This window comes from Lissotriton helveticus, chromosome 4_1 (genome assembly GCF_964261635.1).
Source record: "Lissotriton helveticus chromosome 4_1, aLisHel1.1, whole genome shotgun sequence".
Lineage (NCBI taxonomy): Eukaryota > Metazoa > Chordata > Amphibia > Caudata > Salamandridae > Lissotriton > Lissotriton helveticus.
Genome location: NC_136063.1, coordinates 912,496,390 through 912,568,478, shown reverse-complemented (window position 1 = coordinate 912,568,478; position 72,089 = coordinate 912,496,390).

Here is a 72,089-nt window from a genome sequence, read left to right as displayed (position 1 = left end):
AAATAATATGGTCAGGCCCAGGATGTTGGGAAAACATTAGCCTATGTTATCCCATGTTCTGGGTTTGCAACAACTAGACCTAGATCCAACTCTTGTAGCTGGACGCTCACTTAACCCAATATCTGTCTGCAGCCTGGTGGCTTGTCGTGTCCCTTTTACATTGTGAACGTTGTTTGTTGAGTTTGTTGCCATTTAGTTTGTTGTTCCTTCGGCTCTTGTGTCCGTGTTTTTGGGGACTGAAGTAAATGTGGAAAAATACTAGCTGTACCTTCATATTTTGCTTGTGGCAAAAATAAATGCGGATAAATACAGAAAAAATGCCCAAAAAATAAATATGGATAAATACATACGGAAATGGCAAAAAAATAAATACCATAAAACCGGGAGCCCTAATTATAATGCGTTACTGAATTTGAGCTTCAACTCGGGCACCTGCTTTATTTATATCTGTAAGTACTTCCTGTTGAGGTTTAATTTTTGTGACAGGAGCATCGTGCCAGAGTGAATCCTGCCTTCATATGTATCCACGAAGATGCCACCTTGTTGTGCCATACCTCTACTCAACTGGAGTACTTTCTACTGGCTAATCATTAAGTGCTACCTTATTGGGTAAATGTATAGTGCTTTTCCTACACTACAGCTGCGTAAAGGCCAAAAGAGTTATGTCCAGTGACCATGTGTGTTTGTAACTTTGCCACCACGCCATGGTCCCTCGAGTGAGCTGCCCATTACAGTGGAGGAAAGGGCGGGAAGACGTTGCATACCCTAGTGTGTGTGGGGTGGGGCCAAACAGGAAGTATACGAGGATTGCGCTCGATAAACTCGTGGATGCAAAGACCTCCATTAAGGATTACAGTTGATTGTAGACTGTAGATCCGGGGAGAAAGCACACCTGCCTAGCCTGGACCGTGCTCACTAGTTTTTTGGGCTGATTATAATGCATTACTGAATTTGAGCTTTAACTCGGGCATGTGCAAAAAAAAAGAATCCGCCCGTGAGCAGATTTGTGGATTTTTCTGCAATTTCGCAAGATTCGCGGATCGTTCCACGAGCGGAGCGGATTTTCGGCCCATACTTACTCTGTCCAATATGACATGTTCATCTATGTACATACACATGTCATAAAGCAGGAATAGAAGTTTTCTATCCTGACTGACATGTTTATAAATTGGTGAAGGGCATCCTGAGCCTCAGCAAAAACAGTGTGGTTTGCATCCTTTGGCTGTTGACTGGAATTGGGACAGACGTGGGTGAGTATTCAAAAGACGTGTCCTGCACGCATTGGCTATTGGTTGTCATGGGGACAGACATGGGTGAGTATTCAAAAGACGTGTCGTACACTTCTAAACCAAGCCGGCCGCGCACATTGACTATTGGTCGTCATGGTGGACAGATGCGGTGAGTATTCAAAAGACACTTCATACGCTTCTGAACCAAGCCAGATGCACACATTGGCTGTTGGTCTTCATGGGGACAGACCCAGTTTTCCTTGGTGTACGAATCGGGTGCAAACACATTTTGTTGTCTTATAACAACAACGCATCAAACTCAATAGTGTTATAATGCAGAATATTTCAATGACGCAGTAGGCGTGTCCAATGCGTGCAATGTGATGGATTGGCCGAATTCAGATAATGCGAACATCTCGGACCTATATCTTTGGAGGCATGGAACAAAATCCACCTCTGCAGCACATATATAAGGCTGTCTGTTCCCATGAGACTTCACTTGTCTGCACAACAAGCTACTTGCCTACATCTTAACCTACCACTGCTGCTGTCTCTGCATCCTCTGGTATCTGCAATGGCACATACTGTGGAGAGGACACCAGCTTTCACAGAGAAGGAGAACCAGGCCCTGCTGGACAGCCCCCTTCCACAGAACAGCAAGCTATAGGGAAAACCAGGGGAGCAGGTGAGTGTTGATTGGACTGCCTTTTCAATTAACCATGTTTTAAATCAGGCACTACTAGCATTGGGATCCCAAAGGTCAAGCATGTACACACACATAGTGATTGTAAGTCGCACTGTGTGTAGATTCATGTTCTGGACTGGTACAGTGATGTAAAAGTGTATTTTGTGCAAGTGATTTTCATGCACTGTTCTCATGTTGTTAAGGCAGCCTTACACACAGGACAACTGCCCCTGATGATACTTGTACAACCTTTATACATTTTATGCCCGTCTAACAATGACCTATATGTCCAAGTGTGTGATGAACAAACATATAGCATGTGTAGTAATGGTGTGTCACTATGTCACACTTACAGGTCGATGCCCATCAGAAGCAGGAAATTTAGCTGACCGCCGTCCGGGCTGTGAGATCTGTGGGGGTCTTCAAATGCCGCATCCGCCACTGCCAGAAGAGGTGGCAGGACCTCCGTGGCTGGACCCGGAGGATTGCAAGAGTCCAGCTGAAGCTATCACCGCCTCACAAAAGGGTGGATGATGGACCCCGACCCCTACTGACAGTGGTCTTCCCTGACCTGGAAGGACAGTTGAAGACCAGAAAGCAGCAAGGAGGGGGTGAGTCTGTGCCATTTTGCTGAGCTATGTCTGACATGCATGTTGCACTCCCTCAGCGTGGTAACACTCTCACAGGTTGTCTCCTAAGACAACACTCATGTGGCAACATTTAATGATTCCCCATTCTCATCTAATGCCCAGGCGTGTCCCTTTCCGTCTGTGACATGTGTCACTTGGGTCCTGTGTATTTGCTGTAGTGCAAGGTTAATGTGAACAACACATACCACAGGTGCATTGGGTTGACCATCAAGAGTGAGATAATTGTCTGACAAATGTCAGCACATTGAGTGAAATATGACTCATGTGTCAAGTCAATGCAGATGACTGATGTGAAACTGTTTCTCCTCCTTGTTCACAGCATCATCTACGGCTACTGTAGGAGACAGTTCCACGGACCAAGAGGAAGCGGCTAGCCAGACTGGGTCCACTGTGGAGGAGGAGGAGGGATCCAGTGGCACAGAGGAGGGGAGCCACACTGAGGGCCGCTCAGAAACATCAACATCAGCTGAGGACCAATCCAGCTCCAGTGATGGACTCCCTTGTGGTGGTGGATGTTACCAGAGCAGAGGCCACAACAACAGAGTCTGTCCCCACTGCCACTACCATCATCTCCACCCTCCCAGCTGCTCTCATTCCAAAGGTCCGTGGACACTCCAGTGTTGGGGAGCATGTCTCTTTTGGTCTATGCACCGCACCCCTAGCATCTGTCACCCCTGCTGCCCTCAGTGTGGAGTCTGTGGACTTGCTCAAACAGATACATGTCGGGCAGACATCCATGCTGAGTATTCTCCATGCACACACTAATCTATTGACACAATTGGTGTCATACATGGAGGGCATGTCATCAGACATGTCTGCCCCACAGCGGACAAATCAGTCCATGACCTCCTCACTGATGGCAGAGGTGTCCCTCCTATAACAGTCCTTCACCCCTCCTACCTCTGCCCCATCCACAGTCACCTCTAACCTACCTGACCAAAGCACACTCACCCTGGTATATTCACACAACCAAACAGACCGAAGCAGCAGACAGCAACCTAAAACAAAGTCCAAACACAGACGCACCCACACTCAGGGGACTGACATCACACTCACACAGGGGATATGGCAAAAAAACACACACACCCATCCACAACCACTCTGTATTTGTCAGCTACCTCTCCCTCCATAATCTCTACCCTTGACTCACCTGCAAACCCCCCTTCCCAGAGGGTCTTCCTCTGTGACCTTGGTCTCTTCCCCACAAGACCAGACTCACAAGGGGAAGAAGAAATCACCACACACAGAGAGAAGATCCACCACCGCACGCACACCCTCCCCTAAGAGTAGGCGTACTGAAAACCAAAATCCCACCACCATCCCACACTTCCACAAAATCTGCATCCACCCAAGCCCAGGCCACTCCTTCCAAAGTTCACACATCACAGCCATCCCAGTTTCACCCACACACAATTATACCATCCCCAAGATCATAAGGCCCTCCCCACCCTACCACAAGCACTTCCACACCCACAATACCACACTCTCAGTCAGTTCCAGACACTGCAGTAGAAACCCATGCCCCCAATCTGGCCTGTCCACTTCAGTGGAGCCCCCACCCCTCAATCAGACATGGGCATTGCAGTGGAGCCCATGCCCCTTCAGTCCAACCTGCCCACTGCAGCGGAGCCACAATCCCCTTAAACTAACATGTGTCCACTGCAGTGAAAAACAACCCCCTCAATCCGACATGTCCACTGTAGTTGATACGGAAACTCCAGTAGCCCCATCCCTCCCATAACCCATACTGGTACACCCTAATCCTGTCCTTGCAGTGCCTGGCCTGCCCCTAAAGATGCCCCTCCAAGGGGAGATGTCCTCTAGTTTTGTCAGTGCAGGCATGCAAGGATGACGACTCATCATGTTTACCCCCTGAAGGACTCATTAACATGGACTGGCCATTGCCCTTATTGTTATTCATGTTTTTTGTTTTTTATATGCACATGCTGAATAAAGCTTGTTTTTGTTTTTTTGTTGATTAGCATTTCATGTACATAATGTTGCTGATAAGTGTACTGAAATTGTTGTTGAAATATTGTTTAAGGACAAAAATGGTATAGTGATGTAATGGACTGCATGTGGTTTTTGCAATATGTGTCCTATTACAGTATGTATATCAGAGTCACCATTGACTGCAATTGCAGCTTGTCAGGATCCATATTTTTTGGAACAAGGAGTGTGAAATTATTTTCACAACCTCCCATCTTTGGCTTACACTTTTGCACATCTGTTGTGCTTACATTTGTACACATTTGAAATATTTTTAATGGTACGCCCGTCTCTAATGGACATGCAGAATAGCGCAATGATGATGAACATTAATTTGTCTCATCCGTGCAACTTGGTAAGCATAGATTTTGACTACGTGCAGATGACTTTGGAGACACACCTGTACAAAGGCAGATGGGACCAAAGTATTCTGTGTGTTGTCATTGTTGGATCGATGTCTGAGTCTCATTCTGACATGGTAGACCCCTGCCAAGAACAAGCTTGACACAGCTGACCTTCCACAGTGGTGAACTCACCTCATGGCAGTGTGTTAATCTGAGACATTTCCTGAGCCCATGGTGTGTGTTCTGTGAGCATGACTTTCTGTGTTCCAAGCCCTTTTTCTACCAAGACTGTAGTCCCTGCAGATGTTCCTGTTTGCGAAGCTTGCTGTGTTATCCAGTGCTTTGTCAACCTATTTGACTTTAAGTGTCCGGGATGTGGGTGCATGTGAAATATTGAGTCTTTATGGTGTCATCCCTGGTTACGGTTCATATAAGGGCCTGCACTGTGTGCAAACTCACATTTGACATATTTGTGATTCTCAGAGTCACATTTGTGCTCCCAACATCTATGTGTTTTCAATCTGTCATCTGTTTCTGGGAGTTTGGCACTTGTATGTGTGTATGGCTGCTCACACGCAGCAGATTCTACCATTCCCTGTCACCTGATGGCAGCATGTAATATATGTAGGTCTCCTTGAGTGTTTCATTGTTATGGGACAGTGTTAACTTTCCCAATGTATCTGATACATTTCACGTTATGCACATGTGTGTGATGCAAGTTGTTCTTGCAAGAAAAGTGACACAGTGTGCAAGAGTGAGTGTGCTCCGAAGTATGGGCCATATCCTAATTCATCATTACATCAGCTAGTATACTGTCACCACAGTGTAGTGGCATTGAGGGCACTGTAGTACAGAGTCAGTCTCTTGATGTATTGTTTGCTGTTCCACCAAGCTTGTTCCACATGTGACTGTTGTGAACCCGCTCATCAAACAATGCCTGATTGCCCACATTCATTAACAGAGTTCTGGAGATACTTCTGGATTATACCCAACTCGCATCGTGTTTTGGCGTGGCCTTGAGACACTTACATACACACACACACACACACATGTTGTGTTTGTTCTGCAGCATGTGGCTGGCTTGTTGTCCTAGTGCACTTTCACCCATGTATTTCTACTTGCTTTGAGGGACATTGAGTGGATGTTTGTTTGTGTTTTTCTATCTACTGGGCCTGGGACTCCTATATCTTCAGTCTGCACATTCATCATGATTATGATTTCCCATTGCTGCTATACTATGGAACAGGATCTCCTCAACACTGTGGTTTCCGAATTATTCCTTTGTATGTGTGTCTGTTTGTGAACAAATGTGTGTTTATGCATTTGGATGGTCACTTCTTAAATTGTCCAATTGAACATTGGTGGCAGTGTTGGCCTCAATGACAATAATTGGCTGCACATGGCTGAGCGTATTTTTTAAAGCACAACAATGTTTGCCTCAACAGATCTGTGTTTGTTTGGCACACAACCACTACTGTGTTACTACATTGCTTGTGGTTTTAGTTCCAAATATCATACCTGGTTGTTTGCATATGCTGGGGTTTGAACCCCACAGTCACCTTTTGGCCACTACACTGATGGGGGGTTATGCCCCATATCCCCTATGTGCTTGACAATGCTGGGGGGTTAAACCCCACACTTAACTTTTGGTCACTACAATGATGGGGGTTATACTTCATATCCTCTATGTGCTTGAAAATACTGGGAGTTTAAACCTCACACTTACCTTTAGGTCACTACACTGATGGTGGTGTTATACCCCATATCCCCTATGTGCCTGATAATGCTCGGGGTTTGAACCCCACACTTACCTTTAGGTCACTACACTGATGGTTGGGTTATACCCCATAGCCCCAAATTGTTTGACAATGCTGGGGGTTCAAACCCCACACTTAACTTTTGGTCACTACACTGATGGGGGTATACCCCATATCCCCTATGTGCCTGACAATGCTCATGGGTTGAACCCCACACTCACCTTTTGGTCACTACAGTGATATGAGTTTCTGTAATTTCATTATTTATGTGTTACAATTTCTGTCAGTTTACAAACAAAACACAATCTTGGCAGTAGTGAGGGAGTGTTTGGCCTCCAGCCCCTACGGGGTGGACAATTCTGGTAGTGTTAGACATCCACCCCCTATAGGTGGAAAATGCTGCTAGTGTTAGACATCCACCCCTATAGGTCGAGAATGCTGGTAGTGACAGACATCCATCCCTCTATAGGTAGAGAATGCTGGTAATGGTGATATACATCCACCCCCATTGGGGAGGACAGTGTTGGGAGTGATAGACTTCCACCCCCTATAGGTGGAGAATGCTGGTATTGTAGACATCCACACCCCTATAGGTAGTGAATGCTGATAGTGATAGACATTCACCCCTCTATAGGTAGAGAATGCTGGTATTGATAGACATCCACCCCCAAATGGGGTGGACAATGGTGGGAGTGATAGACATCCACCCCCTATAGGTAGAGAATATTGGCAGTGTTAAACACCCACCCCCTATAGGTAGAGAATGCTGGTAGTGATAGACATCCACCTCCTTGTAGGTAGATAATGCTGGTAGTGTTAGACATCCACCCCCTATAGCTAGAAAATGTTGCTAGTGTTAGACATCCACCCCCCCCCCTATATGTAGAGAATGCTGGTAGTGACAGACATCCACCCCTCTATAGGTAGAGAATGCTGGTAGTGATAGGACAGTGGTGGGAGTGATAGACATCCACCCCCTATAGGTAGGGAATGCTGGCAGTGGTAGACCCCCCCCCTATAGGGTAGATAATGCTGGTAGTGATAGACATCCACCCCCTATAGGTAGGGAATGCTGGTAGTGATAGATATCCACCTCCCTGTAGGTAGATAATGTTGGTAGTGTTAAACATCCACCCCCCTATATGTAGAGAATGCTGGTAGTGACAGACATCCACCCCTCTATAGGTAGAGAATGCTGATATTGATAGACATCCAGCCCCAATGGGTTGGACAATGGTGGGAGTGATAGACATCCACCCCCCTATAGGTAGAGAATGCTGGCAGTGTTAGACACCCACCCCCTATAGGTAAAGAATGCTGGTAGAGATTGACATCCACCTCCCTGTAGGTAGAGAATGCTTGTAGTGGGGGGCATGTCCAGCAGCATGGTCAGCTAGGACGTGCCTTCGTGTAGCTCATGTCAAGCTGCTAAAAATCAGGCGGAAAAACGGCTTCCCCATAGCCTGAAACAGACTCCTGACGTGACATTGAGCCCCTGTGCCTCCCTGAGACCGATAATCCCAGCTATGGCTCAAAACTTACGAGAAACGGCGAAAGCGAGCACTGTGACGAGCTCGGCCGCGGACTCCAAGATGGCGGCGCCCTAAGTCCGTGGGATCCTCTCTGAGAAGTGGGACTGACCGGAGCGCAGCGAAGGCGCCGGGAGGACACCGGAGCACAGCCGATCGCCTAAGCAACCCTCGCGGGTAAGAGACAGATATCGGGCGAGTGCTGCGGAGGAGCCCCAGGGGTTGTGGCGCTGAGCGGGCTTTGGCTGAGACCCCTGAGCCCATCCCCCCACTCCCCACTCTCGGGGCTACGGAGGATCGGCGCCTGGACTGCACCCGCCTGGGTCGCGGGCGCAAGAGAGGGGCCGGCACCGTCTGCGACCGGGGGCCGGACGTTGCATAAGTCGGCCGCTGCGGCACATACGGGACCCCCTGGTGCAGTGAAGTAGGATCTCCCCCGGCCGCATTGGTGGCGCGAGAGCGGATCTGCCCCTCCGGGGATCCCATGCGGACCAGTAACCGAGTTGTCAGCTACACGGGCATCACACGCCCTCCGGTGAGTGTGGTGGTGGCTGCCCTTTCTCCCCGCCCGACCCCCTCAGGCCATTAGAGCAGGAGACCGAGGGAGATGACACAGCTGGGGCCTCGCTGAAGCCACGGCCTGGATTTTGAGCCCGCCCGAGACAGTGGTGGTGGCGAAACCAGAGGGGACCTGAATGGAGGCGGAGCTTGGGTGAACTTTGAACATTGAAATACCTCTGCTGCTGGACACTACATGGCCAGTTAGAAGGTACGAGACCAGACGGGGGTGTGGCACGATTTGCGGTGGCAATACACATGGGAGTATCAGCTGTAGGACCCCGGTGATAACAGTGGGGAGACAGTAGGGTGCAGACGGAGGCTGAGACCCTGATCAAAGCCAGAGGCGAGAGCAGCAGGACGCCGGGTGGCGACTGAAGGAGGACGTCTGATCCACGCGCGTGACGCTACCTGCCATCATCAGCCATGGGAAAGAAATATACGTTCCCCAGAACCGCCAAGCAGGGCCCCATGGATAATTTTGCTGCGCCGCGACCGAACGTAGAAGTCGCACCCACAGACAACAACCCGAGGTCCGACACTGACCTATTGATGGCCGCCATCCAGGCGTCCAGGGCTGACATTCAGGAGTCCAGGGCAGCATTGGAGGTGAAAATTGATGAAGTGGGATCGGAGGTGACGCTGTTGCGACAAGACTTCCCAAAACTGTCCGACCGGGTGACCACGACGGAGACGCGTATTGGAGAGGCGGAAGACTCGATCTCCACGTTGAGAAGGGATATGGCGGAACTCCAGGCCTCACATCGTCAGCTGTTGTGGAAGGTGGACGATGCTGAAAATAGGGCGCGACGCAACAACCTGCGCTTCGTTGGATTTAGAGAAGGGATTGAAGAGACGGACATGGTGGCCTTTCTCCACTCTTGGCTAATGAAAACCTTCTCGGCGGTGCAGTTCTCAACCCGTTTCATCATCGAAAGGGCACACAGAGCCCTCCTGGCTAAGCCGCCCGAGGGAGCACGGCCCCGACCAGTCATCGCACATTTCCTCAACTTCGCGGACCGCGACCTGATTCTACGGGAATCCAGAAAGATGGGGGAAATCCGCCTGGAGAACGTGAATATTATGATTTTCCCTGACTACAGCCAGGAAGTGCAAAAGCAACGCAGATCCTTCGACGCTGTCAAAGCAAAACTAAGAGACATGTACATTACCTATATGCTTCTATTCCTGGCGAAGTTGAAGGTAATCTACAAAGACAAGGCACACTTCTTTGCCCATCCGGAGGATGCCTGGCAGTGGCTGGAGGAACGCCCCTTACTACGCAGGCAAGACCACGATGGGAGGGGCAGACCAGATGGACCGACTCCGCGCAGACAGCAATGGGAGCGACCGAAGACCCAACGTCCAAAGACACAGAGGAATAGGAGGCAGACGCAGACTACGCCCTATCCGGGACGCACTCAAGGGAACAGACGAGGAGGACAATCGGCATCCCCCGGCGGGAGAAGCAATATAGAATCAGGTCTCAATCGTCTCAGCAGACCCTCCCGCTCGGAAGGAGAGGAGAGAGAAGACTCTGAGGTCCTCTCGTTGGGGGAGGAAGAGGGTGGAGCGCGCTCCGTCCATCCATTGGAAAAAGCGATTCACGAGTTGGAACAAGACGGTTCGGGCGACTGGATGACCTACGCCCAGACACGCAAGACTCACACTCTTGAACGAGGGCTGAATGGGGAACCGAGAGTGCAGCTCGACGCTAAAGAGGACACGCAAGTTGTTTAACCCCCCCCTCTTTTTTCCTTTTTTTCTTACCTATTGGTTTTCCAAGACACGAACTATTGTGTAAGCATTTCTCGCCTTTGTCTTTTAAAACTGTTTACTGGGGAATGCGATCTATATTTTGAACTGATTCTGTACGACTAGGTCGAAAGCAAAGTTTCTCTCACTGTTTTTGAGTTTGTGAAGGGAGGGATGTGTGGGAGGGCGACAGGCCTTCACCTGCGGATAGTTGGGTCCTATGGTAGAATGCGACTGGAAGGGGAGGGAGGCAGAGAGGTGGGTGGGGGGGACGTCAAGTTTTCGAACTCTCTCAAGTTGGGGAAGGAGAGGGTCAAGGGAGGGAAGGGGGCCACTTGCACTAGATTTACACAGCAGCGCACACTGAACCCACGCACCACCTGCACATGCCGGAATGGGACCGCACGCATTTACCCCGCAGTCCAATGGCAAGTGCCATAGATACACCGACAGGGGTGGATAGGAAACTGAGTATCCTGACATGGAATGTTAATGGTTTGGGCTCTAAAATCAAGAGGGGATTGGTGAATGCCTATATTAAGAGGGTGGACCCGGACTTTACTTTCCTGCAGGAAACACACCTCCGGGGTACTGCATGCGCTTTTCTCGCGAGGGGGAGACACAGGGTGTTGGCACATGCGGGATACACATCGGACTCTAGAGGGGTTGCGATTATCGCTAAAATAGCCTCCCCGTTTTGCATTACCCGCACCTGGCTGGATCCACAAGGAACATACGCTGGAGTGCAGGGCACCTGGAACAGACGCACCTACACACTTGTCACGGTATATGCACCACCCAAACTGCAATCACGCACCCTTACGGCGCTCAACCACATACTCTTAGAGACCTCAGATACCATACAAGTGGTGGGAGGGGACTTCAATGATGTTATGGACACCCAACACGATAGATCAGGAGACGGGGCAAGAGGCGGGACCCAGACGACACTCTGCAGCCAGATGTCCGCCATAGGACTTACAGATATTTGGAGGTGGCTTCACCCGACAACACGAGCATACTCATACTACTCCGGGGCACATAAGGTGTTCTCGCGCCTTGACTATGTTTTTATGTCCCGTCACTACCTAAGAATAGATGATGTTGCAGAATACAGGGCCAGGGGTATATCAGATCATTCACCGTTGTATGTAAGGGTAGGACGAGACCAGGCTAGACACACGGGAACTTGGCGCCTGGCAGCTACAAAATGCGACTTTCCTTAAAGGTATACGGGCTGACATTAAGGTGTACTTGGCGGAGAATGTGGGCACAGTGGACTCGAAGGTCACCCTGTGGGAAGCCCTGAAGCCGGTCCTTAGGGATAGGATAAATTCTAGGCGGGGTGAAGAAAGACGTAAACTCCATGCAGAGGTGACTGCCCTGGAACAGACGATCCTAGAAAGAGAAAGGGAACATCTCGCCCAAAAACGCGAAGAGACCCTTAGAAAGCTGCTGGATGTCCAGAATCAGTATAGGGAATTAGTGAACGACGAAGCGAAGACACAGGCCCTTGCCACCCTCCACAGGCTGTATGACATAGGGGACAAGTCCGGGAAGCTTTTGGCATGGCTCTGCAGGAAAGAGAGAGCGGCGAGATGGATTGACGGAGTGCAAGCCGGAAACGGGGTTACAGTTCACACGGATAGGGAGATAGCCGAAACTTTTGCCACGCACTTTGAGGAATTCTATGCGGCGCGTGACCTTGCCACACAGGAGGAGGCGCTATGCTACCTAGAAGCGGCAGACCTGCCGTCCCTGCCCCCCGAGTCAATGGAGGCCCTGGAGACGGCCATAACGGTGGATGACATCACGGAGGCCATTATCAGATTGAGGCCCGGCAAAACCCCGGGACCCAATGGCTTCCCGGCAGAGCTTTTCAAGCGGACAGCAGACCTACTGTCGCGACATCTTGGGGGACTCTTCACAGGCGCCTTCGAGGAGGGGGAGCTGCCCCCTGACTTGGTGAGGGCAACGATCGTCCCGATTTACAAGGAGGGCAAACCACGTGTGGAGTGCGCCTCATGTAGACCCATCTCCCAACTGAACATTGAGGTAAAGCTGTTGGCTACCATCCTGGCTACCCGACTGCGAGCTGTGATCACAGATCTAGTGCATCTAGATCAATCGGGGTTCCTACCAGACAGGGCCACCAAATTCAATCTTAGAAGGACACATAACTGGCTGCGGGGCCGCGCTGACCCCCACTGGTTCCTCTCCTTAGATGCCGAAAAGGCGTTCGACGCAGTACACTGGCCTTTTCTTTTCGCTGTTCTCAGTAAGTTCGGCTTTGGGCCCAATTTCATTCGGTGGATACGGCTCCTTTACACTGCCCCCAAGGCCAGAGTGCGGGTGAATGGGACTCTATCTCGAGAGTTTCAGATACAGAGAGGTACCAGACAGGGATGCCCCCTGTCCCCCCTCTTGTTCACGCTTACAATAGAGGTACTGGCCGCCAGGGTCCGACAGAACACTGATATCCGCGGTTTTGCAAGAGGCGCCACTGACTCGATGCCTGAGAAAATCTCACTCTACGCAGACAACGTTCTACTCTACATACCAGAACCGGAAACCACGATCCCAGAGCTCTTCCGAGAAATAGCAAGCTACGGCAGGGTGGCCGGGCACAAAATTAACTGGCACAAATCAGTGCTTTATGATCCTGGGGGGTGCGATCGATGGGGAATTCTGCCAGACGACCTTCTGACTACCACCGAGGGCTTTCAATACCTCGGGATCTTCATTACATTAAATGAGGCCCTGTCCTTTAGTAGGAACGTCGAAAGAATCATACTTAATGCAGTAGCGGATATGAACCGTTGGAGACAGCTTCCGCTGACTCTCCTTGGAAGGGCGGCCATGTATAAAATGGTCACGTTGCCAAAATTCCTCTACGCTCTGCAAAATGAATGTCTGACAAAATATCGACAGACAGAAAATCGACCTACAAAAATATCGAGACAAAAATATCGAAGTCAAAAATATCGAAATTATATCTACATAATGGTAAGTACAAAAATATCGAAAAAATAATATCGTAGTACAAAAATATCGAAATTTAAAAAATATCGTTTTTTAAATGTATTAATAATAATGTAAAAATAATTTTAAAATACATATAATTTAACAAATATTAAATAAAAACATTAAAACATAATTAAAAAATTAAAAGTAATACATATACATTTAAAATAAATTAAAAACTTAATAATTTAATGTAATTTTATTTTTTTTTAATTTCATTTAATTGATTTAAAATAAATTTAAATTTATTTTATTTTTACCCTGTACGCCTGTACCCCAAAAACCCAAAACTGACCCTGAACCCTAAAAATACCCCTGTACCCCAAAAACCCCAAACTGACCCTGAACCCTAAAAATACCCCTTTACCCAAAAACTGAAAACTGACCCTGAACCCTAAAAATACCCCTTTACCCAAGAACTGAAAACTGACCCTGAACCCTAAAAATACCCCTTTACCCAAGAAATGAAAACTGACCCTGAACCCTAAAAATACCCTTTTACCCAAGAACTGAAAACTGACCCTGAACCCTAAAAATACCCCTTTACCCAAGAACTGAAAACTGACCCTGAACCCTAAAAATACCCCTGTACCCCAAAAACCCCAAACTGACCCTGAACCCTAAAAATACCCCTTTACCCAAAAACTGAAAACTGACCCTGAACCCTAAAAATACCCCTTTACCCAAGAACTGAAAACTGACCCTGAACCCTAAAAATACCCTTTTACCCAAGAACTGAAAACTGACCCTGAACCCTAAAAATACCCCTTTACCCAAAAACTGAAAACTGACCCTGAACCCTAAATATACTCCTTTACCCAAAATTAATTAACATTATTTAATTACCAATTAATTATTAATTAACAATAACAATAAAGTAAATATATTAGCACATTAGCTATAATTAATTTAATTTACTAATTAATATTAATTTTTCCCAAATAATTAATTAACAATAAAAAAATTATATATATTAAAAAATTACTCTAATTAATGTAATTAACTAATTAATATTAATTAATTACCAATTAATTATTAATTAAAAATATGTACAAAATTATATTAATTAATTAACTAATTAATATTAATTAATTACCAATTAATTATTAATTAAAAATATGTACAAAATTATATTAATTAATTAACTAATTAATATTAATTAATTACCAATTAATTATTAATTAAAAATATTTACAAACATATATTAATTAATTAATTATTATTAAATTACTTCCCACCCTATTCCCCTATAAACCCACAACCCGCTCTAATACTAAAACGCAAAATGTTAACAAAATTACTAATTTTCAAACATACATTTCTAAACATATTTAGCAAACATATAAACAACAAAATAAAATACATAACACTAAACAACAAAATTTCGATATTACTAACATACATACCTTAATCTCGATATTCTGTCTGTCGATATTATGGCACATCGATATACTATACCATCGATATTACAACATCGATATTATTGCATATCGATATTTTAATTTCGATATTTTGTCTGCCTACCCTGCAAAATGAGTACTATCCCATACAGGCGTCGGTCTTCCGTAGGATCCATGCAGATATGAGATCCTTTCTCTGGTTAGGCAAGCACGCTAGGATGGCTCTATCCTCTCTCCAGAGACATCAGTACAGCGGTGGGATCTCACTCCCGAATCTGGAGGCCTACTACTGGGCGGAACATCTGACACCAATAAATGATTGGCTCCATGCCCCGGCGGATCACCCAACGTACGCTCTGGAGAGAGATACAATGTCGGCCCAAAATTTACTGTGTTTCCTCTATGGGGTTCCGGGATGGACCTCCCTCCTCCCGGCCACGTCGGTGACGCTGTACGCGTGGAGGAAGGCTAACCGTCGTATGGGATGGGATAAAAAGCCAACAAGACAGACGCCGCTATGGCATTGCCAGTGGTTAACGGAACTCCACAAAACTAAAAGGTTTCCAGAGATGGGATGACATTGGCATCTCCACTATAGGGGATGTCATTGCCAAGGGGGAATTCAAATTGTTTCAGACCCTTAAGTCAGAATTCGGGCTCCACAACACACAACAGTTTAAATATATGCAACTACGACACGACTGGCAGGCCCAAAAAATCGCGCTGGTAGACATCCCAGAATATGCACCTTTGGAGGGGAGGCTTTTACAGGAACAGATGCAGGGGAAGGCAGTATCCCTGACATATAAGACTTTGACTAACCATATGCTGGGGGATTTGGCAAAACTCAGGGCCACTTGGGAAGCGGAGGTGGGAGTGATGGAGGACCTGGACTGGGATACAGTACTGATGCATCCACGGGAGGTAGCTATCAAGTCCCGACTACGATTGATTCAATTGAATGTACTCCATAGAACCTACTATGACAGACAACGGCTTTGTAGAATGGGGAAAATTGAGGACCTAAGCTGTCTTAGATGCACTCAGGAGACTGGGGGTTTTTACCACACGTTATGGTCATGCAGGGTCATACAAACATAATGGACTCAGGTGTTCAAAGACTTGGAAGAGGTCCTAGAGGTCTCAATCACGCAAGAGCCCAAATTAGCTCTATTGGGTATGACTAATGAGGTAGACCTGGCACTTGTGTTCCTGGTCTTGGCACTGGTGGTGGCAAAACGAGACATTGCGAAACATTGGGGAGCACCAGAGCCCCCCGACATGGGGGAGTGGAGAAGGGGGCTTGACATGTACATGGCAGCCGAACGGTTGACGTATAAGGCTAGGGGCTGCCCTAAAAAATTCCGTAGAATTTGGGCGAAATGGAGAAGGTACCGAGGTCTAGATGGAGGGCTGTGAGTGTGGATACGCTGGTTGAGGGTGGGGGGAAGTGCCGGGTCTGAGGAATGCTGGCAGGGAGAAGCTGCGGAATGACTAACGCACCCGAGAATTGGGGTGCGATACTTGGGAAGTGTGGTGATGCGGATATAAAAGCGACATAGTGGACGTGGGCGGAGGGGGGGGTGGGTGGGAGCATGTTGCAGCTGCTGGATTTCTTTCTGCATTTAGTTTGAAGGATGCATTTACCTAAGTTTTTCACTGTTCACAGGGGGGGGGGAGTTTTTCAGCAAGAGAAAAATCTGCAGAGGGTTGAGATTGGCCCTTGTACGGTTCTGAAAATACTATGGTCAACATGAAAGCGCTTGATTGAAAATTGCCGCCCAACCTCCGGGGTGTGGGCTTAATGGCCGTGTATCCACCGGTGGGGAATGAGGGGCGCTATCCGTGACAATTGAGGGGGCCTGAGTATTTGTTACTTGATCATTGTAACTCTGCAAAATAAAAACTTAAAAAAAAAAAAAAAAGAGAATGCTTGTAGTGTTAGACATTCACCCCCTATAGGTAGAGAATGCTGGCAGTGATAGACATCCACCCTCTATGGGGTGGACAATGGTGGGAGTGATAGACTTCCACCCCCTATAGGTAGAGAATGCTGGCAGTGATAGACATCCACCCCCTATGGGGTGGACAATGGTGGGAGTGATAGACATCCACCCCCCTATAGGTAGAGAATACTGGTAGTGATGGACATCCACCCCTTATGAGGTGGACAGTGCTGGTGGTGATAGACATCCACCCACTATGGGTGTGTTGCCTTTTACGAGATCATGACGTTTTTGTGTGTGGTAGGTGTCTGACTTACTGTCTGTGATAAACGCGTCAGTTACGATTGTTGATTCGACCATAGGCGTACAGTGTAAGGATGACTTGCATGATCAGATACATGGCTGATTTGTCTCGTAGGCAGTGATCACATTGTGGTGCGAATCAGAGCTGAAATACTGCTCTTCTGGATGCTGTGACGTGCTGGAGGTCGCGACTTGTTCGACACGTAGGAAGTACGCATCGTACTTGCCCGGCCAGAAACTGCTTTGGAAATGGCTCCAGACGAGTCCATTCAGCGTTTATGGAGCTGGATTGTATCGAAAATGTCACAATATTTGGAGCGTGCGCATTGCTCGGTAATTGGATACACTTGCACATTGTACTTCGTTGTTTGGACGGACCGGCTCCCGGAACTAGTTAGTTGGAAGGAAAGGCTACGGATGGCTCTGGGAGGGCCACCCGATCAAGATCGAAATCAAACCCTAAGTGCGCATGACTGCTTGGCAAGTCATCTTGGGTCGGCCAGTCATGCGCACTTAGCATGTTCCCCACCAGGCTGAAACACACAGCATGGAGGGAGAACATGCACAGGTTCCTAGTCCCCTTCTGAGCGCTGAAACACAGTGCTCAGACCAATGATAAAGCTGCATTGCAGCGTTGTGATTGGTTTAGGGGAGCCTGTGTGCTTCCTCCTTTCGGGTCAAAGCAACAACAGAGGAGAAACAGCAGCCGGTAGCTGCGAGGAGATAAGTGGTTTTATTTTTTATATTTGGTTCCTCCTGCTCCTCCACCCTCTGTTCCCTGCCAGAAGCCACTGAAGTACCTACCCTTTCATGTAACTTGTAATATGAGTATGCTGTTATGCCACAACTGTATTAAGTTCCAAATTGAATATGGGAGACTGAGTGGGTTTGGGTTGTGAGCCAGTGATGCAGGATATATGACGTTACAACGCGGACTTTTACCACGCAGACCATTACCACGCATTTTTTACAACGCAGGACCCTTTACCACGCATACCATTACAACGCTGGTATTTACAACGCAGGTACTATTACAACGCATACCATTACAACGTAAGTATAGGTAAGTAAATAATATGGTAAAATACTTATTAATAATATTTTTTTTAATTAATAAATTATTATTTTAATATTTAATATTTTAATTATTTATGTTAATATTTAATTATTAATTTTTAAATATATATGTTAAAAATACCCCTGTACCCCAAAACCCAAACCCAGCCCTAAAACCTAAAAATACCCCTGAACCCCAAAACCCAAACCCAGCCCTGAACCCTAAAAATACCCCTGTACCCCAAAAACTGAAAACTGACCCTGAACCCTAAAAATACCCCTGTACCCCAAAAACTGAAAACTGACCCTGAACCCTAAAAATACCCCTGCACCCCAAAAACTGAAAACTGACCCTGAACCCTAAAAATACCCCTGTACCCAAAAACTGAAAACTGACCCTGAACCCTAAAAATACCCCTTTACCCAAAAACTGAAAACTGACCCTGAACCCTAAAAATACCCCTTTACCCAAAAACTGAAAACTGACCCTGAACCCTAAAAATACCCCTTTACCCAAAAACTGAAAACTGACCCTGAACCCTAAAAATACCCCTTTACCCAAAAACTGAAAACTGACCCCGAACCCTAAAAATACCCCTTTACCCAAAAACTGAAAACTGACCCTGAACCCTAAATTACCCCTTTACCCAAAAACTGAAAACTGACCCTGAACCCTAAAAATACCCCTTTACCCAAAAACTGAAAACTGACACTGAACCCTAAAAATACCCATTTACCCAAAACCCAAACCTAAAATATTTTAAATAAAATTATATACTTACCAATACTTACGTTGTAATGGTATGCGTTGTAAAAGTACCTGCGTTGTAAATACCAGCGTTGTAATGGTATGCGTGGTAAAGGGTCCTGCGTTGTAAAAGTTGCGTGGTAATGGTAGGTCGTGGTAAAAGTTGCGTGGTAAAGGTTGTATACCGTGATGCAGGTAGTTCTTAAGTCATTGAAAAAAAAGCACTTTTTGCATGGGCCCACAGTGATTTTTTTTGGAGCCCATCACCTGTGCTGCTGAATGCTGGAGCTAATAAGGCTCTCTAGTCTTGATTCTACCTTGTTTCTCTTTTTATCTGTAGAGGTGGATGAACCAAGAAATTAACAGGACAGCCGAGCCATAGTCAAGCCAAGGATCTAACTTGGCTCTTAGAGCCCGTACACTAGCTGAGCCCCGAACATTTTTGCTATGTAAATCATACAGCCCACATCGCGGAAAAGTCATAGCTTTTCAACATAAACTTGTAATCATTTTTGCCTGATCCTGACGCTGATGACAGTGTATTAGTAAGTTAAGAGGCAGGAGAGTTGTAATTTGAACCCTGTATGTGGCCCAGAGCATTATCGTGCAACATTATTGTCTATTAAATCCAATACAATAGCTTTTTATGAACCTGGTATTATGTATTCAGGTATTTGACAGTTCTTTTGCATGGGATTATGAAAAAAAGGTGTTTGGATGAAATTAAAAATGTTCCTAAGATCACACAATTTAATTGGGAAAGCTGTGGTTTATCCAAGTTTTCTGGTTTCATTTTGTAAAAGTTGATCAACCACAAAATAGATATCTATTTGACTCTTATTTGTATGTTCATGCTTTTTGTTTTACCTATTTGAGCATTTTTCCTGCAGTTTTTATTTAGCGCAAGCTCCAACCAAAAGTACTGAAACAGTGTACATGAGCACCAGTTGCATTACACCACATAAATATTTGTTTAGGCATGGGAAGATTAAGTGATTTACCCATTATCACAGGATGTTAAGCCTATTTTGAGACTCTAACCTGATTCCCCAGTTCCAACGTCAAGCGATCTGGCCATAACACCACATTTGGGTAAAGCTGAGGGTGGCAGGCAAACCCTACATGAAAGCTTGGTTAGCTATGGGTTCAAGTTTCGAACAATACCTCAACCTGAGCAAGAGCCAGGCTTCAAGCTTGAGTCTGACTCGAGCTTGTAGTGGCTCACCCACCTCTATATTTTCCAACCTCCCTTCAATACCAGTATCTTTCATCTCACTCGTACAGTTGGTTTTTCAGTCCTACATTCGCCATCGTTGAGTGTTTTGCTATCGCTCTTTTCCTTCTTCTTTTTTCCGTTTCTGCTGTTATTTTTCTTGTTCTGGGTCTAAGTATGGGGAGGAAAAAGAAGTCCCAGTTCCCAATCTTAAGTGCAGGTGCGTTCACTTATAGAACATCGATGACACAAATATAGACGTTAAACTTATCGAATTAAAAATATAGATTAAAAAAATCGACACCCATACCTAATAAGGTAAGTCCAAAAATATCGACTCAAAAATATTGATGCCGTCAGGGTCCTCAAGGTGGGTCCTTGGGCGCTGGATTCTTGGTCAAAATCGCCGGGGGGACATCCTCGTGGTCTTTGTCCACTCACTTTGTTTTCTGAGTGCCACTCGTGTGCTTTTGTATCTCGCTCATTTTCCCAGGTTATTTTCTTAATGTATGCACCACTTCATCTGCATGTGACTGTCACCCCACACCTCTTGATACTTATAGATCCCCTTCGGTATCTTATTAATGCATTCCCCTTGGATCGCGATATATGTGGTTTCTTTTATATTTTCCCTAGACAATTGCCCCTGAAGAAGAGCTACTACTCTAAATGCATCGGGGTGACATTTTTAACAAGTTTACTATATGTTAATGGATCACTGAAGAATCATTGATGTTCCCAACTGGAATGAATTTCCTGATGGAATACTTTTCATATGCCGTAATATGAATATGTCAAATATTGAATAAATATGGGATCATCTCAAAACAGTCAACTGGCTTCTTTTACCATTTTTTTAATTCAGCGATTTGTATCGCCAAAGGAGTGCTCTAGATTTTAACCTTTCACGGCGAAAGGTTTTTCTGTTGCTTTATTCGCACCTCTATGAACAGGAGGTGAACATCTTCAGCACCCTAACCATTTGAACTTTGAATTACTCGGATATACTCAACTACCCCTGGAGTGCGCCAGTCTCCTTTATTGTTTATATAGCCTAGGCAGCCTCTCAGTCAGCCTCTCAGTCAGGACAAGGGTTGTGGGTTAGTTTCAGGGGGCAGCTATAAGTTGCCCTCTGTTGTGCATTGTACATTAAATGCCACACTGGCATCAGTGTGGATTTAATGTGCTGAGAAGTTTGGTATCAGTCTTCAGTGCAGTTGTTCTCCGGGACCATGCCCCCACATTATCTACCTCTGGCTATAAGCCTGAAACTGCCACGTGGAAGGATTTGCAGAGTGCATGTTCACATACATAAATGCGTTATTACCAGATACTCCCTTCAACGTCACCTTGCATTCCTGGCTCGGTCACCCTTAGGACATTTAACAACACCTTACATCATAGAGCGCTTTTTCGCAGAGGGCGGGGGTGCACGGTTACTGGGCAGTATCCTAGATTTATTCTCTCTCATGCTTTTCATTTTAAAGAGGGATGAGGTGCTGATTCCCTGAGCGTGGCAGATTTCCTTTGAAGAAAAAAAATGTCAGCTTGTGCCACGTATCTCTGTTGCTTGAACTTTCATCCCCCTCTGGCATGAAAGAGGAGCCCGCGTCTTGCGCAGCCATCTTTGCTCGGGGCTGACAGTGGGTCCTTTCTGTTCAAACATAATCACAAGCTTCGTTTGGGACTGGACCAGCTGGTGTCTTCCAGAGGAGGCCAGAGGCTGTATGTGCCCCAAGGACAACCCGGTGGGTGTGAATATGGGTGTGTGCACTTTGGAAAACTTGCTTTCTCCGGAGAGAAATAGAGTTCCACATGTCAGTTCTGCAACGGGAAAATCAAAAGAACGTATTACATTCCTTAGATGTGTACACTTATGACATTATGAATTAACAACATGTGTACTTACACTTTGTGTCTTCACTTTGTATTGACTAATGGGGAAATTGGGAGCATTCAGGTTTGTTGTTGCCTTGGAAACCCTGAGAAGCAAGGGCACAGCTATCAATAGTGTAGCAGTTGCAGTTGCACCAGGGTAGGGTGACCAGATTTTGAAAGCCATAAACCGGGTCATTACTCACAAAAATAGGACTCAATTAAACATCACAAGAGGAGCACAGATGACAACACTCATTAATATAGAAACAGAGACATCTTGTGAGTTGCAGCTTACCTGTGCCCCAGATTTCAGTGGGCAGAGTGCAGGATGTTGTAAGGAGACAGACTAGTGCTGTCTCTTGCCCAAAACAAAAGTTGTTAAAAAAACGATTTTCCCTTTCTGTGATTACTGTCTTTGCCTGTGGTTGCTACAGTTTAAAATTGTACTTTTAACCTGCCTGTGATTGCATATTTTATCACCTGTTTGGTGTTTTAAACTTGTGGTTTTTCAGCGTGAATCTTTCTGGATTCACTATGCTGTGCGTTGTTCTGTAGTCTGGTGGTTGGGTCCGGAATCGTAGTCTTTTCTTTCTTTTCATTTTTTTTTGTGGCCCGGGTGGGCATCGATGTCTCGCCTTTTGGTGTGCTTCCTGTGTCGTCGGCGTGCTTCCTACGGGGCTCCCACCTTTGGGCGTTGTCTTCAGATTCTTTTTTCTGCCGTTTGGTCTGGATCGTTTCCGAGAGACTCCAGAGTTTTGGAAGAAAGAAGACACAGAAAAGTCGAATTTTGCATGGAAAAGACCGAGAAGACGACGTGGAACAACACCATCGAGCCAGGACGACGAAGAAGGAGAAATTCGAGAACTTCGGCATCCAACGGAGAATGCGCACACAGGGGGTCCCCTGAGCGCAAGACATGGACAAGACACCTTTTAAATTCTGCCATAACTGCCACCATAAATACGCGCAGAAGGACCAGCACCCGGTTTATAACCTCTGCCTACTGGTCGACCACAAGAGCAAGGATTGCAACTCTTGCTCCGCCTTCACACCAAAGACTCTCCGGATTAGAGAGCGACAGAGAAGTGCCAATTTCAACATGCAAGGCAGGGTTCCACCGCCGTCCCTTTGAGACCTGGGGCTCTCGAGCGACGAGGAGGACAACGTCGCCAGAGAAGACGACGACTACCCGGTCGTAGAGACCGATAAGAAGACTTCGAAAGAGGTAGGAGAGTCGACAACCCCTAAGCTCCCGACAGACCCTCGAAAGTCTGAGTCAGACTCTCGAAAAACAGAGTCTAAGTACTCAAAGGGAGCACTGGCGCCTAAAATCTCGACGGCCACAGCTGCATCCAAGGACAGCGCAGCGGATCCTTCGAAAAGGAGTCCCAGGCGGCGAAGACCGGCGAAAAGCCAAGGTCGTCGAAGCGCATCCCCGAAAAGGAATGTTCGATGTCGAAAGTGAAGGACCTGAAAGTTGCTTCGGCGGCGACAAAGGACCTGAAGCCCATTTTGAGATCAGCCAAACCCGTTCGACGCCGAACAGGCCGCCAAACAGGAGAGAAAGAAAAGACGGCTCGAGGCCTAAATGGATAACATCCTGCAAAGAAAGAAGGAGTTCGATGAAAAGTTGAAGAGGTTCGCGATTCCGTCGAAGCCAAAGATGGTGATCGTTGACATAGAAGAGGAGGATGGCTTCGAGGCCGAAGAGCCACTGAAAATTCCCGAGACCCAGGACCATCCAGAGGAAGAAGACGTCTACTAAAAGGAGGAGTGCAACGACGATCAGCGGACGATCCTCGGGGATACAGGACCTGGAGTGGCAGGACCTCGACACCGAAAGAGGCCGTGGACACATACCCTTCGAGGCCTTTGCCGCCAGATGACATTGGGGTCTACAATATAGTCATCAAGAACGCGGAAATGGCCTTTGGAGTCAAACTAAATGAGGAAAAACCAAAAGCAGACTTCCTCTTCGAGACCCTGCTCCCCACACAGACTAGGAGCCAGGACCTCCCCATGCTTGAAAGTGTCATGGCCCAGGGGAAAGAGGCGTTCAAGGAACCGGCAACATGCAGGTTCGTTACGCCCAGGACGGAGAAGAAATATAAACACTCCACTAAGGATCCTCCCTCCATCTGAGGATCAGTCACAGCGGACTCCATCATTGCGGCGACCGCCAAGAAAAGGGCAAATGTGCCAACTACATCAGGGGCACCACCAGACAAAGAAAGCAGGAGGATGGACCTAACTGGGAGAAAGATAGAAAGAAATGCAGCGATGCACTGGCGCATGGCAAACTCAAACGCCCTGCTGAACAGGCACCAGTACCATATTCTGGATGAACTCGGACAGCTGATCAAGCACCTCCCAGACGAGTGTCAACAAAGAGCTTCACCCCTTGTGGATGTTGGGAATCACTGAGAGAAGGCAGGCCTGGCTCAGGATCTCAGGCTTCAAACCAGAGGTACAGCACAACATTCTAAGCACCCGGTCAATGGGGAGACACTGTTTGAAGCGCCGGTGGATGAAAAACTCACCCAGCACAAGAAAGAAAACGAAACAGCAAGGTCCATGGGGGCCTTACAATTCAGGGGGACGGAAAGGGGTACAGCATCACGGAGACCGAACGGAAGAGGGGGAAACCAGCCAGGAACGTCACACCAGACCTTCCAACAGTCCCACCAGAGCGACAGGCAAACACAGCAGGGGCACCAAAAACAAACCTGGCACCACCAGCAAAGGGGCAGGTCCTTTCGCGGGAGGGGGGACGGACATGGACAAAATAAAAGAGGGGGCCACCACAAAGTGACTCCGTCACGCAATACGTGCCCACCCGTGCAAGTCCTCCCAGGGTGGAGCACAACAAGACCAACACAGGGTTACATGGACCGAACATCGACAAACATGTAACACCAGTAGGAGGCAGGCTAATTCATTTCTTTCAAGAATGGAAGAAGATAACCACAGACAAATGGATACTCAACATCATACAGTTCGGATACTGCATAGAACTTGAAAAGACACCGCCAAACAGGAAACCAAAAAGGAAGGCGCAGTCAGGAAAAGAGCTAGAGCTACTTCAAAAGGAAGCGAAGGAACTCCTCCAAAAGGAGGTCATCGAACCAGTACCATACCGAGAAAGGAACAAGGGGGTGTACTCAACCTACTTTCTGGTACCAAAGGTAGATGAAACACTGAGACCCATCCTGGACCTAAGGTTCCTAAACAAGTACATAAAAACACAAAAGTTCAAGATGACGTCCCTACAGGAGGTCATTCCTCAGATAAGGTACAGAGACTGCATGGCCACCATAGACATCAAAGATGCCTACCTGCACATCCCAATGAACAGGCAGCACAAACATCTACTGAGGTTTACCATCAACAAAGATCACTACCAGTTTACAGCCCTAGCATTCGGACTAAAATCCACACCAAGGGTCTTCACCAAGTGCCTCGCAGCAGTGACAGTGCACCTAAGGAGAGAAGGGATCCATGTATACCCTTACCTAGATGACTGGCTAATAAAGGCAAGTTCACACAGGACATGCAAGGAGCACACACAGCATGTGCCAAGTACACTGGTGGACCTGGGATTCTCCATTCACTGGGGGAAATCCTCAATGAAACCAGAACAAGTAAAAATTCTTCCTAGGAGCAAAGATCAACACCATACAGAGGAAGGTGTTCCCCAGCCACTGGCCCTGCTGAAGGAGACACGCCTCTACCAGAAGGGGCGAGCTCTGACAGTGAGGACAGCGAGCAAGGTCATGGGCATGATGGCCTACTGCATACATCTGGTCCCAAATGTACGGCTCCACATGAGACCATTCCAGGAATGGCTGCAAGAACAATGGTCACAAGCTACAGGAAGTTGGGAAGATCTAGTGGTTGTAACGCACGCAGTGCAAGAGCAAATGTCGTGGTGGAACAAGGGGAACATAACAGAAGGGAAACCTTTAACACCACCGACCCCAACGGTAACCATCACCACAGACGCATCCCAGAAGGTATGGGGAGCACACATGAGCAACCTCAGGGTGAGGGGTCTGTGGACTCCAGCGGATGCGGTCAAACACATCAACTACCTGGAACTAAAGACTGTGTTCCTCGCCCTGAAAGCCTTCCAGACACACCTGTACAACCAGAGAGCGTTGATTCAGACAGACAACCCAACGATGTTCTACATCAACAAGCAGGGAGGAAAACAATCAGCCCCGCTATCAAAACTAGCACAGGAGATATGGAGGTGGGCCATCCCACTCAAAATAGACCTGCTAGCCATACACATACCAGGGAAAGACAATGTGGAAGAAGACTGGCTCAGCAGACAGACATCGGCATCCCACGAGTGGGAACTCAACGCACAGAATACGCTAAGACTATTCAGAAGGTGGGGAACAACGACAATAGACCTATTTGCAACACACCAGAATGCAAAATGCAGAAGCTTCGCATCCAGGCAACCAGGGGAAGGATCCCTGGGGAATGCCCTATGGATAAGCTGGTCGAAAACATTTGCTTACGCTTTTCCCCTCGATACCTCTGATACACAGAGTTCTCAACAAGTGCAGAACCAGCAACATGACTCTGATCTTGGTGGCACCCCAGTGGGCCAGGCAGACCTGGTACTCACAGATCATGGAAATGGAACAAGGTGCTCTCCACAAATTCAGGAAAAGGAAAGACTTACTCTCCATGCAAAACGGAGAAGACTGCACCCAGAGCCAGAGAGCCTCAGCCTAGCAGCATGGCTCCTGAAGACATAGTTTGCGCACCTGAATTTACCTGAGAGCACCCTGCGAGTTCTTCGAGAGGCAAGGAGACCTAGCACACGAAGGTGCTAAGGGGCAAAATTGAAGAGGTTTACACAATGGTGCAGTAAGAAGAAGCTACACAAGAAGATGACAAGAGAAATAACTGTGCTAAGGTATTTCACACACCTACTGAAGGCAAAACTAAATTCATCCTCGCTGAGAGTACACCTAGCAGGGATAGTAGCCTACACACGAGGAGAAACAGGGAAGAGTTTCTTTACATCACAGATAGTAAGGAGATTCCTGGAAGGGGCAAAGAGGATCGCATCACCAAAGAGGATGCGGCCACAGGCATGGAACCTTAATTTAGTCCTAACAGAGCTCATGAAAGCGTCCTTTGAACCCATTCATAAGGCCTCCCTACAAATGCTGACAATGAAAACGGCCTTTTGGTGGCAATTACCTCCCTGTGCAGGGTGAGCGAACTACAGGAACTAACGCAACAAGAACCCTACATAAAAATACACAATGATAGGGTGGTGATGAGAACTGACCCACACTTTGGGGTCGATTCCGATCCGGTAAAATTACCGTCCGTACGATTCGCATTCGGAGCCCACTCCGTACGACTCGTACACACGCGTACGACCCGACAAGAATGATCCAGACCGGGGTATCAGGACGCGATTCGTACGGTCCACGTCAGGTAAGGGCGATTTGTACGGAAAAGCACACAATAACATACACACCGTACGGTCCGTACACCCCATGATCGTGGGGGTACGGTCCGTACCCCTGTGATCGCAGGGTGTACGCACCGTACACCCAGCAAACATGGGGTACGGTGCGTACACCCCATGATCACAGGGGTACGCACCGTACCCCTGCGATCATGGGGGTACGCATCGTACCCGGGGAGGGGCCGTTCCGTACCTGTTTCGGCACAAACTCTGCTTTTACGGCTGTTTTCAGGTCCCGTAAAAAAAGGGTCATACGGTGCGTACCAGACACGTATCGTACTTGCTGGGTCATAAAAACAAGCCGCGAGCCGTACAGATGTCGCGTACAGCGGGTTCCGACGGAGACTCGTACGGGGATTTGAGTCGTACGGTCTCTGTACGATTCGTACGGAGTCCAGCTCCTGGTACGAATCGTACTTCATCGTACGTACAGGGGACGTTGCAGGGTACGATTTGTATGGGAAAAACGCTCCGAACGGCTATTCGGAGTGCTTTTTACCGGATCGGAATCGACCCCTATATGTCAAAGGTGGTGTCAAGATTCCACATCAACCAGACGGTGCAAATACCAAGATTCTTTCAGAAACTGGCCACAAGCGCAGAGAGGGCACTGCACACTCTAGACACTCGAAGGGCAGTAATGCACTACATAGAAAGAACCAAGGAGCACAGAAAAACAAAACAGTTCTTTGTGTCCTTCGCATCCAGTTTCCTGGGTAAACCAGTAACAAAGGGAACCATCACACAATGGATCGCACAAATTATACAAGTCTGCCACAAACAAGCAGACCAAGAACTAGCAGAAGGGGCACGGGCCCACTCTACTAGGAAAAAAGGAGCAACAATAGCCTTCCTGGCTAACACACTCTTTCAAGACATATAACTGGCGGCAACATGGGCTTCAGTGCACACGTTCACTAAGCACTACTGTGTGGATATACAAATGAACAAGGAAGCACAAGTAGGACAGAATGTGCTTCAAATTATATTCAACAACCAAAACACTCATCTTCCACCCAGCCGCCACAAAAATAACAAACCGCTACAAAGTCTATGCACAGCATAGTGAATCCAGAAAGATTCACGCTACAAAACAAGTAGTTTCTTACCTGTCGGTGTAGTTTTGCAGCTTGAAGCCCAACCTTCTGACTCACCTAAAACATCTTTCTACTACTCTTTCCAATGCACTACCCTATCTCTCATCCTACACTTCTATCAATATATCCTCTACATCCACTATCATTTATCCCAAACCCCATACAACTACTATGACCCCAAAATAACCCTTTCTAAACTATCTCCTAATCTACCCCTCCTTGCATCATCTGACACCTCTATTACTATACTGATCCCCTAAAATAAACCTTTCTAAACTCTTCCCTCTGACTCCTCCCCTCCAAAACTCCTTTTTACTCATCCAAAAGCCTCCTCCTACTGCTAAAAACAAAAAATACAACAAAAAAATCTTTCACTCTTTTATCCCTCCACTATCCTTTTCAATCAGAATTAACAGACTAACGTGTTCACTTCTCAAATTCCATATTCCACTATACTAATTCACCACTAATCCTTTATGGGTTCCGGAGTGGCGTGCTACTCGACAGAAAAGCGCTTCAACATCCATCAGGGGTAACAAGTGCTATATGATTGCAAACCTTTCTCCCCCTATTATCCCTCCACTATCCTTCTGACTCCAAATAACTGACTAATATCCACCAGTGAAATTACTTCATATGTCATCATATTAATTCACCACTAATCTTTTATGGGCTTCCTGAATAGCGTGCGTCAACACCCCATCAGGGGTAACAATTGCTATATAAATACAAACCTTTTTCCTCCTTTAACCTTCTGCTATCAGTCCAAATCCAAATAACTGACTAACCTATCCACCACTTAAAATGTACTTGCATGTTTCACTATATTAATTCAACACTAATCCTGTATGGGTCCCGGAGTAGCGTGCTACTCGCTGAAAAAGCGCTTTGACACCTCGTCAGGGGTAGTAAATGCTATATAAATGCAATTACAAAACAACACAAACAAATATCCCAGACCCATCCTTGAGAGACATCATGAAGGCCATCAAGGAGCTGAAAGGCACCCTGGAGCTGAAGCTTGACTCCGTAACTGAGGAAGTGAACCTCCTTTGCGCTGACCTCCGCAAAATCTCTGTGAAGGTCTCCCTGGCAGAGGGGGGCTTAAGGGGCCTGCAGTCCAAAACCAAGCTTCTCGAAGACCAGGTTGCCACTCTCACAAAGAACCAATCGGATATTTATGCACGGCTTGAGGACCAGGAAGGGAGAGCCCTGCGCAACAACATTTGTGTGGTGGGGGTGCTGGAGAGAATGGACGGACCGTCAACGGACTTGTTCCTGGAGGACCTAATATTAAACCACCCAAAAGCTCAAAAATCTGTTGAACTTTTTTTCAGTAGAACATGCCCATAGGGCTCTCGGGAGCAGGCTTCTTCCTGAGTCCCTCCAATGTACAATCATTGCCTGCATTTTGAACTTCAGGGATAGGGATGCTATCTTGCAAGGGGCACTTATACTTTGTGGCCTCCGTCACGAAAATGCTCCCAAACGCTTCTTCCCGAACTTTACACTGCATGTTTAACGCCAGAGGCGCTCCTTTGATGCCGTCAAAAGAGCTCTCCGGGTTCAAAATGTAAAATATATGATGCTCTTTCCAGCCAGGCTTAAAATTCTAGACGGAGGAAAAGCATACTTGTTTGACACGCTGGAGGATGCAAGCGACTTGCTCGAGGGCGGATGAACTGACTGTCGCAAAGGAGAGCAACACCTGTCCGGGTTGGAACAGGGCCGTAAGGAGATTGAACAAGAGACTGAGCGGTCATCCAGTGGCCAGGCGCAACAGACAGATAAGTAACCAGTGGAATACCCCCTAACATGCTGACACTAAAATGCATTCTTTTGGGGACACTATTTACGGGGTTGGTTGGCCATGGGAAGGAAGGACGTGACTTGATGCCTCCTGGCAAAGGGGGTCTGCAACTTTACACAGTCTGCCACAGTACATGGCCCATCTCTCTTTTCCTTTCTTGTGTGGGTGTGCATGTGGGCGGCCTAAGTGGTTCATCGTGTTAGAGGGCTTTCGAACTTTATGTTACGGGCTTGTAATTCCAGTCAGCCGGCATAGACTACTTCACGCTGGAAGCTAGTCCACGCTCCTCAGAAATGTTTTCTTCTGTACAGTTTGGACGACAGGCCCTCTGCATGTTTGGGAGGTTGGGGACTCACCCAGCAGGGTTGCAGGGAAGGGGGAGTTGGGTTTATTGTTTATTTTGTTTGGGGGGAGGGGATACATGCTCGAGACCTTGATATCCACCAGTTGTTGGAGGCACACTCCACTAATATAGGCATTACTCGTAACCATGGGGGACCCAGCTAGTATGCAAATATAGACATGGAATGTGAATGGTCTTGGGAAAAAGATTAAGCGCACATTAGTTCTGCAGCATATTAAGAGGCACTCCCCAGACATTGTTCTGATCCAAGAATAGCACTTGCGGGGAAGTAGATGTAAGGCCTTAGACCATTTTGGCTACAAAATGATAGCCCATTCTGGGTTTACGTCAGGGGCACGGGGTGGGAATTCTGCTGCACAATAAACTGCCCCTTGTCATAACAAGCACATGGACGGATGATGCCGGCTGTTTCTTTGTGGCAGCGGGCAAATTGGAGGGGCGTTAGATTGTACTTTGCTCTTGCTATATACCGCCAAGTCTTCACTCTGTGATTCTCCCAAAGTTTAGTTCACTCATAACAGACCTTCCCCTAGGTGTCCTCCTTATTGGAGGGGGCACAAATGCAGTTTGGACCTCAAGATGGACCGGTCTGGCTCCTGAACTGGCAGGCAAGGGGAACGAGGTCTTGCGGTCATAGCAATGGGTATGGTAGATTTGTGGCGGGCGCACAATCCTTCATTGAGACACTATCAATCAATCAATCAATCAATCAGAGTACTTGTAGAGTGCGCTATTTACCCGTGAGGTTCCCAAGGCGCTGAAGGGAGGGGGGGTTGCTGCTACAGCTTGAAGAGCCAGGTCTTGAGGAGCCTTCTGAAGGTGAGTAGGTCTTGGGTCTGCCGTATGTGGGTAGGGAGGGTGTTCCAGGTCTTGGCGGCAAGGTAGGAGAAGGATCTGCCACCGGAGGTCATTTGTTGGATGCAGGGGACAGCGGCGAGGGCGAGGCTGGCGGAGCGGAGCTGGCGGGTGGGGGTCTGGAAGCTGAGTTTGCTGTTCATGTAGGCTGGCCCAGTGTTGTGGAGTGCTTTGTGTGCGTGGGTGAGGAGCTTGAAGGTGATCCTCTTGTCGACGGGGAGCCAGTGTAGGTTTCCCAGGTGGGGGTGATGTGCCTGCGGCGGGGGATGTTTACGATTAGTCGGGCGGAGGCGTTTTGGATGCGTTGTAGTCGTCATAGGTGTTTGGCTGGGATTCCTGCGTAGAGTGCATTTCCAAAGTCCAGTCTACTGCTGACAAGGGCCTGTGTCACCGTTCTTCTTGTTTCGGTCGGGATCACTTGTAAACTACACCTTTTACTCGGCGCAACATGAGTCCTTCTCCAGGATAGATCATTTGTTTACCCGAAATGATAAGGTGGGGAACTTCCTCAATTCCAAACATATGGCACGGGGATCTCCGATCACTCCCCAGTGTGCATCACTCTTAGGGGCCCGTTTATCATCAGAGCTGCATTTTCGAGGATTGACCCTTGGCGTCTCCAGGACCCAGCGATTAGGGACAAGCTCCGAGAGGGCTCAGAGCTCTATTTTAAAGAAAACAAGGGGTCTGTAGAGTCACACATTACTATGTGGGAGGTCTACAAGACAGTGTTAAGGGGACAGGCACAGGCACTGATTGGAGCACAGGAAATAGAAGAGTCTCTACAGATTTGGCAGCTGGAGCAGGAAATTAGCCAGATGGAGGGGGACAGTGCCACTGCCACATGTGCCAAATCGCGACACAGACTGGCACTGAGACAGTGGGACCTTAGAGCCCTGGCAGATGGCGAGGCACGGGCTTACCCGCTAGCTGCGCAACATCGTTTATACTATGCTGGGGACAAGGTCCAAAAGCTCCTTGTGCAGCTGGAACGGCGTGACCGGGACAGATCATGACAGTGTGTGTGATGTGACTGGATTGTTTAAGTCCCCAAGCAATTATATGGCAGAGGCCTTTGCCGTGCATTGTGAGCAAGTCTATGCACCAGTATGCACAAGGTCAGAAGAGGACTGTGCAGAATTTCTGAGAAATTGTGCCTTGCCCGTATTGTCCCCATAAGCGTGCGAGCTGCATGAGGCGGACCATACGGAGGAAGAGCTGGGTAATGCTCTCGGCTCCCTTAAAGCCAGGAAAGCACCAGGTCCCAATGGACTCCCAGTAGAAATCTATAAAAGACAGGGCTCGATCATACTACATCTGCTCCCGGACATACTGCTGGAGGCATGCGAAACAGGGCAGCTGCCGTCGGACCAGAGGGCAGCAACGATAGTAGTGATCTATAAAGCCAGGAAGCCCCCCGACCAGTGTAGTTCCTACCATCCTCTCTCCCTCATCAATGTGGAGGTCAAGGTTCTGGTAAAGGCCTTGGCAGACAGGTTGATGCCTGTCATCGTAGAGTTGGTCCACGCGGGCCAGTCAGGGTTCATGCCCAATAGAATGGTCTGCTTAATTCAGGCACTCTGTTCATCACCACCCCCTTTTCTGAATCATTTTGTCCACCATAAGCGTGGAAGGGTATACTCAGATGTGAGTCCCTTGCTCATTGCACCATCAGGATTCAAGCAAGCCGGGCCGACGACGCCTGAAATGGCAGAAACCGGTCCCTGGAAGCTTGTTTCCTTCCCAGTACAAGAATTGGCTTGGTAGTTTGGTTTGCCCTGTTCCCATCATGCACTGGGACAGGAACAGACTAATTTGCATATAGCCAAGTTCTGAGCTGGGATGGTGCAGTGAGCTAAAAAACGGTGATGGATCAAGCCCTGATCTTTGGACTGGGTAAGAGTGGTCTGCTTAATTCAGGCACTCTGTTCATCACCACCCCCTTTTCTGAATCATTTTGTCCACCATAAGCGTGGAAGGGTATACTCAGATGTGAGTCCCTTGCTCATTGCACCATCAGGATTCAAGCAAGCCGGGCCGACGACGCCTGAAATGGCAGAAACCGGTCCCTGGAAGCTTGTTTCCTTCCCAGTACAAGAATTGGCTTGGTAGTTTGGTTTGCCCTGTTCCCATCATGCACTGGGACAGGAACAGACTAATTTGCATATAGCCAAGTTCTGAGCTGGGATGGTGCAGTGAGCTAAAAAACGGTGATGGATCAAGCCCTGATCTTTGGACTGGGTAAGAGTGGTCTGCTTAATTCAGGCACTCTGTTCATCACCACCCCCTTTTCTGAATCATTTTGTCCACCATAAGCGTGGAAGGGTATACTCAGATGTGAGTCCCTTGCTCATTGCACCATCAGGATTCAAGCAAGCCGGGCCGACGACGCCTGAAATGGCAGAAACCAGTCCCTGGAAGCTTGTTTCCTTCCCAGTACAAGAATTGGCTTGGTAGTTTGGTTTGCCCTGTTCCCATCATGCACTGGGACAGGAACAGACTAATTTGCATATAGCCAAGTTCTGAGCTGGGATGGTGCAGTGAGCTAAAAAACGATGATGGATCAAGCCCTGATCTTTGGACTGGGTAAGAGTGGTCTGCTTAATTCAGGCACTCTGTTCATCACCACCCCCTTTTCTGAATCATTTTGTCCACCATAAGCGTGGAAGGGTATACTCAGATGTGAGTCCCTTGCTCATTGCACCATCAGGATTCAAGCAAGCCGGGCCGACGACGCCTGAAATGGCAGAAACCGGTCCCTGGAAGCTTGTTTCCTTCCCAGTACAAGAATTGGCTTGGTAGTTTGGTTTGCCCTGTTCCCATCATGCACTGGGACAGGAACAGACTAATTTGCATATAGCCAAGTTCTGAGCTGGGATGGTGCAGTGAGCTAAAAAACGGTGATGGATCAAGCCCTGATCTTTGGACTGGGTAAGAGTGGTCTGCTTAATTCAGGCACTCTGTTCATCACCACCCCCTTTTCTGAATCATTTTGTCCACCATAAGCGTGGAAGGGTATACTCAGATGTGAGTCCCTTGCTCATTGCACCATCAGGATTCAAGCAAGCCGGGCCGACGACGCCTGAAATGGCAGAAACCGGTCCCTGGAAGCTTGTTTCCTTCCCAGTACAAGAATTGGCTTGGTAGTTTGGTTTGCCCTGTTCCCATCATGCACTGGGACAGGAACAGACTAATTTGCATATAGCCAAGTTCTGAGCTGGGATGGTGCAGTGAGCTAAAAAACGGTGATGGATCAAGCCCTGATCTTTGGACTGGGTAAGAGTGGTCTGCTTAATTCAGGCACTCTGTTCATCACCACCCCCTTTTCTGAATCATTTTGTCCACCATAAGCGTGGAAGGGTATACTCAGATGTGAGTCCCTTGCTCATTGCACCATCAGGATTCAAGCAAGCCGGGCCGACGACGCCTGAAATGGCAGAAACCGGTCCCTGGAAGCTTGTTTCCTTCCCAGTACAAGAATTGGCTTGGTAGTTTGGTTTGCCCTGTTCCCATCATGCACTGGGACAGGAACAGACTAATTTGCATATAGCCAAGTTCTGAGCTGGGATGGTGCAGTGAGCTAAAAAATGGTGATGGATCAAGCCCTGATCTTTGGACTGGGTAAGAGTGGTCTGCTTAATTCAGGCACTCTGTTCATCACCACCCCCTTTTCTGAATCATTTTGTCCACCATAAGCGTGGAAGGGTATACTCAGATGTGAGTCCCTTGCTCATTGCACCATCAGGATTCAAGCAAGCCGGGCCGACGACGCCTGAAATGGCAGAAACCGGTCCCTGGAAGCTTGTTTCCTTCCCAGTACAAGAATTGGCTTGGTAGTTTGGTTTGCCCTGTTCCCATCATGCACTGGGACAGGAACAGACTAATTTGCATATAGCCAAGTTCTGAGCTGGGATGGTGCAGTGAGCTAAAAAACGGTGATGGATCAAGCCCTGATCTTTGGACTGGGTAAGAGTGGTCTGCTTAATTCAGGCACTCTGTTCATCACCACCCCCTTTTCTGAATCATTTTGTCCACCATAAGCGTGGAAGGGTATACTCAGATGTGAGTCCCTTGCTCATTGCACCATCAGGATTCAAGCAAGCCGGGCCGACGACGCCTGAAATGGCAGAAACCGGTCCCTGGAAGCTTGTTTCCTTCCCAGTACAAGAATTGGCATGGTAGTTTGGTTTGCCCTGTTCCCATCATGCACTGGGACAGGAACAGACTAATTTGCATATAGCCAAGTTCTGAGCTGGGATGGTGCAGTGAGCTAAAAAACGGTGATGGATCAAGCCCTGATCTTTGGACTGGGTAAGAGTGGTCTGCTTAATTCAGGCACTCTGTTCATCACCACCCCCTTTTCTGAATCATTTTGTCCACCATAAGCGTGGAAGGGTATACTCAGATGTGAGTCCCTTGCTCATTGCACCATCAGGATTCAAGCAAGCCGGGCCGGCGACGCCTGAAATGACAGAAACCGGTCCCTGGAAGCTTGTTTCCTTCCCAGTACAAGAATTGGCTTGGTAGTTTGGTTTGCCCTGTTCCCATCATGCACTGGGACAGGAACAGACTAATTTGCATATAGCCAAGTTCTGAGCTGGGATGGTGCAGTGAGCTAAAAAACGGTGATGGATCAAGCCCTGATCTTTGGACTGGGTAAGAGTGGTCTGCTTAATTCAGGCACTCTGTTCATCACCACCCCCTTTTCTGAATCATTTTGTCCACCATAAGCGTGGAAGGGTATACTCAGATGTGAGTCCCTTGCTCATTGCACCATCAGGATTCAAGCAAGCCGGGCCGACGACGCCTGAAATGGCAGAAACCGGTCCCTGGAAGCTTGTTTCCTTCCCAGTACAAGAATTGGCTTGGTAGTTTGGTTTGCCCTGTTCCCATCATGCACTGGGACAGGAACAGACTAATTTGCATATAGCCAAGTTCTGAGCTGGGATGGTGCAGTGAGCTAAAAAACGGTGATGGATCAAGCCCTGATCTTTGGACTGGGTAAGAGTGGTCTGCTTAATTCAGGCACTCTGTTCATCACCACCCCCTTTTCTGAATCATTTTGTCCACCATAAGCGTGGAAGGGTATACTCAGATGTGAGTCCCTTGCTCATTGCACCATCAGGATTCAAGCAAGCCGGGCCGACGACGCCTGAAATGGCAGAAACCGGTCCCTGGAAGCTTGTTTCCTTCCCAGTACAAGAATTGGCTTGGTAGTATGGTTTGCCCTGTTCCCATCATGCACTGGGACAGGAACAGACTAATTTGCATATAGCCAAGTTCTGAGCTGGGATGGTGAAGTGAGCTAAAAAACGGTGATGGATCAAGCCCTGATCTTTGGACTGGGTAAGAGTGGTCTGCTTAATTCAGGCACTCTGTTCATCACCACCCCCTTTTCTGAATCATTTTGTCCACCATAAGCGTGGAAGGGTATACTCAGATGTGAGTCCCTTGCTCATTGCACCATCAGGATTCAAGCAAGCCGGGCCGACGACGCCTGAAATGGCAGAAACCGGTCCCTGGAAGCTTGTTTCCTTCCCAGTACAAGAATTGGCTTGGTAGTTTGGTTTGCCCTGTTCCCATCATGCACTGGGACAGGAACAGACTAATTTGCATATAGCCAAGTTCTGAGCTGGGATGGTGCAGTGAGCTAAAAAACGGTGATGGATCAAGCCCTGATCTTTGGACTGGGTAAGAGTGGTCTGCTTAATTCAGGCACTCTGTTCATCACCACCCCCTTTTCTGAATCATTTTGTCCACCATAAGCGTGGAAGGGTATACTCAGATGTGAGTCCCTTGCTCATTGCACCATCAGGATTCAAGCAAGCCGGGCCGACGACGCCTGAAATGGCAGAAACCGGTCCCTGGAAGCTTGTTTCCTTCCCAGTACAAGAATTGGCTTGGTAGTTTGGTTTGCCCTGTTCCCATCATGCACTGGGACAGGAACAGACTAATTTGCATATAGCCAAGTTCTGAGCTGGGATGGTGCAGTGAGCTAAAAAACGGTGATGGATCAAGCCCTGATCTTTGGACTGGGTAAGAGTGGTCTGCTTAATTCAGGCACTCTGTTCATCACCACCCCCTTTTCTGAATCAATAGAAGTACCCAGCATAATTTATGGATACTATATGGGGTGCTACACATGACTAGTGACTCTGAGACCCAACAGACGGCATTGATGGCGATCAATGCATCAAAGGCCTTTGCTACTATTGAGTGTCCATACCTGTTTATGATTCTCCAATGGTTGGGTTTCCGTCCTAAGTTTTGTGGTTGGGTTAGGGTCTTGTATGAGATGCCCACGGCCCGGATGCGAGTTAATGGGGCATTATCCAGATCCTTTCAATTGCATAGTGGCACCAGGCAAGGATGCCCTTTGTCCCCACTCCTGTTTGCTCTCATGCTGGAGCAGTTGGGGCACTGGATCAGGAGGGATCCCATGATCTGGGATATAGCGGCACTCGGGGGGATGGGAGGAGCACATTTCCGTTTACGCCAACGATATTGTCTTGTATCTGGCACTGCCCTATTAATCAATGGCGCGGGTACTACATATTTTTGAGCTCTTCCATAGGTACTCCAGCTACAAAATTAGTTGGTTCAAGTTGGTAATTTTTCCATTGTCAGGTCCCCCCCAAGGTTCCATCACGTTGTTTGGCTCCAGTGGTGTCTGAGGGATTTAAGTAGCTAGGCATCTATGTCACAAGAGACCAGAAGGTATTCCAAGACAGGAATCTGGGACCCTAAATGAGTCACTTAGGTGCAGATGTAAGTCACACGGCACACCCTCCCGCTCTCCCACATGGGTAGGGCAGCTCTTTTTAAAATGATGATGTTGCAGAGGCTTCTCTATATTCTACAGAACACCCCTGACCCGGTCCCTCCGACCTTATTCAAACGTATAGCGCAGGCAGTCCAGACACTGTTGTGGGAGGGTGGATCTCCGAAAATCGCGCTTCACAAGGTACAGAAGGGGGTGTATGATGGGGGCGTAGCCATTCTGGACATCAGGCTATATTATTGGGCTTCGCAGCTTCAGGTCATCACTGACTGGATATATGTAGGCGAGGAGGAGCCGGCCTACAGGGTTGATAAAGCCGCCATGCCACGAGGTAATTGCGAGCCCCTCTTATATTCTCGGAGATCGCGTCTGGAGTGGCCTGAATACACTAAAGTGGTGCTACAGTGCTAGAGAGAGGCCAATAAACTATTGGCCTGGGCGGGAAAACCAAATAATGGATGGGTGATCCGCTGCATGACGTAGCCACGCTGACAGTTTTTAATGGGTGGAAATTTATTGGTATTGAAAACCTGTGGGATGTTTGGAAAGGGGATTCCCTGCTCACGTTTGAGACTCTCTGGAAGGAATACAGCCTACACCAGTTTCAAAGATACAATCATATAAGACTCATACATGCCCTGTGCAATCACATACCTAGTGGGGTATCGGTTCTGGAATACTCCCATTAGAAGATAGGCTGTTACTTAACCCCATCACTGAGAAATCGACCTAAACGATATACCATAAACTGTTAAATAATGTACCAGACCCCCATATTACTCTCTGAGAGGACTGGGTCAAAGATCTTGGTAGCATACACGACGAGGAGTGGCAGGAGTCAATTTAGAGCCCTAGAGAGGTCGCAATACGCTCTGGATTTCGACTACTGCAGCTCAAGATTCTACACCATACTTAGGGTCCATTAGGATGGCGGGCCAGTATGGTGGTGGTGATCCACCCGCCATTTCCGTCCGCCCGCCTAACATTTCCCCCACCATATTATGATGGCGGTGGGGACCCAGGCGGACAGAAAGACCGTCCACCAGTTTTCCGCTGGAAGGCAATCCATCAGATTGCCTACCAGGTGGAAAAGACCTGCAATATGGTGGCAATTACGATGATGGTAGCCTCATGCCTTTCTGTGGCGGAGACTCCACCATGGAAAGGCATGCGACGAATGCCTTTGGGGGCCTGTTGCAGGCTTTCAGGTGGGTGAGTGGCTGCACTTGGGGATACCCATGGTACCCCTCGACATTTGCATGCACAAGGCGGCAGGCACCTCGTGGTGCCTGTCACGTTGTGCGTGCAAGTGCACAACATGCCCTTTTAACATTGTGGCAGGTGCTGAATACAGCATCGCCCGCCACAATGTTAAATATACAGGATGCGACCGCCATGGTGGTGGTTGCATCCTAATGGGCACAGTTGGACCGCTGCACCACTGGTGGATGGTCCCAGCACAACTAGGGTGGTGGGTGGACTGGAGTCCGCCCGCCATCCTAACAGACACCTTAGTATCCTCGTACCCACTTATACACATGGGGTAAGATCCCAACAGGGCCGTGCGTCAGGGGATGTCAGCGGGAGGGTACTCTCCTGCATATTCTTTTGGAATGTCCCGGGATAGTTAGATTCTGGCAAAGAGTCATGGACACTATGACCAGAGTGGTGGGAGAGACTGTCCCACTGGAGCCAAAGTGGCTTTTACTAATGATCAGAGGTGAATCTGACTGGTCCAGGTATGTGGGAAAATGGTTAGCCCTGGCAGCGGGTATAGCAAAGCGAAACATTGCCAGGGGCTGGGGCCCACCTGAACCCCCGCAGTTGGAGGATTGGAAACGTGATCTTAATTGGTGCCAGCGGGCTGAAGAAATAGTGTACAAAAGCCGGGCATGTGCTAAAAAATGGGAAAAAGTCTGAGCCCCCGGTTGAAAGTATAGAGGGGCGGACACAGGTGAATAGACACTTGTGGGTTTGTGAAATTCTTTCTATTCCCTCATGAAAATTCTGCTACTCATCTTCTGTGTTCTCTCCACGATGTACTAATGGAACTATTTTGTGCTGTGTGGTCTCTTGAGCTCTGTTGATAAAAAGAGTTTTTAAAATATATATATATATATCGATGTAAAAAATATAGATGTAAAAAAAATAATTTAAATATATATATAAAATAAAATATATATTAATATATTCAATATTAATATTAATTGTAACAACAAAAATAATATACATTTTAACAAAATATAACAAATAAACTTAATTAAAAAACCGATAAACACACAAATGTACATATATATTTTTTTTTACTTGAAAATATTACTTTTAATTTATTTTAAAAGTTTCAAATTATATAAAGGAAATGTATATCAATAATTTAAACTATAAGAAAACACATATTAAATTAAGAGATTAAACTATTGAAAAATATTTAAACTGACATTTCGCAGTACAGTCAGTGCAACAGTAGGGAAAGTGTTGGACAGCAGAAAGGTAAAAAATACTATTCCCACTCCAATGAGTACAACAGTGGGGAAAGTGTTCGATAGCGAAGGGGTAAAAATCACTATTCCCAATCCAGTGAGTGCAACAGTAGGGTAAGTGTTGGATAGTGGAGAGATTACATTTCCTATTCCAATTCCAGTGAGTGCAATAGTAGGCAAAGTGTTGGATAGCAGAGGGATAAAAATTACTATTCTCAGTCCAGTGAGTGCAACAGTAGGGAAAGTGTTTGATAGCGGATAGGTACAAATTACTATTCCTACTCCTGTAAGTGCAACAGTTGGGAAAGTGTTGGACAGCGGATAGGTACAAATTACTATTCCTACTCCTGTAAGTGCAACAGTAGGGTAAGTGTTGGATAGTTGAGGGATTAAATGTACTATTCCAACTTCAGTGAGTGCAACAGTAGGGAAAGTGTTGGATAGCTGAGGGGTAACAATTACTATTACCACTCCAGTGAGTGCAATAGTATGGTAAGTGTTGGATAGTGGAGGGGTTAAATTTACTATTCAAACTTCAGTGAGTGCAAAAGTAGGGAAAGTGTTGGATAGCGTAAAAGAAAACATTAATATTCTCACTTCAGAGAGTGTAACAGTAGGGAAAGTGTTTGGTAGAATAGAGGTACATTTAATATTTAGACTCCAAGCAGTTCAAAAATAAAAACTGAATAAATATTTAAAAATCAAAAAACAATATTATAAGAAAAACTAAATGAATGCATTTATAAATGTTAAAATTTTTAAAAACAGTATATTTTGTATAAAAACGTTACAATATTAATTACATATAACAAATACCTTCAAATATTATGTAAAATAAAATAATAAATATATTTCCCCCAAAAAATATTTTAAACTAAAAAGTTTTGACAAACTCTAAATTGAGCCCTCTTTTGTTTAATGTTTACATGACGCCCCTGGTCTACTTGGCAGAGGAGCTGGGTGCTAAGATCATAGCCTATGCTGACGACACCCAGCTCCTCTTCACGTGGAAAAAAATTGACTCCTCTCCGACTATTGCGAAGAACTGTCTCGCTGAGGTCTTTAAGTGGCTACCAAAGGCCTAACTGAAGTGCAATGAGGAGAAATTGAAAGTGCTCCTCTATGGTTCTTTCCCCGTGCATTTCAGAGAGGTTATTTGGCCTGTGGGCTATCCCTTGCCCAGTTCCTCCGGGTGTCCAGCTAAAAATCTGGGGGTTTGGTTTGGGGAGGATTTGAGATTTCGGCCTCAGATTAACAAACTGGCAGGTGTGTGCTTTGGCACACTGAAACGTCTCAGGAAGTTTCTGCCTCATTTACCTAAAAGGTCTAAGGAAATGGTGACCTGCGCGCTCATCCTGTCAAGGTTAGACTATGCCAAAGCCTTGTACATTGGTCTCCAGGCATATCAGTTAAAAAAACTACAGATGGTCCAGAATGTGACAGCTAGCGCCTTGTTGGGTATGCCAGGCGGATCCAGTGCTAGTCAGATCCTTCAAGAGCTGCATTGGCTCCCGGTTTGAGCAGCGGGTATGGTTTAAGGCTCTTACATTAATCCATGGTGCCCTTTACAAGGTAGTGCCTCAACACCTTAGGAGATGGTTTTTGTTCTATGAGCCGTCCCGACATCTTGGTCCCACAGGCCAACTCCTTGCTGTTGTTCCTAGGTTCTGCCAGACCAGGCTTGGTGGTGGCGGCTCCCTTTCTGTTGAAGCGGCCCTGGCTTGGAATGCCCTGCCTCTGAAAACCACGAAACATTGAGAGCCTCAGGGTGTTTAAAAAACAGTTAAAAACTCTATTATTTAAGTAATTTTATGTTAGGTTATTTCTTTTCCCTTCTCTACCATTTGGCTTTTGGGCCGGGACACTTCTGAGTAGCTGTGCGCGTCATAAGTGGAGGCTAACATAACATAACATAACATAACATAGTCCAACAGCAGTCTACGCAACAGTAGGGAAGGTGTTGCGCTTAAAATCAAATGCCACCTCAACAGCGCGCCCCCTAAAGCAAGTCCTTATAATTTTATATTGAGCCATATGTCAATTTATAGCAATGATGAAGAGTATCCCTATTAATGACTGAATACATTTTACAATCATAATGTTTTTAAGGTGACAAGATTTTCCTCAGCTGAAACAATATTAATTCATGTTTCTAAGATAAGTGACTATTTAAAAAAAAAAAAGGATTGTTTCTATATGTATATTGTTATGTTTTTTATTAACTAATAACAATAAACTCGTATTTGATTTAATTTTAGTCATTATAATAACTTGTGTGGTAAAGGAACATGTGGTAGTATCAGGGACTGCGTGGTAAAGGCAGATCGTGGTAATGACTGCGTTGATAAAGGATGTTTCTCTTTCATCACCAGATTCCCACGTTAAACTAGCATCAGTGGAAACCTTTTTGAAACACCACTTTTCTCTATTATTAAGAGTGAAATTTCAATGAATATTCAGAAATCACGACTAATTCGATTACAGGGTTTGCATGCAATCCATTCAGCAATGTTTGTCATGTTACCGCTTTGTTTCATACATCCCCTCACAAGCCATGTGATCATTTCCCTTACCTGTAAAGCGCAGAGATGTCAACACTGACTGGTGGGTGTAATACATGGCCTGCTCTTCTGTGGCATGGGCCTCCCATTAAAATCTCTGCTTGACAAGTCAGTAACTTGTCCTAAGAGGCGTGCGTCTACATTGCGATGTGGCAAGTAAGAGGGTCACAGTAGAGCATCCTAGTTGGATGTCACTATGTCATCCCGACGGCACTTATATTCAGGGCATAACGACCACTTCCATATTAAAATGGACAGTTCTGACAGCACATCTCCCCTTCCAAATCACCAGCTGCTCTTTACAACATGGCAGTCCACAGACACCTGTGAACGTGACATGCATAGGAAAAGACACTCGCCTGCAAAGGAAAACATTTTGAAAAACTTTAGAAAATGAAACTCTCTTGTTGACACTTTTGTGTGCATGTGAAGGATCATTGAAAATATATAGACTCACTTTTTCATTATGCTCCCACACACTTTTGATGTAATCCTCGTCTTTCAAACAAACATGAGTTTTGTATTTTCTTCCTATTTTCTCATGACGCAGCGCATTGATATCTTGCACGCTAATGATAATTTGTTCAATGGATAAGCGGTTGACTTTGAAGTCATGTTTGCGTCTTGACTTGTTATTGAATCCGCCAATGGGGACTCTCGAATACATTTTGGCAGGTTGATGGTGATTCACTTTGTAAGGTAAACATTAGGCATGATACAAAATATGGAAAATGAACCTAACAGGCTTTTGGTACCAGCAGAATTAATGGGACTATGGGGCATATGCCAAAGGCAAGCCCGTCTGCGCCCGTCCGCGCCGGGACCGGGCCCAGGGCCACGACCTATGGCCAAATTAATAACGCTGCTCGCATTGTTTATTCACGTAGTTCGCTGCTTAATTTACGGCCACCTTTATTACCTGACTGTCTTTTTCTCGACATGGCAGTAACCCCCAACAACGATGTGATGCACTGTGCACACTGTAACAAAGAGATAGTTAACAACATGCTCAAACACTCAGCTATTACATATATCACAGATACTGATATACTTATAGCCATGGCCCTTATTAATGCTCGCTCCCTCTGCAAACACAGACAAGAAATTGCTGATCTCATAACTGATCACAATTTGGACCTACTGTTCATTACTGAAACATGGACTGATAAAGCTTCCGAGCCGGATTTAGTGGTTGCTACACCCAATGGTTATAAAGTTTATAGACAGGATAGAACAGGTGGAAAAAGAGGAGGAGGATTAGCAATTATAGCCAGAGAAAGGTTTCGTATTACAATATCATCTATCCCAGAAACGTCCTGCGAAGCTTTACAGTTCAGAGTCGAGCTCAGTGCCCTATGTAATATCAAAGGGTTACTCCTTTACCGACCTCCAGGAGGCAGGGCAGACTTTCTATTAGGCCTAAGTTCCATACTGGAATCACTGGCCACTGAGGACTTTTTTACGGTCCTAGGGGATTTAAATTTCCATCTGGAAGACAAGAGCCAGAGCGATACTCTGGCCTTGCTTTCTGATATGGATATATTAGGGCTCAGACAATTGGTGACCTCGTCCACACATGAGGCAGGACATACATTGGACGGTATATTCTCCAATGTTAAGGGCCTCCAAGTTTCCGATATTCTGCCAATGTCCTGGACCGATCACCACGCTATCTTCTTTACTATAAGAGTCCCAACCACGGATTCTAAAAAATGGACAACTTTTCCCCACACTCCCTTTAAAGCCTGGAAGAATATCAACCATCCTAAACTGATAGATCAGCTAGACATCACGCGACCAGTGATCTCACCCGATCCTAATATCGCAACATCACAGTTTCATGACTGGGTGGGCCACGCTACCAATCTCCTGGTCCCCATGAAATCTATGTCTAAAAACCGAGTCAGGCCTACAGCATTGTGGTACACAGAAGAATTAAAAACACAAAATCAACACAGTAGGCATTTTGAAAGGCAGTGGAGAAAAACATATGACGTGGCAAGTAGAAAGCGATATAAAGATTCACTCGCTGTCTATAAAGGAATGATAGCCAAAGCCAAAAAGTCTTTCTACTGCGCCCAGATTGAGCAAGCTCAACACTCCAGTAAAAAATTATATGAAATTACCAAAATTTTGTCTGGTAATCTTCCTGACCTTATTCCCCCTCCATCCCAAAAAATGTGTGATGAGCTCGCTACTTTCTTTTTTTCTAAAGTAGACGATATTTACCAGACGTTTACATCTAAGTCTAACACATCTAATCTCCCGCTCTCCAATAAACATACTACCCTTTTAAACAGCTTCAATCTTTTAACCGATAACCAAGTAAAGACTATCGTCACCTCTATTAAAACGGGATCTGCCTTAGATCCCTGTCCGGTATCAGTCCTTCTCCCTGTTGTCGACCTCTTAATACCAGTAATTACTCAGGTATCCAATGCCATCCTCAGTTCAGGAACCTATCCCAATGTTTTAAAAAAGACACTCCTGAAACCCCTTTTAAAGAAACCGGGCCTTGACAAAAGTGACCTGAAGAATTACAGGCCCATTGCTAGTCTCCCCTTCATAGCAAAAGTGGTCGAAAAGGCTATGAATTCACAATTGTCGGAGTATCTTGAGAATTATAGACGACTCGATGACACACAGTTCGGATTCCGGAAATATCATGGGACCGAAACAGCCTTAATCAAGGCGGCAGATGAAGTACGAGCTATACGAGACCAGGGTGGGACAGCTCTCCTGGTAATGTTGGACTTGTCTGCAGCCTTCGACACGGTCGATCACAAGATCTTGATCGACCGTGTCAGCAATATGGGCATTGGACAAACGGCATTAAAATTGCTCGCCTCGTTCCTCAAGGACAGAACCCAGGCTGTCGCCTTGGGGACCTACCAATCTGCTCAGTTGTCTCTGCCGTGTGGAGTTCCTCAAGGCTCATCCCTCAGTCCGACACTATTTAATATCTATGTGTCGGACCTTGCTAGTGTCATCAAAAGCCACGGGATGAGCCTAACTTCATACGCAGATGACACGCAACTGGTACTAGCCATTAAAGGCGATGGTCTGGATGTGGCTCAACGCTTTCAAGAAGGAATGTTGGCTATAGAAGATTGGATGGCGATAAACAGCCTAAAACTGAACTCTGAAAAAACCGAGGTGGTCATTTTTGGACCACTTGAACCACCTTGGTCTTCAGCCTGGTGGCCATCTACTCTCGGAGCTCTCCCAACTCCTGTGGCTAAGGTTAGAAATTTAGGAGTCACCTTCGACAATGCTCTTATTTTTATAGACCATGCGAATAAAGTAGCATCATCGGCACACTATAAGCTACGCATGATTAAGAAAATAAGTCCGTTTTTACCAGCAGCTGCCATTAAAACGCTGGTTAGCTCCCTGGTTCTATCGGCCCTTGACTACTGCAATGGTCTATTTTTAAACACGCAGGCCAGGGTCCTTAAAAAGTTGCAGTCGATACAAAATGCTGCTGCCCGTTTACTCTCCGGACTTCCAAAATTTGCGGCAATATCAGGAACAATAAAAGATTTACATTGGTTGACCATCCACAATAGGATTAAATTTAAATCCTTATGTTTAGTCTATAAGTCCTTAAACAACAGAGGTCCCCAATTTCTAAAGGACCAGTTGGTTCGATACCTGCCCCCTAGACAGCTCCGGTCCTCCAATCTCAATCAACTCATGGTCCCTCGGTCCAAAACAGTCTCATGGGGTGATCGTCGTTTCTTCACAGGGGCACCTAAACTATGGAACACCTTGCCCCAAGACATTAGACAATGCCCATCACTCTTGCAGTTTCGCAAGAAACTAAAGACATGGTTGTTCAATCAATAACGGTTATCTTTGAATCAACTTGGACACTACAGGCCACACTGATCAATAATTCTGCAAACCTCAGCGCCAAGACGCCCTCGGGTATAAGCCGCGCTTTATAAATGCTAAACATAAACATAAACATAAACATTAAAATTATCGCCGTTTTAGCAGCAGTTTCCTGACGCTAAAACGTACGATAATGGGCTTGCTAATGTGCGTTATAGAATTCCAATAGAAGCCCAGGTTAGATGTCCTGCATATGTAACCTTGGCTTCTATTGGAATTCTATAGCGCATATTAGCAAGCCCATTAGCGCTGCTTTAGCGGCAGTTTCCTGCCACTAAAACGGCGATAATTTTAATGAGGTTCTTGCTAATATGCCCCTATGTCTCGTTCAGACGTTTGCAGAGAGCGTCGTGCCATATTATGTGCCCTGATCCGAAGCCCTGGTGTATACGGACTTTTGTATTTCATGAGTGTCCTTAGAGGGATCTCTCACCGTCCTTTAGCAAAGGCAGGGGCAAACTGTTTCATATGCTTGGCATTCTTGTCCGCTTGGTATGGATGAGTTGTCCAGTACAAGTTGGCCTACTTTCTTTGGGGCATTGCCCCCTTCTTTGCGGTGCATTCTGTGACTGTTCATCACATACCTGAGTGGACAAGCGGTGCAAGAGAACTGTTGGTTCCAGTCCAAATGCTGCATTTTAGTAAACAGGATAGCACAAATCATAAACAACACTTATGTTGGTGATTTATGGTGCTCCTTCTGATAGACGTGTTTGCATTGGGATATGTTTTGCAATGAGGCAGCCACTTAATTTGTCTTAATTTCTATCTTTTGTATGGAGATATCCAACAATGAAATGGCACCCCCTTCGCACTGCATCAAGAAACAAGGTTTGCAGTACTAGAGTCCCATAAATGCCTTTGTCTATGGCACACAGGTTTGTTTATTGAAATACATATATTTAAATAAAGAAAAAAGGGGCATGTGCACAATTTGACTTGGGGGCTACCATCCACTTTCCTTGGTGGTGCAGCCCATTTCCACCACTGGGTGCCATAGGTGCCTGCATGCACAATCAGCACGCGAGGTAAACACGTTTGTATTCCTCCAGCAGGATCGAACGTTTTGAAAAAAATGTGTTAACATTTTGCATTTCACAGCCCAGTTTTAGCTTAAATTTGCTAAAATATCAGAGAACCAAAGAGCACACCCTGAAGGACAACCATGAAATAGAAATGTATGTTCTAGCCTAATTTGGTGGCAGGGAACCGAAGACAGGACACTAGGACCCTGTGGGTCCTGAGGGAGGTGACCAGGTCACCAGACACGACATCTGGTCAGGGGACAGGAAGAGGACAGACCAGACTAGGGCGACCAAGGGAACGGACGTGGGTACGACCAGCTGCAACTAGGAAACCAATAAAGAACCGTAATTATACCAACCTGTGTCCTGTGGATCATTGTCCTGTGTGGTGCCCATGACGAGGACACGACAACTGGCGACGAGGAGGGATCGACGTGTGCCCATTTGAGATTTCGATTCAGGAGCCCACCCTGGATCGCGTCGTGAGGAAAGAAGAGGAAAGTGCCTTCAACGCGGGAGCCCACCCCGACTGATGTGGAGACGAAGACTGCTGACTCCGGTAAGCGCTGTGTAGCAGAAAGCGCGAAGTAAAAGGAAATTGGCGCGAGCTCTCGCGAGAGTCTCGGCGGCCATTTTCAAATCAGGCATGAGAACCAATCATCGCGAAGAAAAAGACGGCGGCCATTTTGGAGTAAGGCATCGCGTTGATTGGACGCGAAGCCTCGCGAGAACACCAGCGGCCATCTTAATAGCAGGCGCAGGAGCCAATCAAATTGAAGGAAACAGCGGCGGCCATTTTGAAGAGTCAGGCACAGCGCGAAAAATAGAAAATAAGAGAAAATAAAGGAAATAAAGGTGAAAAAGAGACAAAAGAAAGCGCACACATGAATAAAGGACACTGAAAGTGAAAGAAAAGGCAGAAATAAGTGCCAGAATACTAGATATATAAGAAGAAAAAGGAAAGAAAGGAAAGAAAGAAACTAAGAAAAGGAGAAGACAAAGAAATAAAACAAGGAGACATAAAGAAATAAAAGAAAAAGACAGAAGAAATAACACAAGGAAAAAGGACAAAGAAAGCCCAGAAGAGGCCAAATAAAGAAAAGGCAGAAAAGACAAGGGAAGCCAAGAAAATAAAATAAAGAACAGAAGAAGAAGAAGAAAAAGGAAAGAAAAGAAAGAGTACAAATACAAGGAAGAAAGAAAGAATGGCAGATCCAAAGCCCAGCGCGCAATACAGGACACCACTACCTTTCAACTTGTCGGAGCCACAAACAGGAATAAGGTGGGAGAAATGGATCAGACGGTTTGAAAGATATGTAGATGATACCGATGTAGCAGATGGAAAGAAACGAGGATTACTGTTGAACCTAGCAGGGGATGACGTTGAAGAACTCCTGGTGACACTGCCTACCGAGGAAACAAAAACATATGACCAACTAAAGAAATGTCTAACAGCCAAATTCGACCCACAGCGCAACATTAATTTTGAACGATATACTTTTACCATTGCCTGTCAACAAGTCGGCGAAACACTAGACGACTTCGCAACAAGGCTTAGAAAGTTGGTAACACATTGTGAGTTTGACAAATTTGATATAACGAGCAAGCAATCAGACTACGGATCATAGATGGCTGTCGCGACACCGGATTCAGAGCAAGAATACTAAAGGAACCGACCTCATTGGAGAACATCCTGTCCCTAGCAAGAGCAGAGGCGAGAGCAACAGAACATGCCAAAGAAATGGAAAGAGGGAAAAGCGTTGAAGTCGAAAACGCACACTTTACGACAAACAGATATCGCACAGACCGATGGAAGAATGACCGGAGGGAACAAAAAGAGAGGAGACGACCTGAAGGAACATGCTACAAGTGCGGAATGAAATTTCCACACCGAGGTCCATGCCCAGCATTTGGCCAGACATGCAGAAGATGTGGTGGAAGAAATCACTACGCCAGTATGTGCCAAGGCGCACAATTCAGAGGAGATGACAAGGGGAGAACAGGAAGACAACAGGAATCGACAGCAAGACATATCAGGTACATCGACAATGACAGGAGAAGTTCATCACGAGGGTCAGGCGAAGAAGAGGAAGAAGTGAAAGTGGAAAGATTATACCACATGTCGGAGGTACGCATCAAGCGGAGCGAGGAAGAAGAAGCAGGAGAGACAGCACAGCCAGCAGACAGAAGCACCAGAAGAAAGATGGACCAAGCAAAGATAAGAGTAGGAGCGCATGAAACAGACTTTATACTGGACAGTGGTGCAACATGCAATGTCATGTGTATATCGGAATACGAGAGAATGGAAGTAAAGCCGGCCCTGAGAGCGTCCCAGGTAAAGGTTTTTACCTGGGGGGCAAGGAAAGAAATAAACTGGGGAAAATTCACAGAGGAACTGAGATACAAGGACGCAATAAAAAGAGAAGACATTCATGTTCTACAAGGCGATGTCCCAGGGCCATGCCTGATGAGCAACAGCACAGCGAAAACGATGGGCCTTATAACGATGATATATACCAAAAATAATAGACCTGCTGAGAACAAGCAAAGAGAAGACTCAGGGAACAAAGAAAGAGGAAGAGAACAAAAAAGAGTGATTAAAGGAACAAATACAACAAAGGGCGGCGGTAGAAAGAAAGACACGCGAAGCAAAACAGAGGGCCGAGAACAACGATCAAGACGACGAGAGACTAACAAAAAGGGAGCAGAAGGAGGACCATGGAAGAACAGAAACAAGGCAAAAAGGGGAGAGCAACGATGAAGAAAAAGAGCGGTTGGCGCACTGAGAGCAGACGGAGGACAACAGAAAAGCAGGAACAAAGCTGATGGCAGAAATGGACAATCAAAGAAAGAGAGCAAGGAAAGAAAGAAAATACGTAGGAAAAAGTAGGAAGCAGAGACTGGGGAGAAGGGTCGACAAGACGGACCAAACATCTCCCTCTCTCTCTCTCTCTCTCTCTCTCTCTCTCTCTCTCTCTCTCTCTCTCTCTTTTCCTTTTGTGTCATCACCACAGCAAGCAAATGCAGTCAAGGACTGAAGGGGCGGAAATGGTCAGGAAAGTAACATCATGAATATTTTGTTTACAACAAAGGGGGAGATGTAGCGACCTGACAAGCAGGGACCGAAGACAGGACACTAGGACCCTGTGGGTCACGAGGGAGGTGACCAGGTCACCAGACACGACATCCGGTCAGGGGACAGGAAGAGGACAGACCAGACTAGGGCGACCAAGGGAACGGACGTGGGTGCGACCAGCTGCAACTAGGAAACCAATAAAGAACCGTAATTATACCAACCTGTGTCCTGTGGATCATTGTCCTGTGTGGTGCCCACGACGAGGACACGACATTTCGTAGAAGTCATTTCCCTGTAAAAATTGACTGGCTGCTCCCTTTAATGCCCTCGGGCTCTGCCAACCACGATTGCTGCATGCAGCAGAACATATGATCCTGTGCAAATCACCTGAATAAACATGACTCAATAAACATGCAATGCTGTGCAATATAAATTGATACTTAAAGGAGTACGACGCTGGGATTTAAAAGATACAAAGAGCATGAAGGACGTGTTTGGACAAGCTGAGCAATCTACCATGAAGGGAGTTTATTGGCATATAGGGGCTTCAGTCCAGGTGACCCCTCACTATATTTGCGACCATAGCTCATTCTGCATCTCTTCTCTTTGGTGACCCTCCACATTTTTAGCTGAAATCAAAACATTCAGGAGCTAATTTATGGTTTTTTTTGTGGTAGGGCAGCACAGCATGCCTTGCTGCAGCGCTGCTCTAGGGCAAAAGAAAAGGCAGGATTGCAGCACATGTAGAAAGAGGAAAAACGAGGAGAAATAAATATATTTCTCCTAGTTTGGCCTCCCTTACACTTCCCCTGGGTAGGTGTACTTTTTTGGCGCTGCCTCAGACTTACGATTTCTCGTACATTTGGGGCAGTGTCAAAAAGCCATGGATGTTGCTGTAAACGCCCCCAGCAACACTCATGGAAAGCCCCTTTCACCCACATTGCTGTGTGAAAGGGGCATATATTTTTAAGGCCATGAAAAGCCACGTAAGTGGATTTACGTGGCCTTAAAAATATGACCTTGGCACATTGCCCCACCGGAATGTCAAAAAAGTGACGTTCCGGCGGAGCAATAGGTCCATTAGGGCCTCATAAATGAGGTCTTAAATGTGGGGCTCAGCCAGTAAATGTCTAGGCAAGCTGCACATCACAGGCTAGATGTGCAAAGATACTGGTTGCAAAATGTTGTTGTAATTTGCGACCCACCTCTTATTCAACCAGTATCTAATTTTGTGAACTGACCTGTGCACTAATATGTTCCATTTCAAAATATCAATTTAGAGATAGTCAAGGAATGAGCTACCTAATTAATATTCATTTGGCAGGTCTCAAATTGTGACTCCTTTCGATTGGCTCCCTTTGAGGGGAGGGTAGTCTAAAAGGGGCAACAGAGCACCAATCCTGTTTCAAACTGATTTTTTTGTAGAATAACCAGAATTTCTTAGAGGAAACGGGGCTGCTTAAAAAATATTTTTGAACAATTAATTGAGATCAGGCAGTTGCCCCCAGGACCACCCAAACTCCTCTGGAACTGCCAATAACATGATTCCCATTGGAGAAGACGTCCAATGGAAGATGGTTCCCACCCCCGACTTGGGAGTCAATAACTAATCAATGGTGAATGACCGGACTTATGGTTGCAAACCATTGATACATATGCTATTGAATCTCAACGTGGAAGGAACAAACAAAACATGTCCCTTCAATTTGCGATTCAGTAACGGTTTTTAAAGCCATTTTATGAGTCGGTAAATGTTTAATACATTAGGAAAAGGCTTTTTACTGGTCACAAACACTCTGATTTAATAAACTGGAGTCTGTCGCCAGTAAAAAGCTACGTACATCTGGCCCATTTATCTTGTTCACAAGGGTTTTACATCACGAAGACGGCCCTGCTGCGGATCTCATCATCCTTAAAAAAATTTAGATTTTTATTTTCTCTTTTAAAGCATAATTTTAGGTCACGGCGCCCAAAATTCACTTGAGATTCGCCTTTCTGATTAGGGCACTTTGGTTTGATTAGTCCATATACATAGCGCGCGCTACAAACTAAAGGTTGTCCCTGTGCTTTTAAAAGTATGAATATAGTGTACTCCGCCTGCAAAAAAAGAATCCCAAAGTCAGTTCCATCTCTCACCATCCACCCAACCCTAACATTCATAACCGAGGCTTCACCATCATCTAAGTACACCGGGACAATTATCTTGAACACTGGCATGGAAACTCCCCTCCAGCTCTAGGTCTGTGTCATGCCACATTCCCCATCTTTCTTTTCTGGGCCCTGAAACTTTGATCGGAGTGAAGAGGGGGAAACCCCTGTAGCCATGCAGCTGGAACACCACCAATCTGCTCTTCACATTCGGATGCCTCCCTGCTGTAATCAACGACAGCAACGCTCCACAAACTCCTCGGGCTTGTTTACAAGAACCATGCACCGCCTGTAAGTCACTTATTCCCATAATGACACACCAGCACCGCAGCGGTTTGTAAATAGGCCCCCTGGTGTCTAACTTCTTGGATCACTGATGCTTTACGTTGCTGTGGAGGAAAGGGAGAGTGGTCTTGCACTCTGCTCCAAGGTTTGAAGTGCTGCGTTTAGGCAAGCGTCCTGCTTGTATCATATGCATGAATAGGAGGTGACACAAGGTACGTTACACTGCCTGTCAGCACTGGATGTTGGCTGTCATTGTTGTTGTGTTCAAATATATTTTAGCGGTACAAAAGGGGGTGGTGATGGACGGAGAATCTGAACCAATCAAACACTCACACCCAGTCAATAGATCTGGGTTTAATCCACCACCGTTCTTTAGCCCACTCTGCCACCCCAGTTCCGACATGGCCATATGCAAATCAGTCTGACCCTGTGCCTCATGGGAACAGTCCAGCCCGAACTGCCAAGCCATGCCTTCCCTGGACCGGAATCAAGCTTCCTAGGACCGGTTTCTGGCATTACAGCCGTCTTCAGCCAGACTTGCTTGAATCCATTGGCAAAGTGAGCAAGGGTCTCACGTCTGAGCATACCCTGCCAACTTATGGTGAACAAAGTGGTACAAAAGGGGGTGGTAATGGACGGAGAATCTGAACCAATCAAACACTCACACCCAGTCAACAGATCTGGGTTTAATCCATCACCGTTCTTTAGCCCACTCTGCCACCCCAGTTCAGACATGGTCAAATGCAAATCAGTCTGACCCTGTGCCTCATGGGAACAGTCCAGCCCGAACTGCCAAGCCATGCCTTCCCTGGACCGGAATCAAGCTTCCTAGGACCGGTTTCTGGCATTACTGACATCTTCATCCAGGCTTGCTTGAATCCAGTGGCAAAGTGAGCAAGGGACTCACGTCTGAGCATACCCTGCCAACTTATGGCGAACAAAGCGGTACAAAAGGGGGTGGTGATGGACGAAGAATCTGAACCAATCAAACACTCACACCCAGTCAACAGATCTGGGTTTAATCCATCACGTTCTTTAGCCCACTCTGCCACCCCAGTTCAGACATGGCCATATGCAAATCAGTCTGACCCTGTGCCTCATGGGAACAGTCCAGCCCGAACTGCCAAGCCATGCCTTCGCTGGACCGGAATCAAGCTTCCTAGGACCGGTTTCTGGCATTACAGCCGCCTTCAGCCAGGCTTGCTTGAATCCAGTGGCAAAGTGAGCAAGGGACTCACGTCTGAGCATACCCTGCCAACTTATGGCGAACAAATCAGTAAAAAAGGGGGTGGTGATGGACTGAGAAACTGAACCAATCAAACACTCACACCCAGTTAACAGATCTGGGTTTAATCCATCAACGCCATTGTGCAACATTCCGTCCATCATCTTGTGTGTTTTGCTGTTCACCCTATGTGGGAAAGGTATGCCCAGACGTGGGTCCCGTGCTCACTACGCCACTGGAGTCAAGCTATCCTGGCTGAAGACAGCTGATAGCCAGAAACCGGTCCTAGGATGCTTGATTCCGGTCCAGGGAAGACATGGCTTGGCAGTTCGGTCTGGACTGTTCCCATGAGGCACAGGGTCAAGATTGATTTGCATGTGGCCATGTCTAAACTGGGGTGGCTTGGTGAGCAAAATATCGATGGATTAAACCCAGATCTGTGACTGGGGGTGAATGTTTTGCCATTGTGCAACATTCCGTCCATCATCTTGTGTGTTTTGCTGTTCACCCGATGTGGGAAGGGTATGCCCAGACGTGGGTACCGTGCTCACTACGCCACCGGAGTCAAGCTATCCTGGCTGAAGACGGCTGATAGCCAGAAACCGGTCCTAGGATGCTTGATTCCGGTCTAGGGAAGACCTGACTTGGCAGTTCGGTCTGGACTGTTCCCATGAGGCACAGGGTCAAGACTGATTTGCATATGGCCATGACTGAACTGGGGTGGCTTGGTGAGCAAAATATCGATGGATTAAACCCAGATCTGTGACTGGGGGTGAATGTTTTGCCATTGTGCAACATTCCGTCCATCATCTTGTATGTTTTGCTGTTCAAATATATTTTAGTGCATTTGAAAGAAAGGGTATACAATCAAAAGAGACAGCGATACATACATGCAAGAAGTGGTACACAGTGCACATGCCAGCGTAATGAAAACCATATAGCAGCTGGATGTCGGCAAAGAGAATAGTCGTAACAGTGAGAAAGAGGTAGATCAAAACTGTCATGTGATTGCTACATGGTACAGTGCTACAGCATATAAATAATCAGGTGATCACTACAGGATATAATGTTGAGGCCTAAAAGGCAAAGTGACATTTGGAGCCTGAAGTCTACCGTGAATTGCAGTATTGCAATGTGTGGTAACATATGTATCGCCTGATAACTAAGATATATCGGTAAGGGACAAGAGAAGAGGGGAAGGGTGGAAAGGGGGGAAGGGTGGGGAGAAAATTGGCGCAATGGGATATCTGCTTAATTTTCATACCAATAAGTCTTAAGGAGAAGACCCAGAAGGATGTTGAGCTTCTAGACCCTGAGCGATCAGTTCCATATAGCTGTTGAAGGAACACCATGCCGTGCGAGCAATTGGAGGTGCAGACTGCTTGCCCCCGTGAAGTATATGAGCTCCTCAAAGATATAAAACCCAGAATCACCAGGTGTGGTATTTTGGATGTTGAAAAGATTTCCATTCTGTAAGTATGACTTTAACTGCAATGGTTAAGAGTAAATCCAGCAGCGCCAGGTCTAAAGTGTCATGAGGCGAAGGTGATGGTGCAACCCAGGGGCCCAGCATGATCACTGGAAAGAAGAGGTTAATAGGAATATTAAAGATTATTGACAAATGCTTATGTATAGGAGCCCAATAAGAGTCTAATAATGTGCATTTAAGAAACATGTGTTCGTAAGTGCCCAACTCTAATTTGCAATTCCAGCAGATGTCATTGTCTTGAAATCTTAATTTGTCTAGGCGAGCAGGGGTCCAGTGTAAGAGATTCATTGTGAAGAATTTCGATTGAGTGAGCGACAGGGCAACTTACATAAAGAGGCTTTCCCAATCAACTGCCAGGCATCAGGGGAGATGTGTTGATATACCTCCTCGTTGAAATGTTTTGACCATTTGGTACAGGTAATTGTGGACTGCAGAGAATGGGGTACAGACAGAAATTGATAGATCTTGAATGCTATATGACCCGAGCGTTGCCAGAGGGATTTATAGGAAATCCTTCCCCTCTTGTCACTCCATAGGAATCTAGAGGTTAGTTTGTCAATCTCTTGGAAGAAATAGGGGGAAGTTTTAAGGGCAGCATGGGGGACAGAAAATTAACTATTGTGGTAATCATCATTTTAAGTGTTTATAATATACCCCATCACGAGATATATTTGGGGGACCAGGCCGTTAAAAGATCCTTCACTTTGTTGAGAGTATGAGACTTGTTAAAGAGTACCGTGTCTGTGAGGTTCCGAAAAAAAAGGTACCCAGATATTTGATGAATGTGGGTTGCTACTTAAGGCCTAAGTCACCTAAATGTGAGGGAACGCATTTTGGATTCAGGAGGAACACTTCAGTTTTGTCATTATTAATGGTATAGCTGGAGACTTCTGAAAACTCACGTATAATATTAATTATAGAAGGGATTGCTGACTCAACGTCTTCATAGTAATAGTCAACGTTCTATAGTCTGCAAAAGAGGCTCTTTTGCTGACTATAGAACTGAATGACTACTTCAGTTGTTTTATGTCTTTGAGGAGAGATTTGTTGTTTGAATGTCTGTATAACTCTTCTTTCCATTTAATTTTGTCTCCCAAGGATTGGAGGGCTCTCATAATGTCGGCGCTCTTGTTTGACATTTTGTCGATTATTTGACCCCTCATGGCACATTTGAATGCATCCCATAATATTATCAGAGGGTTAGCTGACAGTTTGTTTTCTCTGAAAAAGCGTTCAATCTCGTTGTAATGATCAGTGACTGCAGCATAATTTTCTAAAATGTCTGTATTATTTAGGCACCAGTTTTGGCACCCTTTTGTATCTGTAAGGCTAAGAATGAATACCGAAATTGCCGCATGATCGGAGACAACTATTGGGTAAATCATAGTATTCAATGTATTTTTTAGAAGGGAGGCATCAACAAGAAGATAATTGATGCAAGAAACCTTGAATGAGGGAAAGAGAAGAAAATGAAATCACTACCCATTGGGTTGCGAAGTCTCCAGGTTTCCAGTAAATGGTGTGAAGAACACATAATAATCAATAGTTTGTGTGCCCTGGGAGGTCGATTTTAAGCGCTAAGAGGGTCATTAGTATGGCGGGCGGACATACCCCCAGGAAACGGGACCGCCTGCTAAGGGTACGAGGGTCCCGCACTCACAATTACGATGCGCCTGCCACACTGGCGGGCGCATGCCGCATTTGTGACACTGCGGCGGGCGGTGCTGAAAGCACAGCCCGCTGCAATGCCAAAAAAGGCAGGTTGTGCCTTTGTCCTCCTCCATGCGGTCTTTCCAGAGACTTTGCCTGAAAGGAGGTAATGGTCAAAATAATTTTAAGATACTTGCTGATTGAGGTAGTGAATGTGGCACTCCCAGGAAAATGGAAGGGCTCCTTCCCAGCAGGTGGTGCCGTAAGAGACATATTGCATGGGAGAACAAATGTGATTGGACAGTAGCAAGTGCTGTAACAACTAGTACAAAGGACTCCATCGGGGTTTATCGGTGGACAGCTGAACAAATAGGGCCACCAGAAGTACTATATCTGAATTTTAGTACAATAATATCACCTCTGTAAGAGGGGTGCAACAAGCTACATAATTAATACTGAGAGACAGTATATTCAGTTCTAAGGTGAATATGTTTAAGAAGATATGCATAGCGTCATTTGTTCAATAGCAAAAGACAATCCAATAATAATTCAAGAGTCTCTCAAAAGTTAGAATGAACAGCTAATTTATAAAATGCCAATTGTGATATCAAAATCCAACTTATGAAAGGATAAGTCTAGGTAAAGAGAGCTATATTGCCTATAGAACATGTATCTTGGTCTGTATACATACACTCAGAAGTGGGAATACACTTGTAGGTGATTAATATCTTATTCAAGGGACAGTATACCTACATTAGTCTCTATTAAGCTCGCCTACAGGAGTTATTGGGTCAAAAAGAGTGTCTTTAAAAAGACAGCAATGATTTCAAGTCAACCCCCTAAAGAGAAGTGAAGAGAATTATGTTGTTGAAAGCTGGAATTGGTTACTGAGAGTAAGCAACAGGCCAAGATAACTGGTGATGACCACACACATAACCTGTAGAATGGAAACAGTTTGTGGATTAAACTCTAAATAAATTATACCTATTATAATACCAGCAAAGGGGAATCTGTAAGATAAAAACAGTAGTACCACCTTGTCTTGCTCCAGCACACAGAGAAGTGTGAGCTTAACAGGTGTTAGACCCAGACGTATACAATATGCAGTGAGGAAATATGCATCCACACACTACATGCGTGGGTATCAATAGAGGTCAGAGAGATTACAGCAGGTAAGTCTTAATGACAAGCAGCCCATGCAAGATAACATATACACAATGTGACTGAGCGGGGAAGGCAAACTAAACAGAGAGAGAAAGCGATTAGCCAGTTAACGGTTAAAGGGTATGATCCATTTTGGAGTAGTTGAGATTAGAGCAGATCCACTGAGCACAAGCAGTGCTAATGAGGTTAAATACCAGGTAGAGAATCTGAGTCCATCTGATATTGTCCTGGAAGGCTGAGAGGTCCGCAGGCTCATAAAAAAATGTGGACGACCTTTGAAAGGTATTCGGAATTTTGAGAGACCTGAGAAGGAATATGGGATTCCCATATCTATACATCTCCTGTGAAGGTTAAGGAATCCCTTCCGGTGAATAACTATTATCTGTGGCATAGTCCTGAGATTTAGAGATTTTTTGACCTTCCCACTGTATCATACTAACCTTCTCATGTGTGCTGAGATTTGACCTGTATACTGGTGTCGCAGAGGTTTTAAGATCAAGGGTCTTTTGGATGCCATGCTTTTGAGCTTAAAGGTTGGGACTCTATGGGCTGGTTCTATTTCAAAATCTTTTTTGAAAGAGAGTTGCAGGACTTCTGAGATCCACAATATCAAGAAATCGGCTACCAATGTGGCAGAGCTTTCAGTACCATATGGCACCACAAAGATGAGGACATTACTTCTCCAATTGTGTTCTTCCTGTTCTGTAAGGTCTCATCTTAAAGATGAAATCGAACACTCTAGACTCTGAATGTGTTTACCATTGCCATTTGTGTAGTGTTCCACCGTGTTTACTCTTGTTTTGGCTTTTGACATATAAACTGATAGCTCTTTAAAATCTTTCCGAATTCCAGCCACCTCAACTTGAAGGACGTCAGTGTTGGTTTTTGGGCTCTGAGCTATATCATGAACGGTATTGAGTTTAAGCAGGATAGCCTCTAAGGTAGAGGCGGGATCTGGGATGCCTCTAACTGGTGATTCTGGGATAGCTGGTGACTGTTTTGAGTGTTTCAGATTTACTTTATCATCTCGGTCTTTTGCATTTCCACTCGTGCCCTCTGCAATTTGATCCAATGATACTGACAAGAGTTATAGGAGATAAAGTCTATCAGAGTGGCCAGATGGTCTAACAGGAGCAGACCAGTATCTCGTTGTTTGGTCTCCGACGATTGTATTCATGTGCCCCTGGGAGGAATTATTGTTGTCAACTTCACCAGGAATATGGGTTAAACTTGGGCATGTGCACTGAGTTCATGTATATACTACGCTCAGCTTCACTCACTATGAGCCACTTCCACACCCTTTGCTCAGCCACACCACCATGGGATCAGTTGCTGAATCAGCAGATGTGTTGTTGTCGGCTCCCAATAGTGGGTCTTGGTTTACCATATACACAGAGTGTACTAAGTGCAACTGCACTAGTCATATCGTATGCACCATATATAGACATCTGTAATCATGCAGCTTCAAACGCAACACGCACCTTAGGTAACTTTGTGCACCTTATGTGAATGCATAAATGAGGGAGTTCTGGCTGAATGAAAGCTAAAACAGTGGTTTGATGTTGTTGGTTCCTAAGAGCGGGTCCGCTGGGTGGGAAATATTCCGATTGACTAGCCAACCACAGTGCGCCACACTCTGCAAGCTAGTTTCTGGGCTGCCATTTTGATATGTTAGCGAGCCACGCACCAGGGCAGGAAGGCCTAACAGAGCGCGTGAGAGCTTGGAGTGCCACAGTAACTACTTGCAGTTAACTGGAGTTTGAGGTTTGTGGCCTTAGCTGGAGTGGAGCAAGAAGGCTTCCGAACAAAAAGCTTTCAATGTGACAGTTGAGATGAGTGTTTGGACCTCGTTCACAATGAGGTGATTCACTGCTCAGGAGGAGGGAGTTCTAATAGCCTTAAAGCTCTTATTGAAAAGGTAAGAATGCCTTTTAAGTGCCCTCTATTTGTAATAGGTCCTCGCCTTATAGGATGTGAGCAAGGAGAATATAATCCATTATTGCCCACTGATATTGGTAATAATGTTTAATTATTCGCAATAACACGCTGTTAGACTGTGTCATTTTTGTGCAGGGAACTGCCTTATTATTACACCTTACCCGAAATATACCTCATAGGAGAGGAAAATATACCAGGATCCAATAATGTGCTTCTAGAAAGACAAGGCTTGATTCTGTTTTATTTTTTGAATCATGATGATTTATTCTCCAGGTGCACGTTTAATATCAATTGTGACTACCATAAGATGTAGATCACTAAATCTATGTTAGGGATCATGAAAAGAAGAATCCTTCCCTCAGCTCTGTCTTATTTATCTAATATGAGGTGTTTTATTGATCCTGCTTAATCTCTACATTTCTGCCATGTAGGTTAGCTATAAGAGGTCATGAGAATCATTTTTGCATTACCTGATGAACTTGTACCGTGAAATAATTGTGAACTTTAGTAAGAATTTTAATTCAGTTAGTGTAAGAAATCTTTAACATACTCTTCATCTACCCCATATCCTGACAAATGCAAATATTGAACTGCACGACCCTTTCAAGACAGCCTATAGAAGTTTGCCCCCCATGAGCCCTAATTGCATCCAACATCTGTCTATCTATCTATCTATCTATCTATCTATCTATCTATCTATCTATCTATCTATCTATCCATCCATCCATCCATCCATCCATCCATCCATCCATCCATCCATCCATCCATCCATCCATCCATCCATCCATCTATCTATCTATCTATCTATCCATCTATCTATCTATCTATCTATCTATCTATCTATCTATCTATCTATCTATCTATCTATCTATCTATCTATCTATCTATCTGTCTGTCTGTCTGTCTGTCTGTCGGTCTACCAATCTATCTGTCTGTCTATCTATCTATCTATCTATCTATCTATCTATCTATCTATCTATCTATCTATCTATCTATCTATCTATCTATCTATCTATCTATCTATCTATCTATCTATCTATTTATATATATATCTATCTATCTATCTATCTATCTATCTATCTATCTATCTATCTATCTATCTATCTATCTATATATCTATCTATCTATCTATCTATCTATCTATCTATCTATCTATCTATCTATCTATCTCTCTCTACTTGTATGACTCTCTCTCTCTCTCTCGCTCTCTCTCTGTCTGTCTATCCAGATAGAACTATATAGATATATAGTATTGTTAATGAAAAGATAAATTAAACAATTAAATTTTTTAAGAACATTTAAAACGTTGGAAAATAGTTAAATGCATAACTTTTAACCAAGTTTACTAAATATTAAATACATATGAAATATAAGCGCCAGTGAGTATTTTTGTCATTATTATTTGAACATATTGTAAATTCATACATTCAAATGACTATTTTATTTAATGCACATTTCATTTAAATAGATATAATGCTGTAATTGTACAAGTTGTTATTTCAGGTAAATAATACAGTAGACTAATTCAATATGTTATACTTTGTTAGAAATTGGGTTTCTGTTTGGCTAAGGTATGCACCCCAGCCAGGCAGAACCCACCATTCTAGTCAGGGCGCGTCAGATAATCAAGATAATCTCTGCTCACCCTCTGAGAACTTGGTGCAGAGCAGGCAAGCTTATCTTCAGAGGCAATGTGTAAAGCATTTGTGCAACACATTCACACAGAAACTCAGTGAATACACTACAAAAGAGACTCCACACATGGTTTATGAACTAGATCATGATATTATAAACACATTAGGTCCAAAAAGGATTAATAGAAATACATTGGCTTTTCTTATCACATCAAATTCATGAAAGTAACCTCAGTGCTAGAAATACATTGGCTTTTCTTAGATTCACTACGGTAAGATTAGAAAAAGCAAAAGAGCTTTCTTCGTGGGAAGTGCCTACATAGCACTCCAAATGGAACACAGCGTTACAACAGCCCTCCCAATGAACTAGGCATGGGGTCCTAAATTGATACTCGAACGTGCACTGAAGAAACAGTGCGCCATGTGTATCTTGAAACAGCATAAATGAAGATCTCCAGTTGCCTGTGAGCTTGCAGTTCTGCTGAAGGGTTCTCGCAGTTCCTGTTTCCAAATGACAGTACTTTTCTCTCTAGCCTGCCCTTCGCTCAGGGTTGCGCTGTTTGATTTTAATGAAGATATAAAACATTTGCCCCTCTGGCATTAGAACGAGAAGTGTTGAGGCTATCTCTGAGCCCACACAAGGCTTGGGGACACAATCCCTGATGTAGGTGCACCGAGTCAGGTATCGGGTAAGGCTGCGGCGGTCTCCACCTCCAGCATTGCAGAGCAACTGAACCTTTGTTTGGCGGAAGACTGGCAGACAGGCACTTCATTTCTCTTCTTACACCGAGGGTGTTGGGCTCGACCAAGCGGCGGTGATCACGGGGAGAAATGGTGTTCTCCTTCCAGCAGAAAAGCAGATGGGACAAGGTGTTGCTACGGCGCTGCTTCCCAACAGAACTACAGCAAGGTGCTCAACGGCTCCCATCAATCTGGTATCCACCGTGGTTACTCTGCAAGATGGTCAAGGTGGGCTGAACCCAGCTGGCACTGTGGCAGTGCTAACTCTCATGAACAGAGAGTGTTGAACCCGGCGGACACTCAGTCAGCACGGTCCTCAATTACATAGTTTCTACAGAGCAGAACGCTGGTTCTAGAGAACAGGCCTCTGCAGAAATGTCAAAAGGAACAGGGACTGAGTTCTTTGAGGTCCCTGAAACCTTGAGAGAACAGGGGGAAAGCTAACAATCATTGGAAAGCACTAATAGGGCACAAGAAAAGGCAGAAAGCAGCAGTCCCACACATCAAGGCAGGCTGCAAAGTGGCAGTCGCTCCTGTAGCCCAGCAATCAGCAGGCAGCAGCCCAACACAGCAAAGCAGTTAGCAGCAATGGATGTTTCTCCTTGCAGCACAGCAGTGCTCCTGACAATGTGCAGATTTAGGGCCAGCAGCATCTAGTTAAATGTCCCACACTGTCTTTAAAGTTATGGGGTTCGAGACCTGGTACTTATACTCAAAAATGGCTTCGATGTAGGGGTTGACTTCAAAAGAACCCTCAAAAGTGCTCAATAATCCCGTTCAGCCCATCCCTGGCTCCAGACAATCAGTTTAGGGTAAAGCATCCCTTTTGATAAGGGCAGGACAAAACCATTCAAATGTATGTGTGAACCACCTCTCCCAGCCCAGGAAGACTATCAGTATGCAGATGAATGCAGGTGTTCCTGTCTTGTGGTTGTCTGAGGAGAATGCACAAAGTGTAGCTGCCATCCAGCCAGATGTGTATTAGAGACAGGCTGCAAAGCACAAAGAGATATAAGCACAGAGAAAACCAGCCACGGTCGGTAGGGGAGTACCTGCCGGGGCAGTGACGTGGAGAGGGGAGGGGCAGGGTGGGGGTTAGTAATGTATGGATAATGGGGGTTTGCTGGTAAGTAAACATTTAAATAAATCAAACGAATTTCGTTGCGTGCACTGCATCACCAAATGCGATGCAGTGCGCGCAACAAAATTCGTTTAATTTATTTTAATGTTTACTTACCTGCAAACCTCCATTATCCATACATTACTAACCCCCACCCTGCCCCTCCCCCTCCCCACGTCACCGCCCCGGCAGGCACTCCCCTACCGACCGCGGCTGGAGACAACCCAATTGTAAAAGTGGCGTTTCTAAAATAAAAATGTGAAAATCAACTTCACCAGTAAGTAGGATTTATCACCACTATTCTAAACATACTAAACATGGCAAGGTCATTCCTTTCTGATCAGGAATTACCACTTAAAGGTATATAAGGGCATTCCAAATGCTAGCCTTTGAGAGGAGTAGGCCCCAATACAGTGAAAGAGGAAATTGGCTATTTGTCGCTACCAGGACATGTAAAACATAAATTTACATGTCTTACCTTTTGCTGACCAGCACCCTGCCAATAAGGCTACCTAGGGCCTACCTTAGGAGTGACCTATGTATAATAAAAGGGTAGTTTTAAGGCTTGGCCAGTGGTTTTAAATGCCAAGTCAAAGTTTCAGTAAACTACACATTCAGGCCCTGCTTTTTCAGGCCTGAGACAGGTTTCTGACTCTTCTTCAGTGTGGGGCACAGGCAGTGCTGCAGGCCTACTAGTAGCATTTGCTTTTTCAGGCCCTGAATATATGTGCTATAACACTTTACAAGGGACTTACAAATAAATCAAATATGGCAAACAGGTGTAAAACAATCATACCATGTTTAGGGGGAGAACACATGCACTGTAGCACTGGGGATAACCCTGCAAAAAGGGCCAGGTTCAACTTACTTTAAAATGTTTATTGTTTATTGCAGCAACAAAATGATACCACAGAAGATCACGCTATGATTGGCTGGCTGCAACCTAACAATAACGTTGAAGCCGCTATTACAGGACTCAGGACTCTGTCCCGATGTCACTGATCATGTCATGAGTGATGTAATATGTGAAGTCATAAGCAGTGCATTGCAGGGGCATAAGTTATACTTAGCTCAGCTAACTATAACTGCTGAATTTATCTGGTTTTGTAGAGTGAAATCTGACCCTAACTATAATGTCCCTGTAAACTTTGTTTTTTTCAGTGAATATATATATTCACTGAAAAAAACATTGGTTTCAAGGAACATTATGGTTAGAAATTAGCATTTAAAAAACCTTAGAAATTCACTGAAAAAACGTAGGTTTCAGGGATGTTATAGTTAGTTGGACATTTCTCTCATACCAAACCATAGAAATTCCCCCGTTATAGTTAGTTCAGCTAACTATAACTCGCTCCCCCGCAATGCACTGCTGATGACGTCACATATTACATCTTTCATGACATGGTCAGTGACATCACTGATGACTTCACTGATGACATCTTTAATGACAACACTGATGACCCTCCTCAGGCCAATTATGGCCCGGGAACCCCATCCCCAGGGGCCGGCCTTTACTTTAGAAAAAAAAAAAATCACAGGCAAGAGGGGCTGGGTGTCCCCCTCCCGGATCACTTCTAGCCCCAGTGACCCCCATCACCCGGGCCTGGCTGCTCCCTTGGGGACTGTGGGAGGAGCCTCAATTCCCCCATAGTCCCTGCCGGCTCGCCGCATCCTGCGGGAGCCGGCAATGCTTTTCCACACGGGGAGCTGCTGACATGCAGCCCCCTTTGTGGAAAAGCAATTCTGCTTTGGCTTTTGGAAGCGAGAGCAGGTTTCCCTGCTCTCGCTTCCAAAAGCCAAAGCAGAGTTTTCTATGATAGGGTGGGAGCCACATGGCTCGCGCCCTGCCATAGCAAACAGCAATGTCCCGGGGGTGGGCATCCGGGGACATTGCAGGAACAGGCCCTGGTGGGGTGAGAAAGGGGCAGAGGCAGACAGTGGTACAGAAGCAGAGAGGATAAAAGAGTTAGGGGTAGAGATATATAGATAGATGTATAGATAGAGGCATGTACAGATTGATATATGGAGATGGAAATAAATAGATGGATAGATAGAAATGTATAAATGGAGACAGGCAGAGAAATATGAATCCAGAAAGCCAGAGAAGAATACATTAATAGATATAGAAACATATTGAAAGGGTGAGATCGGTAAGTGGAGAAATAAAAGAAAAGATCATATCCGTTCTGGATGTCCCAGTCGCTCCCTTTCATTCTCTCTCCATATATTGCTGTGTATCTCTTACTCCCTAGTCTCTACATTAAACACCATCTGCCTCACCCTATCTGTCTCTTTCTTGATCTGCCTCTAGCGTGCGCACTCTCTCTCTTACTCTCATGCTCTCTCTCTCTCTCGCTCTCTTGCTCTCGATCGACTTTTGTTGCACAGCCATGGCTGCGGGAGCTGTTGCTTTCTATAACCACATCTAAATGGTAAATGAAAAAAACAATGGGGCATATTATCAAGACAGGCGATGAAATTATCACCGTTTTAGCGGCAGAAAACTGCCGCTAAAATGGCGATAATGGGCTTGATAATATGCTCTATGGAATTCCAATTGAAGCCCATGTTAAATGTGAAGGACATCTAACATGGGCTTCAATTGGAATTCTATGGAGCATATTATCAAGCCCATTATCGCCGTTTTAGCTGCAGTTTTCTGCCGCTAAAACAGCGATAATTTTATTGCCTGTCTTGATAATATGCCCCAAGATGTATGATGGACCACAAACTTTGCTTTTCGTAAAAACATTCTGCTCAAAACCAAAATAAGACATACATATGAGGGGAAGGCGCATTTATATAGATAGAATCGATTTTCTGAAATAAGGGAATGCCTGTGCAGGTAGAGAGGAATGGCACATTATGGGTAGTGAGAAATGGGACCAGAGAACAAAAAAATTAAATTCCCTGTCATTTTTATATTTTCTTTTCTTCACAGTACTGCAGCTTCTTAGCAAGGCCTCGTGGGAGTTGTGTTGCTGCAGCTCATCCGTTTATTACATTGACCCGCTGCTCTGATCACGTCACACTGTTGGCAGGATCTATTTGCTGGCTTCATCCTGCTACCCTGATTTTATTTATAGTACTTGTTTGGTAGTAAACGTGATGAATTTCCAGCTGTCTTTCTCTTTCGGAAAAGTTTCTGAAAGGTTAAAACATCGCTCAGCATTCTATTTACTGGGAAGAGAGACATGTTTTGCTTGATTTTTCTAAATTTACTACCTTATTTTGAAAATAACTCGTTAAGGATTTGGTACAAGTTGTTAAATTATGAGGGGTGTATTCTGGGGAACTCCAGACGTTCTCACTGCACCCTTCATGTCAAATCCGTGCACTCCGTGCTTGTCCCCTTCACTGATTCAACATGCAGTTATCCAATAGCAATGCAAGGTTTTGAGTTTCTGATAGTGCTGAACTTGAGAATCTCAATTTTTTTTAATGCCATTTTAGGTTAAATTTGCCATTTTCTGTCACTTATGGGGACAATCTCAGAGATTAATTTCGTTCCCTTGTCTTCTCTTGGTTGCCGGAAGAGTCCCCGATTTAGTACGTTGTGGTATCCCCCCAATAAAGTTTAGAACTGTTTCTCATGTCCAGGCCAGGCAGATGTCAGAAATGAAGAACATGCAGTGTGTCTCTGACCCAGTGGCGCATTGCAAAATATTGCCCACCCTTCTCAAATGTGATGAGGGGCCTCACAGATATTTTTGGGCCTTGTGAGGAATGGTGGCCCATTGAACCGTTGGGGGACCCTTGATGGGGTGGGACTTGAACCTCAGGGGATCGCTTTACGCCCCTGCCCACACACTAATAAGTATTGACGTTTCTTTTCTTGACCATTCACTGATTAAAAGTGAACAGTGGAGAAAAAAAATTCTTCTCCCAAGTACCCCACAGGGCATCTTGGCCATCAGCAAAGTATGAATGGTCCTAGTTAATATTCTCGTCATCTATCATGCTTCATGCTCAGTCAGCTAGTACTAACGTAGAGGCATTATTAAAGGAGTGAGCTATCTGATAATGCAATGGTATCTAATATGTGTGTTCAAAATATGTGAAATAAATATGTGTGAGTCATTAACAAATACATTTATACTTCTCTCCAGCAGAAAAGACTTGAAAGTAGTGGGGCAGTGGCGATCCAGACACCTGTCTATTACTGCTGCAGCCATCCATCAACTTGACAAAAGACAAACAAATGATGGACGGAATGCAGAACAAATCAAACATTCACCCCCAGTCAAGAGATCAGGGATTGTTTCTTTGTCCTTTTGCTCACCACGCCAACCCAGTTTGGACCCAGTCATTTACAAACTAGCCTTGACCCTGCTCCTCATGGGAACAGTCCAGCTTGACTGCCAAGCCAGGGCCTCCCTGGACCAGAAACAAGCATCCTGGGACCAGTTTTGCGGTTGTCACCCCTCACCTGATATAGCGCTTTCCTTCTGCTGGCCTGAGATAGTCTTGCCCTGCATAGCGCTCCATTCACATTGTGGCTTTTGTTGGTTGAGACGCTCGCAACCTTTGTTTACCTGACTGCCATTTTGTTGATTCTCTGACCGTCCCTGACCCTCCCTGAACCTCGCTCCCGCCTCCCTGCTGCCCCTCCCACACACAGAGATACAGGCTGCCCACATCCTCGTGGTGAACTGTGACCGCCCTGCTAACACCAGAAACGGTCGCTCCCCCTCCTCCTCTCCTCTCCTGGCTGGTATCGTACCTATTGCTGCTGAATTCTGCTGCCTCGCATTTAATTTAATTTTGGACTGCCTCACATTTCATTTAATTTAGGAATTGAAAGCTGCGCCGCGCTCTGTGACACTGCTGTGCCTTGCTGCCTAATTGAATAACTTTTCGAGTGTGGTGATTAGTGATTAGCCCTGCACAGCGCTTTCTGGCTTCACCTGATATAGCGCTTTGAATTCTGACTCGCATTTCATTTAATTTAGGAATTGAAAGCTGCGCCGCGCTCTGTGACACTGCTGTGCCTTGCTGCCTAATTGAATAACTTTTCGAGTGTGGTGATTAGTGATTAGCCCTACACAAGTGCTTACTGGCTTCACCTGATATAGCGCTTTCCTTCTGCTGGCCTGAGATAGTCTTGCCCTGCATAGCGCTCCATTCACATTGTGGCTTTTGTTGGTTGAGACGCTCGCAACCTTTGTTTACCTGACTGCCATTTTGTTGATTCTCTGACCGTCCCTGATCCTCCCTGAACCTCGCTCCCGCCTCCCTGCTGCCCCTCCCACGCTCCGCCCCCTCCACTATCCATATATGACAAATGCATCAGCGCGCAGCGTTCACGCGCAGCGTTTCGTGCCCCTTATGCGCCGAAGGTGCGCCAAAGGTAAGCCCGTCTACGCCCGTCCGCGCCTGGACCGCGCCCAGCGCCAGACCCCCTGCTCTATGCCGCTCCCAACCCCCCAGATTAACCTATGATGCCGCTACTCTCCTCGCCCTCAACGCCGGACGCACCCCACTTTGCTGCGAAGCTACCCCAGGACGTACCCACGGCCCATTCTCCTGCCTCTCCTGTAAGTTCAACTGCGTCAGGACCCTCGCCAAACACACTTCCTCCACACACAGATCCGAACCCAACGACTTGAAATGCATCCTACTGAACACCCGCTCGGTCCACAGACATGCAACCGAACTCTGGGACCTAATCGACACTGCGTCACCTGACATCGCCTTCCTTACTGAAACTTGGATGAATGCATCTTCTGCCCCCGACATCGCCATAGCCATACCGGACACTTACAAGATCATTCGAAAAGACCGCACCAATAAAAAAACCGGAGGAGGCATCGCCATCGTCCATAGAAACACCATCAAAATTACAAACAGCTCTGACGTCAATCTTGCAACCGCCGAACACCTCCACTTTCAGATCCACACCGACCCCAGGACCACACTTAGAGGAACCCTCATTTACAGGCCCCCAGGCACCCGATCTCAATTCAGCGACGACATCACTGACTTCGTCAGCCCGCACGCCCTCGCCTCCGAGAACTACATTCTTCTAGGAGACCTCAACTACCACCTTGACAACATTCTCGACAACAACACCACCACCCTTCTGGACAACCTGTCCAATCTCGGACTCAAACAACTTGTTGACACCCCCACTCACATAGCCGGACACACGCTCGACCCTATCTTCACCTCCAGCAAGCACATCTCCTTCGATCACACTACAGCTCTCCACTGGACGGATCACAGCTGTGTTCACTTCAGCTACAAAACAACCCTGACCCACAACCGTCCACAACCCATTCCCCGAAGAAAATGGAACAAAATCACCACCGAACAACTCCTCACATCACTCAGCCAAAACACTCCCACTCTGGCAACGGACCCAGACCTAGCGGCCACCAACCTCAGGCAATGGATTACCCACAGTGCGGACGAACTAGCACCCCTGAAAAAACACCAGTCGAAATTATCCAGCAAAAAAGCTCCCTGGTTCAATGATGACCTTAAAAAATCCAAGAAGACATGCCGCACCCTGGAGAAGAATTGGAGAAAAGAACCAACCTCAGACAACATGGCCTCCCTCAAGACAGCCACCCGCAAACACCACCAACTGATCCGATCCGCCAAGAAATCAGCACTTAAGGACCGTCTCGACAACAATTCTCATAACAGCAAGGAACTCTTCAATATCGTCAAAGAATTCACCAACCCTCCCGCAGCGTCCAACGACATCACTAACTCCCAAGACCTCTGCGATGCGCTATCCTCCTTCTTCCACAACAAAATTGCCGACATCCACAACAGCTTCAAGAACACTCCCAATGACCAACTCACCCCACCCCCTTCAGATCCCACCCCTCCAACTAACTACCTCAACTCCTGGAACCCAATCACCATTGAAGACACCATTCGCCTCATGAACTCAATCCACTCTGGCTCACCTTCTGACCCCTGCCCCCACTACATCTTCAACAAAGCTGACTCCATCATCGCTCCCCAACTCCGCGATGTCATCAACTGCTCCTTCGACTCCGCCACCTTTCCAGAAATATGGAAACACGCCGAACTCAGCGCCCTTCTGAAAAAACCAACAGCAGACCCCTCAGATCTGAAAAACTACCGACCCATTTCCCTCCTCCCTTTCCCGGCCAAAGTCATCGAGAAAGCCGTCAATAGCCAACTAGCAGCCTTCCTTGAATCCAACAA